The following is a 72,089-nucleotide window of genomic DNA, read 5'->3' as shown; positions in this document are numbered from 1 at the left end:
CGGAGAAGAAAGAGCATTATCCAAAGTTGTTTACTTCGGCGGACTTTGAGGACGAAGTCTGATCCAAGTGGGGGAGAATTGTTACACTTGAGTCCTGGTAAATTTCTCTTCTAGTCCTTCTATTTGTGATTTTGGCAGTTTTAGCCCTTACACGGGGAGTACATGGATGATACGTTGGGCGTAAGGGGGTTAAATGGAAACAACACAGTTTTGAGGAGTATGTTGGGTGTACTATGAGTACACCGGGCGTACTCCGTCTGGGCTCAAACCCTAATTTTTAGGGTTTGGACCCTATGTATTGCACCTTAAGTCATATACCCTCATTTCATTTCAAGTCCCCATCACTTGAAACATGGTCCCTCGTAGACGCTACCCCCATTTTTGCATTTTGAATCTTGAGAGTGTGTTTTGGTGTGTTTCCAAGACAGAAGAAGGTGGTGGTGAAGCTTGGAAGCTAGAAGCAAGCTTGGATATGAAAGTTTTGCATCATCCTTAACCTCCAGAAGGTATAAAGTTCATACCTTGGTGATTAAGTTGATAGATCTTGTTGTATGTTGATATTAGGAACTTTTGTCCCCAAATATGGCCTTCTTGTGAATGACATTCTATACAAAAATGGGTTGTCCTTTTCGGATGTTTTTTTAGGCTTAGAATGATAAAAATGTGTTATTGACCCATAGTTCTTTCCCATGAATGAGTATGATGGTCTTAATGGCTTAAGATGTTAGGGTTTTAGTGATTAGTCTCATTAAGGCAATGCTAGACCATAAAGTTTGAAACTTTATGGTCAAGGACATCATTTGGGACTTGGATCTATAGTTTGGTCTAAAAAGGCTTATGCATTAAGTCCTTAATGAGTTAATAACATCCAGCAGTGTACGTTGGGCGTACCAGGCGGTACGTTGCGTGTACGCGGTGTGACATCCCCAAAATCACGGCCAGAAAAGACCAATTTCATTTATGCTTTTTAAAATAATTTCAGAGTAAAACATTTTGATTTAAAAGAGTTGCGGAATTTTTTCCCAAAACAAAATATGATAAAATAATATTTATCAAAGCATTTCATCAAGAGATGCATTTTCATTATATAATCAAAACTCGGGATGCCATGTTCCGATACAGACCATAAATCATAAACGATAACATTACAAGTCATTCAACAAATATATACATATACACACTTGTAAACAAAACAACTCGATGATTCATCCATCTTATGCCCTTGCGCCACTTCCTGTAATACAAATAAAACTGATTAGGTCAGGCTTAGGATCCTGGTGAGCATATAGGGTTTTCAACCCACAATAAATAAATTATATTTAGTTTCACCAACCAAAAATAACCCGATTACCCATTCCCGTTATCCTCACTTTACGTCCCTAAAGCAACATTTATCTCAAGGGACCTAATCTAGGATTTTCATCGGGACGGACATTACTGCTAAGGGGTTTCCTCAACAATAGATATCCTAAAGGCAACCATGAGGGGGATAGAGTACACAGGTGAACACATCGTTCACAACACCTACAGGTTATGAACCTGCTAGCGTTCCACAGGACTGTCTAGAAAGAGTCTGTGGTCGTTATCAATACTCCGCTGAATAACTAGATCAACAACAACAACATCGAGGCCTCTAATCTATTTATCACACATCAACTATCTACCCATGTTCTACCCAACATATTAGTAGATAAAAATATATATTTTTATACATAGTTTAAAACCCGTATAGCATTCTCATTCAATACACATTCTACATAACAGATGAGGCACACCCACATAACACGTATTTCATAGAGAATAAATCAGATCTATGAGACAGAAGAAAGTGAATATACATTCACACACATAACAACAAAATTATACACATAACACGTATTTCGTATAAAATACTTCATAATTATGCCTTAGAAGAAAGTAACTACACACTCATTTGATCAGAAGATGATCGGACAGCACTACGACTTGAAGAAGTAGTATTCTTCAGTAGACCTGGAAGATCTTCACAAAAACCGGGCTTCTCGTGAGTAGAGCTTCGGCTCAGTAAATGCACTTCTCGGGATCTTCGGGGATTCGAAACTTGCTTCGGGGATCAGGATTGATACCGGGGCTTCGGGATACTTCTGGCGCGCAAAACGGGAGAAAAAGAAGAGAATATACTTTGCAACATCAAGCTTCATCGTCGGCCACCAGTAGTAGGGTTTCAGGTCCCTATACATTTTAGTGCTACCAGGATGAATCGAGTACATGGTCTTGTGAGCTTCTTCCATCAGAAGATCTCTGACTCCTCCTGTCTTAGGTATCCAAATCCGATCTTGGAATACCTTCAGTCCATGACTGTTTATACCGAACACCAACGTTTTGCCCAAACGTTCCTCCTTTCGGTCATTTTTCTCAGAAGCTTCCTCTTGAGCTTTCTTTATACTTTCCACAATGGTCGAGACAACTTCAATTATCAATGCTCTTGGCCTTTTCCTTTCAAGATTGACTTTCCGACTGAGAGCATCAGCAACAACATTAGCTTTACCAGGGTGGTAAAGTATCTCACAGTCGTAGTCCTTAAGTAACTCTAGCCAGCGTTGTTGCCTCATATTCAATTCCTTCTGATTAAAGAGATATTGGAGACTCTTATGATCAGTGAAAAGTTTGCACTTCGTGCCATAGAGGTAATGCCTCCATATCTTCAGAGCGAAAACTACCGCTGCCAACTCCAAATCATGAGTCGGGTAGTTCTTTTCATGCTCTTTCAATTGTCGAGACGCATATGCGATCACCTTATCTCTTTGGGTCAAAACACAATCCAGTCCAACCCCAGACACATCGCTATAAACAACGAAGTCTTCAACTCCATCGGGTAGAGAAATTATCGGTGCCTCACATAGTTTCTTCTTTAGCTTCTCGAATGCTTCTTTATGCTTATCATTCCAAGCGTAGGTAGCTCCTTTGTGGGTCAAAGCTGTCAATGGACTAGCGATCGAAGAAAAACCTTGGATAAACCTTCGGTAATATCCGGCTAATCCTAAAAAGCTTCGGATCTCCGTGGGACTTTTCGGTTATTCCCACTTCATCACAACTTCGATCTTCGCTGGATCAACCATTATCCCTTCTTGGTTGACCACGTGACCCAAGAATTGGACTTCTCGAATCCAAAAATCACACTTGGAGAACTTTGCATACAGCTTCTCCTTCTTCAAAACTTCTAACACTTCTCGCAAGTGTCTGCCATGCTTCTCTTGGCTTTTCGAGTAAATCAGAATGTCATCTATGAACATTATCACAAATTTATCAAGGAATGGATTACAAACCCGATTCATTAAATCCATGAATGCTGCTGGAGCATTGGTTAGTCCAAACAACATAACCAAGAACTCGTAGTGTCCATATGTAGTTCTGAATGCAGTCTTCTCGATATCTTGCTCTCTTACTTTTAGTTGATGATATCCTGACCTTAGATCGATCTTCGAGAAATAGCTCGAACCTTACAATTGATCAAACAGGTCATCAATCCTTGGCAATGGGTATCTATTCTTTATCGTTGCTTTATTCAGCTCTCTATAATCAATGCACATCCTCATGCTCCCGTCTTTCTTCTTTACGAATAACACCGGAGCTCCCCAGGGCGATGAACTAGGTCTAATGAAACCTTTGTCCAATAACTCCTGAAGTTGCATCATCAGCTCCTTCATCTTCGTCGGTGCTAATCGGTAAGGTGCTTTTGCTATTGGCGTCGTCCCTGGTAACAAGTCTATTCTAAACTTCACTTGTCTATCATGCGGTAATCCGGGAAGATCTTCGGGAAATACTTCCGGATAATCACATACGACAGGATTGCTCTGCATCGCCTTTTTCTCCTTTTTAGCATCAATCACGAATGCTAGATACGATGTACATCTTTTGGCCAAACACTTTCTGGCTTTCATCAATGAAATGATTCCAGAATTTACTCTGCGTTTATCTCCATACACCATAAACGACTCTTTCCCTGGCAGGTTTACTTTGACTATCTTTTTCTTGCACAATATCTCGCCGTCATTGGCGCTAAGCCAATCCATTCCAAGCACGATGTCGAAACCGTTTAGTTTAATAGGCAATAATTCCTCGTGGAACTTATTCCCATTCAAGTCAATTAAGATGTTTTTCATACGATGACTAACAGGTACAAACTTGCCACTAGGAACTTCGACTAATAAGGCATTATCTAGTCTATCAACAGGAAAAGCTAGTTTCCTACCAAATTAATGCGAAATAAAGGAGTAGTTGGCTCCAGAATCAAATAAAATTTGGATAGGCAATGTGTTTACGAGAAAGGTACCTGAAGCGACATCAGCTTCATCTTTAGCAGCTTCCAGTGTCATTTGGAATGCTCTCGCCTTCGGCTTTGGCGGAATGTTGGGTCTAGCTGCCTCCTTCTTCTTCAGGCAGTCCCTCGACATGTGTCCCTCCTCACCACAACCATAGCAAACTTTCTTAGAGAGGGTGCATTCATTGGCATAGTGCCCTAGCTTTCCACATTTGTAGCATGTGGCCACTACCTCACATTTTCCATGATGCTTCTTTTTACATTTGTCACACCACTTGGCTTCGCCTCCACTCCCCTCGAACCAGACTTCGAGAACTTGTTTTTCTTGTTGGACCCTGAAGTTCCATCGAACTTCCTCTTTTCACCAACCTTTATCCTCTCCAGACCCTTTTCCTTCTGCTGGGCCTCCACATTCTTAGCTGCTCGAACAGCTATTTTCAGAGTAGTTGTCATCTTGACTGTCGGGCCAAAGTTGGCAGGCATTCCATTAGCGAACCTCTCAATCTTGGAGAGTTCCGTTGGCACTAGGTACGGAAATAACTTCATTTTCTCAGTGAATGCAGTAGCATAGTCATCTATGCTCATCCTCCCCTTCTTCAAGTTTTGGAACTCATTGTTCAGATCAATCAGATCTATCTCTGAACAATATTGCACCCTTAGTTGTTCCAAGAACTCCTCCCATGACATTTTTAGGTCTTCTCCTCGTGGCATAGTATCTGCCAACAACTTCCACCAACTCAAGACTCCAGTCTTCAATTGTCTAACTGCGAAAACAGTCTTCTGTTTGTTGCTACAGTCGCAACTTTCAAATATCATTTCCATTTCGGAGATCCAATCCATAATCTCAATAGGCTTTGGGCTTCTAGAAAGACTTGGCGGCTTGGCACCCAAGAAATTTTTGTACATTCGCACATCCTTGTTGTTTCTCCTTTCCGGGTTGTTCCTTCGTTCTCCTTGATTCCCAACTTGACTCATAATGCGACTATTATTCCCTTCCTCCGATTGCTCGGGAATCAATTCAGGTTCCTCGATGGGCATGATAGGTTCGTCCCTATTATCATGCAACATCTATCGCATTTCATTCCTTTGTTCGGCTAACATAGCCCGAATCATGGCTTGCACCCTAGCCTTTGTTATTGGTTCTGGTGCTGCTGCTACAACAGGTATTTGCTCAATCACTAGCGGTTGATTCCTGTTTTCATCCGCGTTTCCAACGCCACTCCTTGTTCTCACCATTTTTGATCTATACACCGAATAAGGTGAAATTAGATCCTCAATCACGATAGACATTCAAATCATCCTTATTACTCCGAAACGTTTACTTGTTAGCTCTAATACCGTAGACATATGCTGAGAATCCTAAACACATAAGGTTTCCAGATTCGGTCGGCAACAGACCATAGATCCGAACAAATAATATCATATATGGCAACATATAACATTTAGCACATAAAAGCATTTTAGGCAACTTCCTAAAATATACTAGTGCTCGTGTCTATAATATATCAGACACACATCTCACAATCTCCACTTAGCATTCTAAGTTTAAGTCTAGAAATCCTACAAATTCCTAGTTCGCTTAAACTAATGCTCTGATACCAACTGTGACATACCCAAAATCACGGCCAGAAAAGACCGATTTCATTTATGCTTCTTAAAATAATTTCAGAGTAAATCCTTTTGATTTAAAAGAGTTGCGGAATTTGTTCCTAAAACAAAATATGATAAAATAATATTTATCAAAGCATTTCATCAAGAGATGCATTTTCATTATATAATCAAAACTCGGGATGTCATGTTCCGATACAGACCATAAAGCATAAACGATAACATTACAAGTCAATCAACAAATATATACATATACAGACTTGTAAACAAAACAACTCGATGATTCATCCATCTTATGGCCTTGCGCCACTTCCTGTAATACAAATAAAACTGAGTGGGTCAGACTTGGGAGCCTTGTGAGCATATAGGGTTTTCAACCCACAATAAATAAATTATATTTAGTTTCACCAACCAACAATAACCCGATTACCCATTCTCGTTATCCTCACTTTATGTCCCTAAAACAACATCTATCTCAAGGGACCTAATCTAGGATTTTCATCGGGACGGACATTACTGCTAAGGGGTTTCCTCAACAATAGATATCCTAAAGGCAACCATGAGGGGGATAGAGTACACCGGTGAACACATCGTTCACAACACCTACAGGTTATGAACCTGCTAGCGTTCCACAGGACTGTCTAGAAAGAGTCTGTGGTCGTTATCCATACTCCGCTGAGTAACTAGATCAACAACAACAACATCGAGGCCTCTCATCTGTTTATCACACATCAACTATCTACCCATGTTCTACCCAACATATTAGTAGATAAAAATATATATTTTTATACATAGTTTAAAACCCGTATAGCATTCTCATTCGATACATATTCTACATAACAGATGAGACACACCCACATAACACATATTTCATAGAGAATAAATTAGATCTATGAGACAGAAGAAAGTGAATATACATTCACACACATAACAAACAAAATTATACACATAACACGTATTTCGTATAAAATACTTCATAATTATGCGCTAGAAGAAAGTAACTACACACTCACTTGATCAGAAGATGATCGGACAACACTACAACTTGCAGAAGTAGTATTCTTCAGTAGATCTGGAAGATCTTCACAAAACCGGGCTTCTCGCGAGTGAGCTTCGGCTCGGGAAATGCACTTCTCGAGATCTTCGGGGCTTCGCAACTTGCTTCGGGGATCGGGATTGAAACCGGGGCTTCGGGATACTTCTGGCACGCAAAACGATGCAAAATGGGAGGAAAAAGAAGAGAATTTGGCAAATGGAGTTGGCTGCCCTCGCAACCCTTTTATAGGAGGCTGAGGCCTTGCAGTACGCTGGGCGTACGCCTCGATTCGTCATTGCATGCGTCATCGGAGCACTCGAGTCCGAGGCGGTGCATGCATCGGGGTACGCTGGGCGTAGTTCGGATCGAATCGATGACTCCCCCCTTCCTTTGGATAATATCGAAATTTAATAATTAATTTTTAATTTTAATTATTTAATAAACTTCGAAAATTCATATCTTCTTCATACGAACTCCATTTTCGACATTCTTTATATCCACGCGTAGATGAGACTACGCTCTACAACTTTTGTTTAGACTCTGTCGGCTAATTTTGATTTATTTTTATTATTTATTTTTAGTAGGTCGGGACAAGAAAACTCTGTTGTAAATTCATAACTTCTTCATCCGACGTCCGTTTACGTCTGTCTTTTTACCAATGCGCTACTATCAACGAGATCTTCTATTCTTGTTTAGATTGTGTCAACCAACAATCACTCGATCTCGAATCGAGTATTAGGGCTGCATACTGCTAAGTCGAAACTTCAGAAAATCATAACTTCCTCATACGAAGTCAGATTTGGGCGTTCTTTTTATGCACGCTCTCGGTTTAACGAACTCTACGACATTCATTTAGATCACTAAGGCTAAATATCGCTCTAACATAAATTTCACTTTTTACGTCATTCAGCGTTGCCGGTTCTGTCGCAAAACTTCAACAGGTCATAACTTCTTCGTTATAACTCGGACTTCGGCATTCTTTATATATTCGGAAACCTCATTTCAACTACTACAACATTATACATAGATATCAGCTTTATCTAACATTTTATTTTTATGTTTATTTTTATTCTCAATTACATTAAGACACACAGTTAAGCACAAAACACATAATAGTCAAATAATACACTTCTATTATTTCCAAAACGGGTTACAAAGGTTAACCTAGAATATTATATCAACATTAATGACAAGCCCAGAAACACAGGCGTTACACGCGGTTAGGCCCCCGACTGTTTTGGTCGTTACCGAGAACGCCTCGCATAAGATCAAAGTATGCTTCGCGTATTGGAGTGAGTCGACTCGGATGATTTATTGAATTTGACCAATGTTAACCAAAGGATATTTTGGATAATTTAGTGCTAATTAAGGTTGTGTTATGAATTGCATAATAGGTGACGGGTAGAGCCGGTATTCGGGGTCGAGACTTATTTCAGCTTGTGTTTGGTTTGTAATGTGAGTTCTCTCACTATGCCAATGGGTCTAAGGCACCAATGCCGACCCATTTATTTAGTTTATGTATCCTAAGGGGTAGTATTGCTATGATAATTCTATGTGTTATTTGTTTGTGTATATGTCGACATATGGATGGTTAGGTTGAAGCCGCGTGCCAACAAACCCGGTGTGGTTGGGTTGAGATTGGAATTCGACATACCCGATATGGTAAGGTTGAGGCCAAGTGCCAACAAACCTGGATGGATGGGTTGAGGCCACGTGCCAACAAGCTCTAGATGGTTGGGTTGAGGTATTACTGCTTTGTGCTATAAACAAACAAACTCGGTATGGTTGGGTTGAGTTCAAGGGCCATCGAACCTTGTATGCATGATTGTAGTATATCTGTCCTTGCATGTATTATGAGGTATTTTGGGAAGCTCACTACGCTTTGGCTTACAGTTTGGATTTCAATGTTTCAGGTACTTCTGATGAGCGAGGAAAGGCAAAAGTGTAATTATACACATCACCCCACAATTTATGTTGATTGATATTGTGATTGGATATTTTGACTTATTATGATTTGTAAAACAATGTTTTGGAAACTTTTGGGTGTATGGATTTGTGTTTTAAAAATTGAAAATTTTACTCTGATTTTTGGGACGTAACAAGCACAAGCCCTCTAAAGGTCATATCAAACATATTAGGCTGCCCATTTTTTCTTGACCTTGTTACAGTGTGGAGAAATATTCTGCAAGTTCATATCACCTCCCATATGCGTTGATCAAAGCTCTTGATATTAGATTTCCCAACTTGCAAGGCACCCTGTATAGCCTATGAAGGTTCCTATACAAGGCGTGCCACATGTGCAGAAGCCAAAGTCGCATCAACATAAGGTTTAACCCCCTTTTTGCCAATCCAACTCTTATAATCGCACTCAAAACCTCAATGGATTATTCTATTGATTTATGATCAATACAAGGAACTTAAACATTGTTCTAACATACCTTAACTCGTTAAATATCATCATTTATATTTGAAATCAAATACTTCATCCATTTATCTCAAAAACTCGAAAAATATATCATTAAGGGCTATAACACATACATTTGTGCAATTATTAATGGATTTAGCAACCCATAGTGTCTCCATATACAAAAAATCTATATCTCATTATTATTTTTCACTCAAATCTCATTAAGAGCAAATTCTCACTTCTCTTTCTTTCCCAAGTCTCAAAAACCTCTAAAACCCCTTATTGGCAAGCAAGACTTATACATTCATTCAATTATCATCATTATATAAAATAATATATCAATATTCTTCTTAACTGCCACTTAACTCCTTCAAGATATGATAATTATCATAGTTATGGAAAAATATTTTTTTTCATAAATACAATCAAAGTACTAAAATAACAATGTACTCTGAAAGTTCAACATACCTTAATGTTTCTCTTGTAAATTTCTATCACTCTCAATGTTCTTCAGTTATTGAATGTACACTCGAACTCTCAAGTAATACTAATGCTAAAATATAATAAATGACATTCTTTTGGCATAATGCTAAAACATGCCATCTTTCATTTGTAGGTATTACACATTCCAAACATGCCCTGCTACAACCATGGTACAAACCACAAAGGCCGCACACACACCATTAGGTGGTAAAGAGTAACTCGTTGACACATACAAATGAAAGGTTTGACATAAGCCAATGTGAGACTAACCCACTTGGTAGATGTTTTGCCTCTTAGATTTGAGGTCTCAGGTTCTAATATGGGCATTGGTGAGTTCTAGTAACTTGGTGATACTAATTTCTAACTACTAAACAACATTTAAAAAAAAGTTTGGTGCGTGAGTGGCTAAGATGTGATTTGGGACTTGAAATTGAACTTAAAAGAAAGCTTGAGGACTAGTTATGCAATAGTCTCATAGATGATGGGATGAAACTTGCTACAAAATAAGAACCGAAAGCTAGCTATGCTGATCTAGGGTTTTATCCATTATATCTATCCATCCATCCATCTCCCGCTTTCTCTCTCGCTTTCCGTCCACCCTTCGTTCCTTCCATTGACGCCAAGGTAATTCGATTTCATCCTCAACTCATGATTTCCCTTGTTATTTTACTCATGGATAGCAATTTCAGCATAATATAAGGACACACTTTATAGTTTGATCTGCTGATAGAGACGTAATAGCAGTCATTAATTTCATCTTCCTCTGTCTACGACATCTGCAATCAACTTGCTGTTAGATTCATATGTAGAATATTATTTGTACACAGGTCACAAATTCGCAAGGACCAAGATTTGTTGTTTGCTAAAACTTTCCCTGTTCATTAATTGGTTCCGGTTCCAATCAATACATTACATTGTTGCCCTAATTTCAAAATGCATACATGATTCAATAAAACTATTATTTCCTTTATCTGTGCAAAATCCCCAAAACCTCCAAATTAGATTAGTCCAATGGTTTTAGCTTGTTGATTATTCAGTATCATATATAAACCCTAGGAATTGCTGATTCGAAACATTGATGAACTTATTAGTTGTCTTTAAGTTTATCTCATTAGATGTTTCTTGACAAAATATCAGCATCTGTTAGGTGAAAACCAACAGATTGATACTCATTTTTTTCTCACATAGATACAGAATTTATCAAAATCTTCTTTTTTGTACTTGTGGCAGATGAATGTTGAAAAGCTACAGAAGATGGCTGGTGCAGTTCGCACTGGTGGGAAGGGTAGTGTTAGAAGGTGTGCTTTTGATATGTTTGTATATTGTTATTATTATTATGTTGTACAGAATGAGGGCAATTTTGTAAAAGTTAGGACTTAATGGGGAAAGCCTACTTTCTCTTTGCATCAAAACAAAGCATCACTTAAGTTATTGATTTGATTTGAAATGCAGAAAGAAGAAGGCTGTGCATAAAACGACTACAACAGATGACAAAAGGCTACAAAGCACTTTGAAAAGAATAGGAGTAAATGCAATACCAGCAATTGAGGAAGTTAACATTTTTAAGGATGAGACAGTTATTCAGTTCTTGAACCCTAAAGGTACTCATTTTGAAAGATAATCAGTTCTATCAGCTTTTTATTTTGAATTATTTTGACATGAAAACAATTTTATTTTGTTTTTGCTTCAGTTCAAGCCTCAATTGCTGCCAACACTTGGGTTGTTAGTGGTTCTCCACAAACAAAGAGTATGTTTACAGTTTACTTTTGATTTACGATGTTCTTATTCTTCATGTACATTTATATTTATGATCTTATGTTTTACTTTTTTTTTTTTTTTTTTGGGTTTCAGAATTGCAAGATATTCTACCTGGCATTCTCAACCAATTAGGTATGTGTTAAACTTTTACATCTTTTATCATGCTTAATTTTTGAGTGAGAAATCTTACTTTAAAAACAATCGTGATTTCTAATAAATTAAAATTTTGTGGTTTTTACAGGACCTGATAATTTGGATAATTTGAGAAAATTAGCAGAGCAGTTTCAGAAGCAGACACCAGGGGGTGGAGAAGGCACTGCTGCTGCAACAACACAAGATGATGATGATGAAGTTCCAGAGCTTGTTGCAGGAGAGACTTTTGAAGCTGCAGCTGAGGAAGAACAAAAATCATAGGACTTTTCAAGTGGACCAGATTACCCTTTACATTTCCAGTCTTTTGTGTTCCCCTTTTTTATTTATAAAGAAAAGAATAGGAACATGAAAGATGATTTGTCCTTTGTTTGCTTTTAGACTTGTCATGCAACCAACGGTTTGCTGTTGAAATTCTCTATATATTTGCAGTTTGTATTATCAAGTTATCTAGTTCTACATTTCAGAAATGATATTTTAAAATAGAAATTGGATAATTAGGAAATGGAACTGAAAAAATAATACTGTAGTAATAGGGTAAATTTGTAAGAGCTTGGGACTTCATGGGGAAACTCTCCTTTCCTTGACTTAATGGCGTTCCCTTAATCAAAAAAGAAACATTAATATATAGCTTAACAGGTTAAGTAATTAGCTGTTAATCTTCCAATCATGTTTTCTCTCAAGGGTGGGAATCATATCGAGACTTGGTTATGTTGAAGGATGTTTTTGTGCTTTCACGTGGAAGAATCACAACTAGCTAAATTAGGGTTTAATCTTGAGGTGATATGGGTTTTGGATTTCATTTTGATAGATGACAATGTTTGGTTTCAATTAGTGAAGTTTTTGATATGTTAATCTATCAAGATTTGTTTGTTTTGAGTTTTATGAATTTGGTTTATAAATAAAAATAAAAGTTCATGAAGAAAACCAAAAGTAAGAGGATCATTGATCAAAATGACCTTCATGTGATTGAAAAAGGGTTTAGGGCTTGAATTTAGGGCATCATTTATAATTAGACCAGACGGTGTAGGTGAACGGTGAAGGGGCGTTTTCAGAATTGCACTAAGGAACATCACATCCTGGGTGCGGGGTAAGGTGAAAGATAGGAGCGTGTGGAGGGATTCTAAATACACCCGATTTAAAAGTCAAAAACCATTTTAAGGGTCAAAAACCACTTTGATATTAAGTAAACCCAATTTGATGGAATTTTTAGATGATGATTACTTATTAAATTGACGGACATATTCAATTTACCTATTATATTTGATACAGGAAAGTAATGTGTAACTATAACTAAATTATTGGTGTTACACGAATTTATTAAAACTTTCATTTATAACCCTCTAACATATACTAAATTTATAATTTATACTTTCGACTATTAAATATTTGATTGTAGGAATTAACATATAATATCTTAATTTAATTTTGTATACCTATAGAATCTATTTTGTATAATTATATAATCAATTTTATTCTGTATAATATCTCAATTTTATTATAGAGATTTTCATATAATATTTCAATTTTAAGTTTTTCTTTAAGTTTTAATATCAACAATATCAATCGAGCTGCAATACGAACCTAACGAACATGAATAGAGATTTTGTTCATTTAACCTTAAACGACAGATAACGATCACGAACAATAAAAAAGATAATATGATATTTTTTCACAACTATAATAAATAAAATTATAATTTTCATTTATCATCGTCTTGTCAAATACTGTCATATTTTAATTTTATTAATTATCAGGGACATCAACTACATGAATATTACAATTATTATGTGGTACATTCGACAGAATATTTGCATTAAGTCGAGCATTATACAATATTTTCTATCCAGCGGAACATTTTGATCTGTTGTGACATCAAAGTGACAAAACTGTAGGTATTGAATGTGATTCTAGTAAATCAACTTTTACGTAATGACTATTATGAACGAAGACGGTAACAATAGATCTATGATGTGAGATGTCTTGATGTGACACTAATGAAGTAAGTATTTTCATTATCGTCATCTTGAGTTGCATTGTTTGTGTAAATATCATTAGTCTAACCAATACATACAAATATAAATATTTGATATATAAAAACATAAATATCTGAATAATAATAAACGAACATACCTCGTAATTTACTCATCAAACGATGGAAAATTGTAACATTCAGTTTAGGTGAGGGATTGCTAAAGTTTAAAATTCAAGATTTAACCCTACTCACGACGTGAGCCCTTTGGGTGTCACGCTGTGAGGAGGTTGGTGCAGTCGCGCATATTTTTAGGCCTCACGACGTGAGAGTATTTTGGCTCATAATGTGAGGTTAGTCCGAGATGAAACCCTAATCTTGGGGTTTTGTCTCGTAGTTAAAGGAAGTAAGGGCTAGGGTTAGCCCACCCTCAGTCCCCATCACCTCCTTGCACCTCCTTTCTGGAACCCTAACGCTCATATTTGATCTTGAGCTCATTTTGGGTGATTTTAGCTAAGGAGAAGAAGAGGAAGAGCATCTAGCCATCATTTCTGCATTCAAGTCTTTCCATCAAGCATCCTCACACCTTTTGGAGCCTTTGTGAGTTTCAAGTTCATTTCTTTATGAATCTATAAGCTTAGATCTAGGTTTTTATGCTTAAATCCTTCTTTCCCTTGATGAAGTAGTGGTTAGAATCCATAAAGTTAACAAATTTATAGATCTCCAGTGCCTCTTGAATATTATAACTTCTAGATCTGGATTTTGGTGGAGTTTTTTTGACTCTTGCATGAAGATTTAGTATTATTTTCTTACTTTTTTACTTTAGTGGTGTTTGGGACATGCATTAGGCATGCAAGTCTAAAAAGCCACGATTTTTATGATGCTCTACAGTGGTTAAGACCCTAGGAAAGATTTGGTTGTTTGGTAATCCCTGTCTATTTTGGACTTATTTGGTCACGATGTTACCATTAAAGGACACGACGTGACCAATGAATCATGGACTTGACCAAGTTTGACTCAAGGGTATTTTGGGGAATTTCCATTAATTTAGAATGGGAAATGTTTTGATCACTAGGAGTCGAGTAGCACGCAGAGATTCAATCAGACTGTATCTGGATTGAGAGGTGAGTTTTCCTCATTGTACTTACTGGTCGAAGGCACAAAAGTCGGTTCATTGATTCATATCCTGATTTACCGTATGTTGCTATGCTATGGTGATCTGTTAGATCTGTATCTTGGTATATAAGATGTTGTTATGCTGTAGTGATTTGTTAGATCTGTATCCTGGTATATAGGATGTTGCTATGTTGTAGTGATCTGTTAGATTGGTATCCCAGTTTATAGGATGTTGTTATGCTATAGTGATCTGTTAAACATGTATGGCCACCTGTATATGCTAGCTATTGATTGTTATGGTATATGTTGATATGTGATGGTGTACCAGGTTGAGGTGACCCTACTTTGTGCTGAAGGCCAAGATACCCAAGGCGGTCCGGATAGACTGAAGGCTTTTTATGGGTTGTTTTTGAAAGTTTTGGGATACTCAATTATTCGATAAACATTTTGGAAACATTGGTTTTGTAAACATTTTTATAACTATTTGTTGTTTTTTAAAGTTTTAAATTGTTGTGATTTTTAGGATGTTACACAAATATTCTAGCCAACTCATTTTTTAACTTAGCTTATTGTTTTTCAAAATATCGTACAATTAAAATGAAGTTTGGGACACATTCATTTATAGTAAAACTTTTGGCATGAAAATGAGTACTATATAAATTATAGGGTAAGTTAAAGGACCATATATGTAAATATACTAATATTATTTTGATTTGATCATAGTGGTATTCATTTACATCACACTAAAATAAAGATAATATATTTATTGTAAATGTAGGTTAAATTAAAGGACCATAAATATAAATATAGTTATATTATTTTGATTTGATCGTAGTAATATTTATTTACACTACACTGAAATAAAGATATGATATTTATTGTAAATGCAATGTAACTTAAAGGACCATAAATATAATTATATTATTTTGATTTGATAGGACATATGATTATATTTTAATTTTATTATAAAGACGCTTATATATAATATTAGGACATATTCGTATGTTTGCCGTGCTAAAAAAACTTAAAATCTTTTTAATAAATTATCTCTAGTATATTTATTCAAAACCCATCGGTCTTATCTAGTTATGTAATTAGGAAGAATATCATATTACGTTTGGTTATATTATTTTGATTTGATCGCATTGGTATTCATTTACACCGCACTTAAATAAAGATATGATATTTATTGTAAATGTATGGTAACTTAAATGATCATAAATGTAAATATATTTATATTATTTTGATTTCATGGTAGTAGTATTCATTTACAGTGCACTGAAATAAATATAATGTATTTATTGTAAATGTATGATAACTTAAAAGACCATAAATATAAATATACTTATATTATTTTGATTTTTGAAATAAAGATAGAATATTTATTGTAAACATAGGATGATTTAAAGTACCATAAATATAAATATAATTATATTATTTTGATTTATAGTAAATATGATTATATTATAATTTTATTATAAAGATGCTTATATATAAGCTTAGGACATATGTGTATGTTTGTCGTGCTAAACAAACTTAAAATCTTTTTAATAAATTATATTTTGTGTATTTATTAAAAACCCAGGGGTCTTATTTGTTGGAATAGTGTCTAAGGCTGCAACTATATTAGGCAAGTATTTGATCCGGTTGTGCATGGTCCTTTTGGGTTGCCTTCACCATAGCAACTTGATAGGATGATTTATTAAGAGAGAGTAAATATTATATATTATGGGAATAATATAATGAATAATATATTTGTTATTTGATTAATATAAGTCATAGAATTAATTAGAATTAATTTGGTGACTTAAAGAGATTAATTAAATAAAGGGGTATAAACTGTCAATTGTTTGATAGTTAAACTTTGGACTGTAAATCCATTTGGATATGGTATGGACGAATTCTAAGAGATTTAGGATAGCTAAAATCGTCCATATCTTAGGAATGGATTTGGATAGCCTTAAGAGAAGATTATCTGATAGGGACTTATCTGTAATCCTTAAGGAGTCTACAAGTATAAATAGACCCTATGGATGATGGAATTCGACACACTTAACCTAAAGTAAGGAACCTCTGGCCGAATTCCTTCCCTCTCCTCTCTCCTAAATCATTCTTCTTGCTATTGGTGTTTGTAAGCCATTAGAGGAGTGACATTTGTGACTCTAGAAGCTCCAAGACCTCAAGATCAACAAGGAATTCAAAGGTATGATTCTAGATCTGTTTCAATGTTGTTATTTAACCTAATTAGTCATTAGAAGACTTGGATTCAAAGCATGTTTATTAGAAAGCCTAGATCCAAGCATTAGGGTTTTGCATGCGCACATAGGAAAGTTCTTATGGCTAAAACCCATCAGTGGTATCAGAGCCTAGCTTGGTTTTCTTTAAATTGTTGCTTGATTAACTAAAACAAACCTGCAAAATTCGATTTTAGGTTTCTGAGTCATGGACTCGGCGAGTTCCAAGGTGGACTCGGCGAGTAAGCCTGACTCGGCGAGTCCCCTTTTGCACTCGGCGAGTCCAGGCGTCAGGAATGGCCAGATTCGGGATTTCTTTGTAATTATCTTATCTAAACTTTCCATAAACTAATTAGATCAATGTTAATTCATTTTTCTGATAAATATAATTGCAATCTTGATCTAATTAAAGATATTTATCATATAATAAAATATTTGATTTCCTTATATGATAATTAATTAATTATTTTGATTATTTTGATAATTATCTTAAAAGAAATCTTGAATAAATCAAATACAGATAATTAGGATATTAATTGTTAATTGGAATTATTTGATCCTCCATGTTTTAAATGTTTAAAACTTGCCCTCAAGTTTTGAAATTTATATTTATGATTAAAAGTTTTAATTTAGACAACTTAAATTTCAAAACCCTAGATTTTAAAAGGTTTAAAATACAACCCTATACTAATATGATATTACTAGTATAATATATATATGTATAGCTAAATGCTAGTCTTACCGTTAGTAGGCCTCATTCACGAAGCCGATCTATAAGGTGGGTATAAGGTTGCGGCCTATAAAATGGCGCTTAATGGGTGTACACTCACACCCACCGCTTGCTTGATTGGTGGAGGGTCGTTAGCCGAACGGGTAGGATAGGGCAACCTCATCCTCTCATTAAAAGTATAATAAGAAATATAAAGTAACTACACATATTTTAAAATTTCCCAATCTTAGTTACTTTAGGAAAAGTGAATTGATGCAATCCCATGAAATTACACTTTGCACCTTGCTAAGAAGTTAGTGGAGCGTGTGTGGTTTACCGGCACACTAATTGGTTCTAAGCGAAGGTGGCAAAGGGTGATTCATTGTATATCATAGTTCGATGGAGCATGTGTGGTTTACCGGCACATCGAATAGGTGATCGTTACAATGAAGGCACCATGTGAATTTGCATGGTTATTCACACCCGCTTTATGATCCTCGGTATCCCAGTCACAAACAAGAGGGGCATATCGAGATTTAAACATGCCATTGAATAGTTTCAATGAATCTCATCCGAACCTAGGAATTCTCAAAAAACACTTAGGGCTAATAGTTTAGGTTTTTATGATGGAGAATTAGTGAATCGTCATTCACTTACCTTCAATTTATTTGCATGTTAGATTACGACATCCCTTTTCTAATATGTAAATGTCATTGTTGGATCCTAGCCCTAATTTTTCTTATTGGGTGATAATTAGGGATTCATATTCTAATCTATCTTTGTCCTTTTCTAATTATAGATGTCGAATGCAAACAACGCTGCTGCTAGTTCTTTCACGTTGATGAGCCTTTGCCAAAAGGTCACTTTCGATGGAACGAACTTTAGCGAATGGATAAGATACATTCGCACCATTGCTCGCTATGAGGACAAGGAGTATGTCCTTGATGAGAAGCTCGAGAAAATCAACACCGAAATCGCTACTCCAGCCGAAATCACCGCCTTTGAAACTCATGAGCGAGATGCAACGAAGGTACATTGCATCATGATTGCTACCATGAACTCCGAATTCCAAAAGTCCTACGAGGACATGTACCCGTACGAGATGCACCAAGACTTATTGGAGAGGTACCACCAAAACGCGAGACAAGAGCGGTATGAGATTTTCACTAACATGATTTCCGCGAAGATGGGTCATGGAGAATCTCTTACCGTGCATTTGCAAAAGATGCAAAGGTATGTCGACCGCCTTCGCAAGTTAAATGTTGACTTCGGGGAAGACTTGGCGATCGACATGGTGCTTCACTCTTTGCCTCCGATGTACAACCAATTTAGGATGACCTACCATATGAACAAAGAAGAGGTCACCCTAAGCAAGCTCCAAGGTCTCTTGAGGGTTGCTGAGAGCAACTTCAAGGATAAGTCTGTTGCACCTACTCCCAATCCGTCCGCTGCTCCTGTCTTGGCTATTGGTCAAGGAAAGGGAAAGAAGAGGAAAGCTTCATCGAAGAACTATCGCAAGGTGAAAGCCCGAGATGGTGCCTTTTCTAGTGGGACCAAAGTTGATCCCGCTAAGCCCTGCTCTAACCCGAAGGAGGCAGAGTGCCACCACTTCCACAAGATAGGACATTGGAAGAGAAGCTGCCCAGAGTACCTGCAAGCAATCAAAGAAGGAAAGATCAAGCCATCTTTCGCAGGTATATACACAATCAAATCTAACGATTCTAATCATGCTATTTCTTGGGTTCTTGATACCGGTTGTGGTTATCACATTTGTTCTAATGTGCAGGGACTAAGAAGAAGTAGAGATGTGGAGCAAGGAAGGATCAATCTAATCATGGGGAACAGAAGATCGTCGCCTGTGACCAAGATTGGAGTGTATTCTTTAGTGCTTAGGAATAGTTTGGTTTTGGATTTGAACAATTGTTGCTATTCGCCAGAAATGGCTAGAAACATCATTTCATTTCATGGTTTATATAGACAAGGATTTAGATTTTCTTTTAATAATGAGAATGGTTCTATTTTGGCTTATCTAAATGGTGTCTTTTACTTTGAAGCTATACCATGTAATGGAATATATGAAACCGTTATGATTGTTGATAACTTAGGAAATGATGTTTTGAATATTGATTCTTCCACTAGTATGGATAAAGCATCCTTGTGGCATTGTCGTCTTGGACATGTCAACAAGAAACGCATAGCCCAACTCCAAAAGGATGGAGTGTTGGAGTCATTCGACCTTAGGGAAGATGACACATGCGAGTCTTGTTTGCTTGGAAAGATGACTAAGTCACCCTTCACGAGTACATGTGAAAGGGGCGAGGGTCTATTGGACCTAATACATACCGATGTATGTGGACCGTTTAGATCAACCAAGAAGGATGGGAACCGCTTCTATGTGACTTTTACCGATAACTATAGTAGATATGGGTATATCTACTTAATCAAGCAAAAGTCAGACACCTTTGAAAAGTTCAAAGAGTTCAAGAATGGAGTGGAGAATCAATTGGGCAGGAAAATCAAGATGCTTCGATCCGATCGAGGAGGAGAGTACCTAAGTCTTGAATTCCACAATTATCTCAAGGAGTGTGGAATAGTTTCGCAATTAACGCCTCCTAGGACACCGCAGTTGAATGGTGTGGCAGAAAGGCGTAATCGAACCTTATTGGATATGGTTCGCTCTATGATGAGTCGTGCTTCACTACCTATCTCCTTTTGGGGGTATGCCTTAGAGACTGCCGCCCATATCCTTAACCGAGTCCCTACCAAGAAGGTTGCCAAAACACCTCACGAGATGTGGACAGGGAAAGCTCCCTCGTTGGCACATATCAAGGTTTGGGGTTGCGAGCTTTCGTAAGACGAGATACTCACAACAAGCTTGAACCTCGAAGTGAGCGATGTATTTTCATCGGCTACCCGCAGACATCCTTTGGATATCTCTTCTATAGACCGAAGGACAATGTGGTCTTCGTCGCGAGGAGAGGAGTTTTCCGAGAGCGAGAACTCATAAGCCAAGGAGACAGTGGGAGGCAAATCGAGCTTGAAGAGATTCAAGAGTCGATAGATGAAGGAACCTCTACCGCTGGCACTCAACCCGAGAAGGAAACTCCGGTTGAACCGATTGACGAATCCTTACCTCTTAGACGTTCCGATAGAGTTAGAGTTCTACCCCAGTTTTATGGTTTTCATATTACTACCGAAGGGGACACGTATATTAGTGATGGTACACTAATAAATCTTGATGAACCTAATAGCTATAAGGAAGCCATGGCAGGCCCGGAGTCTGCGAAATGGAAAGAGGCAATGGATAGCGAGATCCAATCCATGTATGATAACCAAGTTTGGAATTTGGTTGATTATGTGCCCGGACGTAAGACCGTTGGGTGCAAATGGATCTTCAAGAAGAAGACCGACGTGGATGGAAACGTGCACACATATAAAGCGCGATTGGTTGCGAAGGGCTTTACTCAAACTCCTGGAGTTGACTATGATGAGACCTTCTCACCAGTTGCGAAGATTAAATCTATTAGAGTGATGCTAGCTATTGCCGCATTTCATGATTATGAGATTTGGCAAATGGATGTCAAGACCGCTTTCCTTAACGGGAAGTTGGCTGAGGATGTTTACATGGCTCAGCCCGAGGGGTTTGTGGATCCGAAGCATCCGAATAGAGTGTGTAAGCTTGAGAAGTCCATTTATGGACTTAAGTAAGCATCTCGCAGATGGAATCTTTGCTTCGATGAGAAAGTCAAAGAGTTTGGATTTGTACGAAGCGAAGACGAGTCTTGTGTATATGTCAAAGCCAGTGGGAGTATAGTAAGCTTCCTCATTCTATATGTCGATGACATATTACTCATAGGAAACGACATCCCGATTCTGCAGGAAGTTAAGTCCTGGCTCGGGAAGTGCTTCGCTATGAAGGACCTCGAAGAAGCTTCTTACATTTTGGGAATAAGGATAGTGAGAGAAAGAAGTAAGAGACTAATTGGACTTAGTCAGAACACTTACTTAGAGAAGGCACTAAAACGTTTTAGTATGGAAAACTCAAAGAAGGGATAATTACCGATAGAAAGCAATGCCAAGTTGAGTAAGACTCAAAGTCCGAGTACCGAAGCTGAGATAGCAGAAATGAGCCGAGTACCATACGCTTCCGCAGTTGGCTCAATCATGTACGCTATGACTTGTACTCGTCCTGATGTAGCCTTCGCTTTGAGCATGGTTAGCAGATATCAAGGGAATCCTGGCAAAGCACATTGGATTGCGGTGAAAAACATCCTTAAGTACCTTCGGAGGACGAAGGAATGGTTCTTAGTCCTCGGAGGGAGTGATGACTTGAAGGTGCGAGGGTATAGTGACGCCAGCTTTCAGACCGACAGGGACAACTATCGTTCGCAGTCGGGCTAGGTCTTTACCCTAAATGGAGGAGCAGTGACATGGAAGAGTTCCAAGCAGGAAACCGTAGCTGATTCAACGTGCGAATCAGAGTACATTGCAGCGAGCAAAGCGTCGAAGGAGGCAATATGGCTAAAGAACTTCATCGGTGATCTTGGAGTTGTACCTGCCATAAAGGAGCCAATGGAGATTTTCTGTGATAACGAAGGCGCGGTTTCCTTGACCAAGGAACCGAGGGATCATGGTAGATCAAGACATATCGACAGAAAGTATCACTTCATTAGACATCATGTAGAAGAAGGACAACTCGTAGTGAAGAGGATATCATCAGAAGATAACCCAGCAGATCCGCTTACGAAGGGACTAAGTAGGGTTAAGCACTTGCAGCATGCTAGGAGTATTGGGCTAAAGGATGATATTAGCATATATTAGATAGTATTAGAAACGTGTAATAGATAAATGTAATTGACATTTGATGATTAAATAAAGGAGTTTTATTTATGAGTAATGTTACTATCTTATGTTAATTGTTTAGCTATTGTTTCACTTTGCATGTTTTGACTTCCAGAATAATTGAGTTTATTAGGAATAATCGAATTGTTCAAATAGTCCACAATCGTTCATATGTTGGGAGTAGATGATGTGCACAAAAGTACCCACTAATTTTAATATTTATAACCTAACAAACTTAGACTATCTATGCACTTATAGGCAGTGTACCTAGTCAGATTACAGTATAGCTTAGGTAAGTCGGGTGTCGATCACAGGGAACAGTGGATTAATTTAATATATTTGATTATAGGTTACAGGTCACATGAAAATAATAAAGAAAATGGTTTAATAAATCTCAAACTAACAATTAACAACTCTCGATAAACTAACAGGAAAACACATCTCTTCAGGTACTTTGGTTTAGATAAATTACACCTTAAAACATAGACAATTGCATACACAAATTCATTTATTCAATGTTCACCGATTCCTAAAATGATTAGATTCGCGTTCACTATAACTAATCCTTTAGCAAACAAGTCAATTCAAACAGTGATCAGTTGATTAAACTAACATGCTTCCTAGTGTTCAGTTCGTATCAAGCAAGACTTGTAAATATAGTTAATCAATTATTTAACCTCTTGTTGATGGTCATCAAACAAGGCTCACACATTAACTTACTTATTCTCAAATTAATCCTAGTTTCACATTCGTTATTTCTAGTCTTATAATCTCGATGGTCATCAAAAATCATAAGAGATAAGCAAATCAAGCAGATGTTCAAGCAACTCAATTCACTTAACAATTAACAGAAAATAATCATCATTAACACATAAGGATCTTTGAACAAGCTTGACAAGATAAATTAAACACAAATAAACTATTTAATATAGCAACTAGTCTAATAATCAAAGCTTCATTTAATCATAAACACAAAGTAAAAGGTTTTTACACCTAAATCAGAAACTAAATACAGAAAAGTACCATAATGGAATGCTAAACATGGTCACGTTAGCAATCCATATGATAACCGACATGTATCCGCTCTCCAATCCTTCCGATCTCCGCTCCCGTTAGCTTAACGGCCTTCCGGCCGCCTTCTAGACTCTCAAAACGGCTTAACAGAAGTTATTTGTCGACTAAATTAGGTTAGAAGTCGAATCCTCCTCTCTGGTTAGCTGAAAATCGACATTTATAATCTTTGTGGCCGACCTAAGTACGCTGGGTGTACTTAGGATTACGCAGCGCGTACTCAAGATAATCACGCGATCAAGTCTATCCGGTGCAAAGGTGTACGCGGCGCGTACCATTACCTTACGCGGGGCGTAATCGCTACCTTAACATTCTTTTCTTTCTTTTAGCTTCTAAGCCCGGTTTCCGCTTCAGTCTTTTCTTTTGTGCTTTATTGACAACAAATAGCTGCAAAACATAATTCAAAGTATTATGAGTACTTTTAGTTCTAAAATAGAATAAATAAGGCCAAAATATTAAGATAAAGTGCATAAAAATATATATAAAAATACACATATCAAAATACCCCACACTTAGCCTTTGCTTGCCCCCAAGCAAATTTGCTTTTATTTTACCAATATCGCACTAAACAATCCATTTAAAACTCAGCCATTATGCCAAGACCTCAACGCGTACATTTGTGTCTAATATTTTCCTAAAGTACCCCCCCATATTTTAAATACTCACAATCTTCATAAACAATCACCCACTTTTTCCGAACAATGCTCATTTTATGCAACCCTCCGAATCCATCCGCAGAAAACCTCCTAACCTCAAGATATTTTTAGTTGAGCAACCTAAGCATACATAATCTAGAATTACAATTTTCCGATACCAATATGGAGCTTTATTTGAATTCTTCATTTCTTTGACATTTTGATCTTTGATTTCTTTGAATTCAACACCTTATTTGATTTGATTTCTGGTATCTTCAACTTTTTGGATTTCTTCAGAATTTTGATCTTTTGATCTCACTTTATTTGCTCCAAAATTCTTCAAACTTTCTTCGTAATTCTCTCTCTCTTTTTTTTATATATATATATTAAATGTACCTCACTTTTTTTTCACTCAAAACCTACATGCTTAAGCGGAGGCGCTCAACCTCAACCTTTATTGGTTAATGATAATAATTTTCCTGGATACATTTCAGGTTTAGGCTGCTAAACATATTGCATCCCTCAAACTAAGCGAGGTTGTGTTTTTGTTCCATGATTTCACTAAAATAAGGGAGGCCACAAATGCACTATAACGTATATTGGCTCAACTAAACATTTGAGTTCTCATCGGATTATCTCATACAATATTAGCAAAAATTTAAATTATCACTAGATTTTCTAAATTAAACTATTATTTCAAGTTTTTTTAAAAATTTTAAATTTTCCAAATTCTAGCAATTTCATTTTTTTTTTAATTTTAATTTACTTTTACCGACCCCCTACCCCACACTTATTTCATACAATGCCCTCATTGTATGCTAAAACAAATTAAGAACATAAAAAGGGAGAAAAATGAACAGACTCCCCTGGGTAGTTGTGGCGAGATCGAATGGGGCTGCTACAAGTTGCTCTGAATATCGCCGAAAGACTGAAAACTGGAACTGCTGCTTCTGAATTTGCCGAAAATAAAATCAAGACCGCCATCTTCGAAAATGTGGTGCAAAATATTGCAAATAAATGCAATGTATAATAACCATGACGTGGGAAAGTGTCGACCACGTCGTCTCGTCAAGAATGACATCCTCTACTCGCGATGAAAAATCCCCCATAACATAGGAAAGTGTCAACCATGTCGTGGCAACCGGGACGATACTTCTTCCTCGCATCGAAATAAAACTCTATGGTATGGGAACTGCTCATCCATATCATAAGAGTCAAAACATCGTAACAATGCCAATTCTTGAAAACGATCGCTCACGAAATAAATATGCACCCCACACTTATGACAAATCGTGGGTCTCGACTATGATCTTCAACTCTCATACCGCTCTCTCTAGCAACAGTCGGACCTAGCTGCTGAACTTACTGCCAGCTTCCTAAGGGCGAAAAATCTGCAGAAATCTAAACAACCAAAGAGCATCAACATGGAAAACAAAAGTAAACCAAACTAAATCAAAGTTTAATTACATACCAAATACTAAAAACTAAACTAAACTAAAAATAACACAAAACAAAAATAAACAAAATAAAAAGGATCACTCGTCATCTCCATCATCATGTGGCTGTGTCCCAGAAGTACCGGCCCCATCAAATCGTGACTGGAATGGTGGTGGAAAGGGAACCGAATACTGAAATCCCTGGTGGGCAAAGAATGCATTCAATGCATCCCCATACCACCGCTGTTGAATGTCCACATATGCAACATACTCACTAAGACGGTCAATGCCCTGAGCCAGGTAGCGCATATCGATCTCCCGCTCAGGTCCCTGCTGTGCTCCCCGAGGAGCAGGTCGACGCCGTTGGACCCGTCTCGGTTGTGGCTCGGCAGCACCCTCCTCATCTGCTACATCATCTGCTCGAACCCTCAAAACACCATCTCCACCCCGCTCTAATACACGCATCGACTCCAATAGCTGAAGACTCATCGGCCTCATGTCGTGAAACACCATCGATCTCGTGATCTCACGTGTCATCAACTGGTATGATCGAGCTAACCGTGTGATAAAATTCCCTCCGCATATCGGGCTATCTCCCCTAAGTCCCCTGGCCCTCCGTCCCAAGTATGCAGCTAACGCGACGGGAAGGTTCAGGTGCCTCCCTGGAGTAACTAGTGCCCATAGGAAATACAGGTCCGTCGAAGGCACTCTCTCACTATTCTTGTGATGCGTGAGAGACATAGAAATCAACCGGTGCAACATTCGGTATGTAGTGGACCGAATCATCCCCCCTCGAGCGGTAGATGGTGTATAAACTCCTCCCGTAATCTCGGCCTAAAAGGTGTTCTCATTATAGTCCGCCGGCCGGTCCGTGAGACAGTCAGCAAGGAATGTCAAGAAGTGGACACTCCTCATCTCGTCGGCTGTGTAAATACCCACCCGAGTCGCAAGCTCTATCACGCTGCATTCCCTGCTCACTCCTCCCAGTCTGAAAGCAAAGGTCGTCCTGTCATCGAGTGCCTTCCTAGGATCATAGGAAACTGTAGCGTAGAACTCCAGCAAAAACTCCCGATACACAGGCTCCTGGATCCTGAACAAACGCGCCCATCCCTGACACACAAACAATTCCACACCACTCGCGTCCGAGTGTGTGTATTGCAAAAATTCCTGGATCAATGCAGCAAGTCCAGTCCTGGTAGCCAATTCCCAATCGAATAAGGGTGCAATATCAATCTCCTTTGTAAGAAGCAAGCTCAAGTTGGTGACATAACGCGCCCGGGTAGCATCGTTCAGCGTTTGCAGAAATTGTAAAAAACGATGGTCGGTCACATCCTCGGGAGGGTTGGTTCTTTGTGTCCTTCGAGCCATAATCTGCACATATTAACACAAAAACACAAAACCAACAAAATATGGCAGCATTAATAGATTTTTAAACAAAAAAAAAAAAAGCTGGATAGGGGCAGTACGCTGGGCGTACGTCCAGATTCCACAGGTCTGTGTCGGTTCCTTTACTTGTGCAAAAATCATAACCCACATCAAAATAAACACAGCAGGGGCAACACACAAGTTCAAATTGACGGTCATGGGACGGAATTAATACCAAATAAGGTCCTAGGGTTTAGCCTATGGATCGAAATCGGTCCATTTAAGCCATAATCAAACACGAATGTGTGAAATCGAACCCTAATTTGAAAAATACACGAACCCTAGATTTCGAACAAAGGCTAAATGCAGCTTATTTTATCGATTTAAACACAAATCAAAGCCATTGAGTAACCGAAAAACTTACCCGTGTGTCGAATTTTACAAGAAAGGAAGCACAATCGAAAATGTTTAGGAGCTCTTAGCCGTCACAGTGCGAGTTTGAGAGAAAATTGGGAAAAGAATAAAGAAGAAGTCAAAGGGTCAAAAGATATACCTGGTCGCCGTGTTACGCGGGGCGTAACCCCATCCCCCTGAAATGTTCATCCGCGATCAGTTGTTGAATTACACTGGGCGTAATATAACTTACGCGGGGCGTAAGTTTAATTGAAATTTTTCTTCCTTCCTTTCTTTAATTTAACTTCCTTTTCTTTTTATTATTTAATTAAGGGACTTAAAACTTATTTATTTTTTCTTTCTTTTTAATTTCTTAAGCTAATGATGACTTCACGATGAGTGATAAAAAAAAAACCGGAGATGTCCTAATCACTTATCTTTGTCAAGATCAAACAACAATGGTTGATCAAAAACCTTTGCATGCAAGAATTGGTTTGCGAAAACACCCACTTTCGGGACCCGTTAGAATATTTCCTTTGTTTTCCTTGCACCTTTAACTAAAAGCGGAACAAGAAGTGACCTAACTAGTCAAGAACAGCAAGAGCTCGGTCTTCCACTTAACCACCACAATACGCCTTGCTATACTACGCCTCATGGATTGAGTTGGACAAATCAACAAAGTAGTAGGCTAAGCAGGTCAAGAATTCCCTAATCGCTTTCATTCCCGAAACCCATGCAAAAAGTAACGTCAAGCAATGTGTACAATCCCAAATTCCTGCAAAATAAAAACAAGAACCTTCCCGACAAGTGAAATGATATCATCGAAAATCAAATAAAAACTAAAAACTAACTAAAAACACATAACGAATAATCAAATAAAATAAATTAATGACAAACCGTTCCCCGGCAACGGCGCCAAAAACTTGATGTGCACAAAAGTACCCACTAATTTTAATATTTATAACCTAACAAACTTAGACTATCTATGCACTTATAGGCAGTGTACCTAGTCAGATTACAGTATAGCTTAGGTAAGTCGGGTGTCGATCACAGGGAACAGTGGATTAATTTAATATATTTGATTATAGGTTACAGGTCACATGAAAATAATAAAGAAAATGGTTTAATAAATCTCAAACTAACAATTAACAACTCTCGATAAACTAACAGGAAAACACATCTCTTCAGGTACTTTGGTTTAGATAAATTACACCTTAAAACATAGACAATTGCATACACAAATTCATTTATTCAATGTTCACCGATTCCTAAAATGATTAGATTCGTGTTCACTATAACTAATCCTTTAGCAAACAAGTCAATTCAAACAGTGATCAGTTGATTAAACTAACATGCTTCCTAGTGTTCAGTTCGTATCAAGCAAGACTTGTAAATATAGTTAATCAATTATTTAACCTCTTGTTGATGGTCATCAAACAAGGCTCACACATTAACTTACTTATTCTCAAATTAATCCTAGTTTCACATTCGTTATTTCTAGTCTTATAATCTCGATGGTCATCAAAAATCATAAGAGATAAGCAAATCAAGCAGATGTTCAAGCAACTCAATTCACTTAACAATTAACAGAAAATAATCATCATTAACACATAAGGATCTTTGAACAAGCTTGACAAGATAAATTAAACACAAATAAACTATTTAATATAGCAACTAGTCTAATAATCAAAGCTTCATTTAATCATAAACACAAAGTAAAAGGTTTTTACACCTAAATCAGAAACTAAATACAGAAAAGTACCATAATGGAATGCTAAACATGGTCACGTTAGCAATCCATATGATAACCGACATGTATCCGCTCTCCAATCCTTCCGATCTCCGCTCCCGTTAGCTTAACGGCCTTCCGGCCGCCTTCTAGACTCTCAAAACGGCTTAACAGAAGTTATTTGTCGACTAAATTAGGTTAGAAGTCGAATCCTCCTCTCTGGTTAGCTGAAAATCGACATTTATAATCTTTGTGGCCGACCTAAGTACGCTGGGTGTACTTAGGATTACGCAGCGCGTACTCAAGATAATCACGCGATCAAGTCTATCCGGTGCAAAGGTGTACGCGGCGCGTACCATTACCTTACGCGGGGCGTAATCGCTACCTTAACATTCTTTTCTTTCTTTTAGCTTCTAAGCCCGGTTTCCGCTTCAGTCTTTTCTTTTATGCTTTATTGACAACAAATAGCTGCAAAACATAATTCAAAGTATTATGAGTACTTTTAGTTCTAAAATAGAATAAATAAGGCCAAAATATTAAGATAAAGTGCATAAAAATATATATAAAAATACACATATCAGTAGATATGAATGAAGATTGTCATGAATTGGTGTGTAGAATGTCTAAATGGTGTTAGACATAGCAAAGGATTGCTGCAACGTTCATGAGTGCTTATGAACTAGTTTTGAGCATTGGAATAAACTCGCGCTTGCTGGAATGACCTTATGGAATACGATATAAAAGGTGATCGCAAGACGATAATATCATATGGTCTTAAAACCTAGATATATGGTTTATTATTTGTTAATTGATTGTACATTGATAATACAAAAACGCATCAGTAACTTGGTGTTATAAAACGTATTGTTGTGTATAGTTGGTTAATGAGTAAGTAAATGCATATAAGTCGAAGTTTATCTGTAAACTTTTATCTAAGAAGGTAAAAGCGATATCTCGGCCGCTCGATGATTTGATTTGACTTATGTGTCGGGCCCGGTCAGAACTGAATTGATGTGTTCGATTAAGTTCTATGTCAAATAAATCAGAGATCGAGAAACCTAAATGCTTGACTAACCATTCCATAGGATTGTCAGCATGATATCTAACAGAGGACTGTACGTTCCCTTATCTAAAGGACAAGATTGATTAGATCAGAGTTGACAGCGTCTTTGAGAGCTATGATTGCAAACCGAATTATACTTGTAAATATAGTTACTAGACTTATCCAAGTGGGAGACTGTTGGAATAGTGTCTAAGGCTGCAACTATATTAGGCAAGTATTTGATCCGGTTGTGCATGGTCCTTTTGGGTTGCCTTCACCATAGCAACTTGATAGGATGATTTATTAAGAGAGAGTAAATATTATATATTATGGGAATAATATAATGAATAATATATTTGTTATTTGATTAATATAAGTCATAGAATTAATTAGAATTAATTTGGTGACTTAAAGAGATTAATTAAATAAAGGGGTATAAACTGTCAATTGTTTGATAGTTAAACTTTGGACTGTAAATCCATTTGGATATGGTATGGACGAATTCTAAGAGATTTAGGATAGCTAAAATCGTCCATATCTTAGGAATGGATTTGGATAGCCTTAAGAGAAGATTATCTGATAGGGACTTATCTGTAATCCTTAAGGAGTCTACAAGTATAAATAGACCCTATGGCTGATGGAATTCGACACACTTAACCTAAAGTAAGGAACCTCTGGCCGAATTCCTTCCCTCTCCTCTCTCCTAAATCATTCTTCTTGCTATTGGTGTTTGTAAGCCATTAGAGGAGTGACATTTGTGACTCTAGAAGCTCCAAGACCTCAAGATCAACAAGGAATTCAAAGGTATGATTCTAGATCTGTTTCAATGTTGTTATTTAACCTAATTAGTCATTAGAAGACTTGGATTCAAAGCATGTTTATTAGAAAGCCTAGATCCAAGCATTAGGGTTTTGCATGCGCACATAGGAAAGTTCTTATGGCTAAAACCCATCATTATTTAGTTATGTAATTAGTAAAAATATCATAGGGTAAATTTTACGGATGATCCCTATGGTTTAGGGTAATCTATGTCTTTGGTCGCTAACAACTCTTTTTAACTCGGACCGTCTCTATTTTATATTTTGTTGCATGCTTGGTCCATATTCGTTCTAAAAAGACTAATTTGCCCTCATCCATTTCTTTTTTTAATTAAATTTCTATTTATTTATTAATGAATTATTTTATTATTAGCTAAAAGAATTTAAACAAATAATACATGTGGGTCCCTCCCTCATTGCCTCCTTCAGCTTTGTTCTTCCCTTGACCTTTCTCCCATCTCCATTCCTTTCATCCCAACTCCAGCAACTTCATTAGATCTTCGGAAAACACCAACCAATCAAACCCCCTCTTTCCCGGAGAAACAATTTTCCCTGAAAAAACAAATGGCAAAGAAAATCAACAAGATTTTGGTCATCAGAGGAATGTGCAATGTGTGATATCTACATCTCGTCGCTACCACTGTTCTGGTGAACAAACCCTAACACCTGAAGTCGGAACACCGTCGATGCTACTAACATCTCCGCCATCTTCGTCAGCATCTTCACCAGAAAAAAAACCCACGCTATCTCCAACATCTTATATGTACTCTATCACGTTTTCTTTTGTTTAATCCAATTTGATTTTATTTCTAGATTATTTTTTGATTTTTTTTTCTCAAGTTCGATTTTGCTTTCATTTGATGTTTGTCTGATTCTGCATAAGTTCGATTTTCCATCCATCAATGGATTCCTCTGATTTCAGGTTTTCAGGATCGATTGTTTCAAGAAATTTCATAGCAAAAAAACACAGATCGGTCGTGGTTGTTTTAGGGACGACGATGATGGTTGTTTTACAGGCGATGGTGGGGATGGCTCTAGAGTGGGTCGTTAAAGTTCATTCCAAAAAATTTGTGGGAATGGGTACGCTGGAAGTTGCTCTCTTTCTGGGGACAAGAGAATTCGTCGGAGATTTAGGAGGGTATAGGTGTGTAGATGATATGAAAGAGACGACCTCCCATTTTCAAACAGATGAGGGTGGAGGTGGGAGCATGGGATTGCAGTGGATGGTTGGACCCAATGGTTTTATTTATGTTTTAAATATTTATTTAAGGGATTAAAAATATAAAAAAAAAATTGGTGAGGCCAATATAGTCAATTTAGGTATGACAGAGACCAACCGTGCAACAAAAATATAAAATAGGGATGGTCCGAGTTAAAAAAAAAGTTGTTAGGGACCAAACACGCAGATTAGCCTAAACCACAGGGACCATCCGTATAACATTTTCATTATAATAATTAATAATTTGTCTTATTTTCTTATAAATTCAAAGTTTTCAAATATTTTTGACTTTTATGTTTAATTTTTCTTTTAAATTAACCCATGTAATACATGAGTTTCACAACTAGTATATATATATATATATATATATATATATATATATATATATATATATATATATATATATATATAGATAGATAGATAGATAGATAGAGAGAGAGAGAGATAGGTTCAAATGTTTCTAGCAATTATTGTGTGCATGTTTGCACCAATCAGAATTGAGGAAATAATAAATCTTTAAATAAATCATGTAAGGGTATTATAGTAATCTTTGCATGTTTAATTATGGTAATTCATTAACTTCCTAAAACCTAGTTTTCTCCCTTCTTTATCTTCAAACGATCGGCCTAAAAAACCTGTAGCCTCACCTCAATCGGCAACTTCAATGTTGTTTCTCTACCAGCCGACCATCACCGATTTCCTCTCCTCCCATCCCTAATTTCAATTTAATCCCTCTGTTGGCAAATTAGGTCATCCCTGAGATTAGCCTACTTAAATCGGGTGCACACTTAAACCAACTTGAATCCTCCAACTTCAAGGGGTAACGACATCGTACGCCTTGAGTCTCTCTCACCAAGCGAAGAATCTCCGGCGTCTCATTCCAGCCACCGTTTCCTTGTTTCTCCGTTTATCAGCTCCTGCGATTGGCTCTCTTGTATAACAACAGAATACAGGTATATGATTTGATTATTACCATTTTCAAGGGGTAACGACTAATCTGTTTGTTTCAAATTTACATTTTCTCGCAAGTTGCTTAGATGGATCTATCAAAAGTATGTTGTTGAATAAAGATCTGTACAGTTGTAATTAGTCTTTTTAATTGCGTGAATTTGAGATGTTTCAATTCTTTGCTTCCTAATAATCGATGTTGCATACATATCATGCATTCCAACTGTTCGACGAAATGCCAGTAAAAAAAAATATTTATTTTCTCAAAAAAAAAAAGATTTATTTAAAGAAAATGATAAATGAAAGGCTTTTCTTGTTTGCAGATATAATTGAAGTCTTTAGCAGAAGAAATGCAGGCCATTATTAAGGGTCTTGAAAAGGTCAGACAAGAACTAGATGCTTCAGCAAACAATGGCAGTGTCTATGAAGTTTTTCCTAAAGTAAATACACAAATATTTTACTCAATTTCTTCTAATTCGATATCATTTTTATATAAAACTACAATCTGATGCGAATATTTCTTTTTGTTGCATTGTTAGACACCGAATCAGTTTATCAGCATTGCTGAGTTGGAAGTGGGGTCCGTAACAAATTTGTATTCTGTGGTGGTAAGAATCAAGAACAACCCTTTGAATTAAGCTTTACATATATTTTTTTATTATTTTATAATGTTTGTGTTGCAGGGTAGAAATGTTGATGCATTGACATCATATTTTGGTGAAGATCCTGCTCGTTGCCCTTTTCAACAAGGTAACATATATTAATTGGCATGTTCTTTTTATAAGGATCAATAATAATAATAATAACAACAACAACAACAACAACAACAACAACAACAACAACAATAATAATAATAATAATAATAATAATAATAATAATAATAATAATAATAATAATAATAATAATTGTTGAATTGAATATGTTTGAAAGTATAAGAGAAGAATGATGGTTTATGGCTATGGTTGTAGTTAATTCTTTAAGAATATTCAAAACCATTCTTCAAGAATAGTTTATTCTGTAAGAATATTATTGTTGTATTCTGATACAATTATAGTTAATTATTTGTATGTTTAATGTGCAGTTGTTACAAGTGTATCACTACGAATTACTCGACGATGAATTTCTGATAGAAATGGCTTGAAGAATGGCTTGAAGACCAGCTGATGGGAAAGGCTTGAAGAATGAATTAAAGAATGATCACACTCATTGTTTAAGAATGTTATTATTTTTTAAGAATTATAGTTGTTATTTTTTCAGAATGTTTTTTTATTATTCAATGAATCACAATCATACAACGTGATTATTTGGTATATTATTAGTTTAAAAATCGATTTTGTGTATTCTTTCAGAATGTATTTACTAGTTTATGGTTGACATTCTGTCATTCTAACAGAATAAAATCGAAAAATATATTTACTAGTTTATTGCTAACATTCTATCATTCTAACAAAAAAAAATCAGATTTTTAAGTTTGAGTTAATTTAAAATATTCAGATTTTAAAAATAAAGGAATTAATTATTCCTAAAAATATGAAAATTTCTTTTTTTAATATAGCTTAATTGACTAAAATGCCCTTATGCTGAAATTTGTGTGATTATATGGTACATGCTATCCTATTCTGCTATCATAGACCCTTAGATCATGACCTTTGATTATATTCTATCCAATGGTCCAGATCTGTGCATTCTAGCACACAATAGTTATTAGAACAAAATAAACTAAGCCTATATATATATATATATATATATATATATATATATATATATATATATATATATATATATATATATATTCCATCCAATGGTCCAGATTTGTGCATTCTGGCACACAATAGTTATTAGAAACAAAATAACCTAAGCCTATATATATATATATATATATATATATATATATATATATATATATATATATATATATATATATATATATATATCTTTACTATCTTATAAAAGAAATCTCACTATTTCTATAAATAGATTGAATATAATAATATTATTTTTTAAGACGTCCAACCCATTAAGCTAATAATACAAGTAACTACTAATAAAATAATATTAAATTTAAAATGTTCAAATAACTAAGCAGAAAAACTATTAATTGATGCATATGAAATGTTATCTTCCTATTCTCTCGAACTGTTCCTACCATTTGACCCAGCCCTTTTTGAATCCTGAAAATTTTGCAGATTTGTCAAACATTTAATTTTGAATTCCAGTTTCTCGGCATCTATCTCTCGAATTTGAGCTCATCATGTCGCGGCTCACCACTTGGAGAAAGCCAAAAAAGATCGTCGGTTCTTCTTCCTCAACCCTACTCTCAATTCCGCAACACGAACTTGTTCTTCCCTTCTCATCCTCTCTCCTTTGAGCGCACCAGAATCGTTGCTATCACCTAACCTTCTATTAAAAAACCCGCTGGGTCACCACCCTTATCTGTAGTCTAGGGCTCAATTTGTCTCTGACAACGATTCAAGCCAAAAACGTCTTCAATGATTTTGGATTTCGGGTATGATATATCTTTTTCACAATGAATCAGGGCTAAATGTAACAAAAAAATATATTCCTTGCAGCTTTGTTATGTGGGGCTTGGAAGCAGTATAGTTGGGATTTGGGTTTTGATCTATAAACCGTCTACAGTAATCTCTTCCATTTTTTGGTGTTTAATAGACTATGAAACTAATTTTTATTACCACTCCTCTGTATCTCTCTAAAAACAAATTAGGATTTTTTAAATTTGAATTTTAGAAATTGAAATCTGCAAAGCATATGGTCACAAATTTGACTTTGTAGCTTGGGATGTTAATGTAATTCTCTTTTGGTCTCATGAACCTGCTGATTCTCCTTAAAAATCCAACATACATCTACATGGTATTGTTGATCTTACTCACACTCTCACACCATTGGCCCTTCAACAACCATATGTCTCAGGTTCTGACGAATTCCCATATTAGGGATGTTTTGGATCTGATGAAGATTCTCTTGGAAAGTAAGTTGCATTTTCTTTACATCTACTCTTTAAGCATGATTTATTATAATTTTTTTTATATTTTTTTCTTATGTTTTGATCAGTTTTTTTAGTTATTTATTAAAACAAAGTAAAGAACTTGATGACTTCAAATTAAGGAGTAAAGGGTCAAGAGGTCGTTGGAGCCTTTGATTGTGCAATTAATTTTTATTTTTTTTACTTTGCTTGGAACTTGTATGAGTCATAGAGTTTGCTTATTAAGGTGGCAGAGATTAACTGATAGATTGTTTATAATTAACTGTTATTTGCAGGTATTGTTACTTTTCCATACTTTTTCAGGAACTAAAATCTTTAGAAAGGAGTTATGAACTGTCTTGTAAGAGCTTCAGGTATATCATGTTATAAATTTTTATTTATTTTAATTTGTTATTACCATTTTTCCTCTTGGTTTTGCTTTGGTTTCTTGCTGATGTATTTACGAAGTACCATGCCTCTATTGTCTGCTGCTTGATAGTATACTAATTTTGATGTGCGTTTTTTTCTAATTTTGACCATTTTACCCCTTGGTTTTGCTTTGGGAATTTTCTGATGGTTCACCGAGAATGGATTTCATGCCATATATTCTTTATGTTGAAGTTGGAGAGGTGGATTCATGATTTTTTTTCTTTTTCTTCAGTTTGGTTTGTTTATTTTTACCTTTCTTAATATTGCATACAATTAGTTTCCTCTTTCTAATATATTGGTGCCTAACACCTCCAAAATTCATTCCATTAGCTATGTGTAGTGACTCTAAGACATTCAAATGAAAGTTATTCCAAGTGTGGCTTCTAATTTTAAGATATATATTTGAAATATTCTTAGATTTTGATGAAGATTATTGATTGTGGAAACTGTTTTGTAGATCTTGGAATTTTAAATCTGCACTAAAAATGCATCAATTGCAACACCCATTATTAACAAACGAAGGTACCTATTTTTTTCCATTTTCATTTTATTTTTCTTATGCCTGTGTATGTGATATGGTCGACTATAGTAATGGACGAAAATATTGCTACATTTTTATGCTAGATGCAACATATTTCTACCACTTGTAAAGAAATGTAACTATGATACTATTTTGGATAATAAAATCATAGTACATTGCTTTTATGAGAAACATAATTAAGTGCATTACCTATATTAGTAAAAAAGAGAAGTGTAATGTTATTTTCTATATTTTTGCCTAAAAATATTTGACCAACTTACTTTTCTTTTTTGTGTAGATCAGATGCTAATTTATTAATCCAATGAAATTATTAGTATTTTGAAGTCCTACAAGTCTCTGATGTTCTAAGTTAGTTATGGAGTCATCAAAAATTCATTAATACTAAATAGTTTTGGGGTGCATTATTTTGTCCAGTTGGTGCAGGTCTTACTAGATCTATGTACATTTGACTGCTTGCTTTACTAAGCATCTTTGCCCATCTAGATTTCCACAATTCAAGTTGGGGTGGTTGCACTACTCAATTCCTATTTATTTGTGATCAATCACATTTACCCTTTTATTATATTTTGTTTTTTTTTTTTTTATTCTTTTTGTTGACTTTTGAACTTTGTATCTTGCCCGGCTTTTCGCTAACTTTTCTTTAATTTTAATAAAAATAGACACTCTTCTAAAATAAGTATCCGTAAGGTTTCTTAGAAGATTAGATGTTGTTTTGTTCTTAATAGAATTATGTACCTGGTGGTCCAATCGTCGACTAGATGTTGTTTTGTTCTTAATAGAATTTGTTATTAACTTTTTTTTCTCATTGTTTTCTTTGTTGATCGGTTAGTTGTTGAAGCTAAATATAGAATGCCCGTAACAGGTAAATCATTAATGGTCACTATATTTGAATATTTTTTTATTTATATCAATTTTATGGATTCTAATTATAAAGATACTAATCGTATTTGATAGAAGGAGAATGTTAAACATGCCACATAAATGAAAATTTAGATAAAACGAAGAATTAGGCACATCATACACGTCTTGAGATCCATAACTATTTCATTTTTCACAAGTTTTTTTTTTTATTTTTTTATATTACAACGTTTTGAAATCATGGCTTTTTCTTCCTACCATTTTCTTTGACAATAATCGGGCAATTACAATTTTGATTGTATCACATAGTGTGCCATATTATCTATTTCCTTTTGATTGTATCACTTAAAAGAAGTTAGAAAATTGACTATTTTACATTTGTTTTGTATACCTCTGTCATTTGTCAGACTTCGTGATCAACAAAGTTGAGATTATGTCATATATTTCATCTTAAGTTCTTTAAGTTTTATCTTAATAAGCATTAACATTCAACTCCCATCAAATATAGTACTTTGTTTCTCATTTTGTTGGAATTTTCAATGCTCCTCGAATTTAAAGCATATAAAAGGCAAAGTTCAAACATTTATTGTTAAAAATATAGAATGTGTTGTGTTTATAGGTTTTTTTTAAAGACATTTGATAAATATTTTTATAAAAAATAATGTTTTAAACTACTTTTAGAGAAGGTTTATGAAACTAACCATGTATACCAAAAATATATTAATTACCAAAATAAACTATTCGTATTGTCCAAGTATTGTTTATATAATTTATCCAAAGTAGACTTACAAAAGTATTGTTCATATAATTTATCCAAACTAGACTTACAAAGTAAGGATAGTACTTTTACATTAATTCATCCAAATGGTTTAAATAGCAAAATTAAATTTAAAAATTAAACAAACTTCATTGAATTTTAACTCATTACAAATTAACTGAAAATGACAATTGTTAATCGGATTGACATTTTCTATTAAAAATTAAATGACAACGGAAGTTTTCAACCTAAAACAACAATTTACTTTTATTTTTAACTGAAAAAACAACACACTTGTATTATAAACATTAAAAATAAACGTATTTTTGTTAATGACCTAATTAAGACATGAATATATTTATATTTTTAACCTAACATATTAATCAATGTCAGTCACAACATCTCTCTCTCTCTCTCTCTCTCTCATAATATGACATGTCTCTTTAAAAAATTAATCATTGAACTGAAAACACACTTGTATTATAAACATTAAAAATAAACATATTTTTGTTAATGACCTAATTTAGACATGAATATATTTATATTTTTAACCTAACATACTAATGTATGTTGTTGAACACCCAACATCAGTCACAAGATCTCTCTCTCTCTCTCTCTTATAATATAACATGTCTCTTAAAACAAATTAATCATTGAACTGAAACTAATCATTGTTTGTAAAAATAAAACCTAATTGTCGAAACACGCAGATTAGCCTAAACCACAGGGACCATCCGTATAACATTTTCATTATAATAATTAATAATTTGTCTTATTTTCTTATAAATTCAAAGTTTTCAAATATTTTTGACTTTTATGTTTAATTTTTCTTTTAAATTAACCCATGTAATACATGAGTTTCACAACTAGTATATATATATATATATATATATATATATATATATATATATATATATATATATATATATATATATATATATATATATATATATATATATAGAGAGAGAGAGAGAGAGAGAGAGAGAGATAGGTTCAAATGTTTCTAGCAATTATTGTGTGCATGTTTGCACCAATCAGAATTGAGGAAATAATAAATCTTTAAATAAATCATGTAAGGGTATTATAGTAATCTTTGCATGTTTAATTATGGTAATTCATTAACTTCCTAAAACCTAGTTTTCTCCCTTCTTTATCTTCAAACGATCGGCCTAAAAAACCTGTAGCCTCACCTCAATCGGCAACTTCAATGTTGTTTCTCTACCAGCCGACCATCACCGATTTCCTCTCCTCCCATCCCTAATTTCAATTTAATCCCTCTGTTGGCAAATTAGGTCATCCCTGAGATTAGCCTACTTAAATCGGGTGCTCACTTAAACCAACTTGAATCCTCCAACTTCAAGGGGTAACGACATCGTACGCCTTGAGTCTCTCTCACCAAGCGAAGAATCTTCGGCGTCTCATTCCAGCCACTGTTTCCTTGTTTCTCCGTTTATCAGCTCCTGCGATTGGCTCTCTTGTATAACAACAGAATACAGGTATATGATTTGATTATTACCATTTTCAAGGGGTAACGACTAATCTGTTTGTTTCAAATTTACATTTTCTCGCAAGTTGCTTAGATGGATCTATCAAAAGTATGTTGTTGAATAAAGATTTGTACAGTTGTAATTAGTCTTTTTAATTGGGTGAATTTGAGATGCTTCAATTCTTTGCTTCCTAATAACCGATGTTGCATACATATCATGCATTCCAACTGTTCGACGAAATGCTAGTAAAAAAAATATTTATTTTCTCAAAAAAAAAAGATTTATTTAAAGAAAATGATAAATGAAAGGCTTTTCTTGTTTGCAGATATAATTGAAGTCTTTAGCAGAAGAAATGCAGGCCATTATTAAGGGTCTTGAAAAGGTCAGACAAGAACTAGATGCTTCAGCAAACAATGGCAGTGTCTATGAAGTTTTTCCTAAAGTAAATACACACATATTTTACTCAGTTTCTTCTAATTCGATATCATTTTTATATAAAACTACAATCTGATGCGAATATTTCTTTTTGTTGCATTGTTAGACACCGAATCAGTTTATCAGCATTGCTGAGTTGGAAGTGGGGTCCGTAACAAATTTGTATTCTATGGTGGTAAGAATCAAGAACAACCCTTTGAATTAAGCTTTACATATATTTTTTTATTATTTTATAATGTTTGTGTTGCAGGGTAGAAATGTTGATGCATTGACATTATATTTTGGTGAAGATCCTGCTCGTTGCCCTTTTCAACAAGGTAACATATATTAATTGGCATGTTCTTTTTATAAGGATCAATAATAATAATAATAATAATAATAATAATAACAACAACAACAACAACAACAACAACAACAACAACAACAACAACAACAACAACAACAACAACAACAACAATAATAATAATAATAATAATAATAATAATAATAATAATAATAATTGTTGAATTGAATATGTTTGAAAGTATAAGAGAAGAATGATGGTTTATGGCTATGGTTGTAGTTAATTCTTTAAAAATATTCAAAACCATTCTTCAAGAATAGTTTATTCTGTAAGAATATTATTGTTGTATTCTGATACAATTATAGTTAATTATTTGTATGTTTAATGTGCAGTTGTTATAAGTGTATCACTACGAATTACTCGATGATGAATTTCTGATAGAAATGGCTTGAAGAATGGCTTGAAGACCAGCTGATGGGAAAGGCTTGAAGAATGAATTAAAGAATGATCACACTCATTGTTTAAGAAGGTTATTATTTTTTAAGAATTATACTTGTTATTTTTTCAGAATGTTTTTTTATTATTCAATGAATCACAATCATACAACATAATTATTTGGTATATTATTAGTTCAAAAATCGATTTTGTGTATTCTTTCAGAATGTATTTACTAGTTTATGGTTGACATTCTGTCATTCTAACAGAATAAAATCGAAAAATGTATTTACTAGTTTATTGCTAACATTCTATCATTCTAACAAAATAAAATCAGATTTTTAAGTTTGAGCTAATTTAAAATATTCAGATTTTAAAAATAAAGGAATTAATTATTCCTAAAAATATGAAATTTTTTTTTTAATATAGCTTAATTGACTAAAATGCCCTTATGCTGAAATTTGTGTGATTATATGGTACATGCTATCATATTCTGCTATCATAGACCCTTAGATCATGACCTTTGATTATATTCTATCCAATGGTCCAGATCTGTGCATTCTAGCACACAATAGTTATTAGAAACAAAATAAACTAAGCCTATATATATATATATATATATATATATATATATATATATATATATATATATATATATATTCCATCCAATGGTCCAGATTTGTGCATTCTGGCACACAATAGTTATTAGAAACAAAATAACCTAAGCCTATATATATATATATATATATATATATATATATATATATATATATATATATAAATGTTTTTTTGCCACTTGTCACACTCTCATTTAATTTGTCAAATGTTATTTTGTGGTTATTTTGAATTAATTTTTTTTCCATATATCATTTTATAAGATTTTCTATTTTTTTTTTTTAATTTCAAATAATATTTTAATGTAATAATTACAATAAATGTTATTAATGAACTTGCTTTTTAATTTAAAATTTTCTCAAAATTAAAGGTCATTACTTTTTTTTTTGTTTATTTATTTAAATTATTTGTTTAAATTTAAAAAATAAAAAATATTTTCATTATAATAATTTATTATTTTTCTTATTTTCTTATAAAGTCAAAGTTTTCAAATAAAAAAGATAATGCTAATTATGGAAAGTGGAAACATCATTTGAATTTGGGTTGATACATCATATCAATTTGGGTTTTAAGTTTAGATGGTTTTGACTTTAATTAGTGGATGTGGTTTTGACTTAATTTTCGGGTGTATTTAACAACACTCTTGTTGAAAAAAAATATATACTTTTTTTTATAAAATTCTATCGATCAAAATGTTAAATTTATTTATTTATATTTATTATTTTACAACCTTATAAATACCTCATTTTTTCATCTTCAAAATCAAACATTCTTTTATCATTTACATTCTATTTTTTAACAAAAATGAATCTCAACAATCAAACTTTAGAATCCGATAGAAGAAAAACTCATGTTTCGAGTTTAATTACCCCAACTAAAAAAATTTTTGTTTTCAATCCTTCGTCTCTAACTTGATACTTCATTCAATCTCGTTCACAATTTCAAGATCAAAATGTTAGACAATACTACCCCACACACATACCAAATAGTCAAAACATGTTCAACAATCTTTTTAGTTTTTTCCGATTAACTTTGAACAAATCAACCCTAAACAAATCAACCCTAAAGCTAATCCCCACAGTATCACTCTTAATCACAAAACCAAAGCCTGGATGAGTCACACGACGAAATTGTACAGAAAATCGACCAGTTCCTTAGAAAAAGAAAATTATAACATAGAAAAAGGGGGAAAAAACTATTATAATATTACTTTTTCTCATGTTGGTCCTTCTTGGCTTCCTCTTTTTCCGGCTTTGCTGTTTCTTCTGGTGGTGGTGGGGGTGGTGCAGATGAAACGCCGCCATCAATGCAGCTCTTGCATCTTCTTTCAATCCACCCTTCCATTTCATGATCTCCATTGCCACCGTAATGTCTTCCACCACACAGCCGAGCTATCATCCCTGCGATTACGCCGACGATGGTTATCACCGCCAACACCACCACCAGCTTTTCCAGGGAGCCATGAGTTGAGTGGCTCTCCCCCACTGTCACAGGTGGTGGTGGTAGCGGCTGCAAATCATCATAGTCTCTTTCCAACCTCATCATTCTGAATGCAACCATATTTAACATCTGTGTGTGTGTGTTTGAGTGTGTTTGAGAGAGAGAGAGAGAGAGAGAGAGAGAGAGAGAGAGAGAGAGAGAGAGAGAGTAGCAATTCTTGAGAGGCGAGCGGCGATAAAAGACCTCTCCTTGGGACTACAATTTGTCTGTATTCGTAAAAATTGTTTTTTAAGGAATATAAAACAATGAAAAACAGGAGTGATTTTAGCTTGACGAGTGTTTATATAGTGGTTGAAAGTTGAAACATGATACACGGAAGACTTAAACAATATTGTATATCTTGAAAATTATTTGTATGTTTAATGAAACAAGTTTAATGTTAGTTCGTCTCAAGATTATTATCATATACATAGGCTCCAAAAACTCAATAAAATTCAAGCCTAGTCTTTTATAATCTTGAATTCGACTTGTTATATATTTAGACTTTGTCATTTCAAAAGACTCTTTTGTATTTGAATTTGTTATTTGATAGCTCAACTAGTGTTTGATCTTATATGGCTCTGAAAGTTTGACTCATTTGTTACTGATTTCGAACCATTTACTAAAAATTACATTGATTTGAATTTTATATTGCAGATAGCTTCTTCTCCAAGATCAACATGTACACAATACAAGTGAAGTTTGAGGGGGGAACAGAGCGTATCTTTTTGTTTACTTGTAAAGTTGAAATTTGTGTCCTTTGAGGGAAGGAGGAGTTACATTGAGGAATTTTGTCAATTTGTGATAAAAACATTTGAAATTGAGATTCTCTGTTAAGAGTGAAACTCTCAAGAAACTAACTTTTACGTCCCATAATTTAATACTCCATGTGTTTATAAAGTAATAGAAAGAATATAAAATTTGCTCTTTAAAAAAAAAAAAAAAGAATATAAAATTAAATTACCACTAAACCTTCACCTGAATGGCTTAAGGCTAGGTTATGTTTCCTTTACTAGTTGCCAAATTAATTGATGGTTAGAAAAATGAAAAATAATGTTTGGTTAAACTAGTGAATAAATATGTAAGTAAAGATATAGAATATTGAGTTTTTTTTATATAATTAATAAAGAATATTTTTAGAAGAATTTTAAAAACAAAATCTCAATAAGTTCGTTGAAACGCTATTAATGCTATTTTTGATAGCTATCTGAAAAGTTAGTTGGTATCTGAAAAACTAACTGATAGCTGAAAAGTTAGCTGGTAGCTAAAAAGTTGGTTGATAAAAATGATATTTGATAAAAATTAGTTGATAAGTTAGCTGCAAAATGTAAAATGACATATAAGGGTATGTAGAAAAATATGTTTATTATAATTAATAAAAGGTATATATGGAAGAATTTTTTAAAAATCTCTATAAACTAGTTAAAAAGTTAATCTTAGTATCTTTCGTTTTTTAAATGACTAATAAGTTAACTTGTCAGCTACGTTTTGGTTTGCCAAAAATAACAATCTAAAACAACTTAAAAAAGAAGTTAACTTATAAGTGCATGCCAAAAATAAACCAAAAAGTAACTTACAAAAATCTAATTTATAAATTATTTTTTAGTTTGTCAAACATGACAATATCAAACATTCAAAAATAAAAGTAAAAAATAAATTAATTTAGAAATTAGTTGTGACATGCAAAAGATACCTATCAAAAATTATAAACATTAAAAAAAAGTTGTTTTGGATTTATCCCACATGTTTCAATTTTATGATCACATGTTATTCTTAAACTTATTTTATTTTTGGTAATTCCATACATTCAAAAGTATGAATTCGTAAGGTTAAAAAATCATATAGCAAACTGTTTACAGATTTTCACATGTAAACACGAAAAAAGAAAAAAGAAACAAAACACTCATAAAATTTCTAAATTCAAACACTTGGATGAATTATAAGTGTCTTTACATCATAAAGATTTTAATTTACAAGCATTTATGTTTTCGACTTATGTCCGGTTTCATTAGTTATTTAGGCTAGAGGGAGCTGTTCAGTGTCACTTAGACCATCTCCAATGCATTGAACTCATATGAGTTCAATGGATTGACACATATACATTCCACTCACCATACAACTTTACTCATTAAACTCTACACAATTTAATGGATTGTCAAATCATTTATCATTTTCTTTTTATTTATTATTATTTTTAAAAAATTAATTAGCATGAAATTAAAAATTAAAAACTACAATTAAAATTAAAATTAATTAAAAAATTAAAATAAAAAATAATATATATATATATATATATGTGTGTGTGTGTGTGTGAGAGAGAGAGAGAGAGAGGAGAGAGAATATAAAGTTCAATGAGGATTGAACTCCCCATTCCATTGAATCCTAGTCACTTTCCCACAATGGGGATTTTGAGTTTAATGATATTAAACTCCCCATTAAACCCTCCATTGAACTCCCATTGGAGATGGCCTTATTGGCAAACTAATAGGAACATGGAACATTATCTTTTGACCGTGACTTAGTGAGACACTCGGTAAGTTTTTGTAAATGAAAGAGAAAGTCATAAATTAATAATTGTTTCTATTTTTACTAATAACTAGATTATGACCCCGCGTATAACGCGGGGAACATATAAAAATGTAAATGTAAATGTATAAAAAAGTTGACACTATAAAAAAATAAAGTAACATAAACAGACTTAGCATTACTGCTAACATTTAAATGTTTGAAAAAAAACAAAGAAACACTTGAATATCTATAATAATTGAAGGACCTCTTTGTAAGCATAACTTTTTGTTTTATTAGTTGGATAACCTTCCTCGTAATATATGAGTACCTTCAATCCCTTTTCACTTGTGACGCGAGAAGCAAAAAATATATAACTGAAAATGAGTGAAGACAAGCTTATGCACGTATAATCCAACATTTGATAATTATTGTCATTGATTTTTATTAGTGGCGATAACAAAATAAACTACTATAGGGAATTGCCTCCGCTGAAAACAGAATAAGATTCTTTCATTGGACGGAGTTAAATTCATGCAAGGTATATAAATAGTCTCCATAAAGAATCTATCATATATGATTCAGGCTTCAATGACGTTTCTTCCAAGCCTAACAATCTATAATCTAGTACAATTGCATAGTCCTTTGGTTTGGTCGATATTACAAAGTAATATGACAGGAACACCTACTTTTAGTCTAAGTTTATGGTTGAAAATTCTAGATGTCCAACACAACCGAAGAGTAAATTGATTCCTAAAAAAAACCTGGTAACTCTGTATCACATAAAGAATTTGAACTCATATGTTTTCCCTTCATCTTTCATCAATCCTAGAATGTAGTCATTGGTAACATCAAATTCTTCATTTGTAGGGACCAAAATAGCTTTATCTTGAAAATATGATTGATCATCAAGATGATTTTCAAAGGATAGATAAATGATGGATACAATTTGAACTCATAAGTTATATATATATATATATATATATATATATATATATATATATATATATATATATATATATATACACACACACACACACACACACACACAAAATAAATTAATATATTGTTATCATTCTCCTTTTTTTTTTTTTTTTTTTTTTTTTTTTTTTTGCAAATTTCAATACTAAAAACAAATTTTCCCTAGAAAATTGTCATATTAATGACCTACTAATTAACAATTAAATTTATATATTACATAAATGGTTCACATGTGAACAAAAGTACACAAATGGTCCATATTTGAAATGTTTTTTTTACATAAATGGTTTATTACGTAAAAGAAAATGAAAATGTACTTTCCATTAATAAAATGTTTTCAAAAAAATCCTATTAATTAGCTCTAATGTAGAAAAAAAAATTGTTCTAGATATGGAAAAGTCATTTTTTGAAACTACGATGCTATTAATGAACTTTTTTGCAAAGTTTAATGCTATTAATGATTTTTATTCCAGAAAACAATCGTTTAAATGAGCTTCAATATACAAAAAATATAACTTTTCATATCAACCAAAAATAATCAAAAAAAAATCATTTTTAAGAGTATGATGCTATGTATGAACCTTTTTTTCAAAGGTTAATATTAAAAGCAATTTTTTTTCCAAAAAAGATCCTAATATAAGGTTAAAAGAACATATTGTAAAATATTTATCGATTTACATGAGCAAGAATTAAACGTTTCCATCAATACCCAATAAAGTATATAAATCATGCCTCCTTCTGTAATGAATTCCAACGCCCCACAATGTGGAATCCCCTCAGTCGCAACATTCCATAACTCAAACCACATCCGATAATCAATATGAAGAGAAGCTGCAATAAAAAATAATAATTGTCATCATCTTATACAAATGTTAGAGATTATTAGGGTATTAGATAGTGTAATAACTTGCAATTAAATATAATTTTCAAATAAAACTTAGTATGAGAAACTAACCAATGTGATCAAGGGTCAAAGAAGACATTATAACTAAAACATAAACAAAAAACTATTATGGATGAAACATGAAACTTTAAGAAGAAACATACAAATTTAAACCGTGAAGGACAACAAAAATCGACAAGTATATTTTTTAAGTAATTTAAACCAATATATTTTTAAAGTAATTTAAACCGGGCCACAAGTTTATCCCAATATTGTTCCCTTAATCATTTCATCAAACAGGTAGTAGACAGGTAGACCAAACAAAATTTCCAAGTATCCAAATCAATGTCTTAAATCCTAACACATCAAAAAAAAAAAAAAAAAAACAAACAAACAAACAAACAAACAAATTTGTGATTTTAACAACCAAAAGCAAAGGATATGACGTACATTGTGTATGAGTCTATCATTTATAATTTGATTGCTTAACTTATTGAACAATTCGTCAAAAGTATGAAAAAAATGGGGAATCTCATAGAAAGATCCGATTCAAATTTCTAAATAACACAACTGTGACAATTAATTTTCTACCACAAAATTTGACACCCTCATAACATAAAAATCAAAATATATTTTACTTACGTTCACAAGAACCCAGATGAATTCGACCATTCTTGTTGTTTGTCAACTCCAATTTCGACCTACAAGAAATCTAAAAAAAAATAAAGCAACTTGAGTAACAATCATTTTAATGTTGTCACAACTTTAGCATAAATATCGATAAATAGTACAAATATTAGTTATCAAGAAATAAGCATATATGAGATGACTAAAAAGTTGTCAAGTGGAATTTGAGTTACTTGTTTTCTTACATTTATCTGATGTATTTATAATTTCAGTCGTTCAACTACAAATCTAAATCGTTAAGTAAAAATCAAAACAATCTGTTTTCCTCAATTTTCTTCTCCACTACAAAACTTAAGTTAGATATATTATGTAAAGAATTGAGGGAGGCGGGGTATTTTTGTAATTTATTTTTTGTGAGATTTAATTGTCATTAATAGAATTCCTAATTTAATTCATTTTATTTTTGGTGATATTTAATTATCATTAATAGAATTCCTAATTTAATTCATTTTATTTTTGGTGAGATTTAAGTGTCATTAATGGAATTCTAATTTAAAACGTAATATACGTTTTATAAAATCTATTGACAAAAATAAATTGGTTGACAAAGATGATGTCATCAAATAATCCAAAGGTGGAAAAAATATGATTGAAATGCAATCAATGGTCCTGATTTCTTCAGTTTAGAATTAAAGGTTCTCTTTTAATAATATTTAGAGATTTATAAAAGATTATGACAACCTATCCTTTCTAAATGACAAATTGAATATGTAATGTGACAAAGCTAAGATGGCATGTGAAATAACGATATGACACTGCAATATGCATCGTGAAATCACTCCTTGTAACCTTATAAATATTAACCATTTATTATTTTATATAATTGATAATTATCCGATATAATTATCCAATAATCAGTGTCGGTGTTTAACCACAAACAACATAATCATACGAATTCACCATTAAAATTAGTAATAGTAATAATATTTTATTGTATATTATGATTAAATGTTTATTTATATACATGAATAAAAAGTTGTGATCATTCAACCCTTAATGTTATGAATAAAAAGTTGTGATCATTCAACCCTTAATGTTATAATACAATTTTCTTTGTTTAAAAATATATTGATATGGATCTTTAATTCTAAGAAAAAAATATTAGTTCCCGTCTCCCATGAACTACTCTTGTTTTTGTGTTGTCACATTTTCTTAGGTTAATTTTATAAGTGAACACTATGTCCACCTTTACCGATGATCATTCATATATCATAATTAGTTAATCATAGTTCACAGCTCGGTTACCAATGTCACAATTAATTATACTTTAACACAATCAACAAAAAAACATAAATAATACTTAGTATTTTTATCATATTTCAACACAGTTTCAGTTAGCAAATAAAATGATTAAGCAATTTGATAGTAAATCATACTGTACTACTTTAAGTCTTAAACATACTTAGCAAGACAACACATATAGTTTCAATGAAAGTCATCACAGTCAAAATTTTATTCAATAGAATGGAATAAAAGTTTTGGTTTTGGATAAGGAAAAACAATTTTATTCAATGGAATGACACAAAAAAATGTTTTTTATGTGAAATAGCCCAAAAATGGAATTTATTTAAATAATGGTTATAGTACGGCTATAACGGTGACCATAATCGTGGTAAACAACTGTAAATTTTGGCGCTAATAGCGCCACTACTATTCCAAACCGCTATTTTGAAATAGCGTTTCTTACTTCCGCTAACCGCTATAGCACCGTTATAGCTCTACTATTGACTACATAGCCTAAGAGAAATTATCGGTTATGAGAATTTAGTTCCTTATTTTTATCATCATTTCTAGTGGTTGTAAGACTATTAATAGTAAAAGTGTTCACAGTGAGGTGTGGTGCAGTTTAGAATTAAAACCGCAAACTACAACACAAAATGTGATTTTTGAATGTTGAAAACAAAAAATTGCATTATGCAGTTTGATGCGGTGTGAACAGTTTAGGAAACATGGAACCTTGCGAAACTTTTGAACCCTAACTTATTTAGATAGATAGTTTAATATAGTAATATGGAACGATAAAAAATCATCCCCGGTAAGATCGAATTTTCGGTCATCAACACACTTCTTCCAACTTCCATGCTTATTATGAAATTGATAATCATAGAATTTTCAAAAACGCAAAACATATAAGTTGTTGATAATTTTGTGTTCTTCCTATATCATTCTTAATCACCTTAATCGGTGTTGTGACAAGCCAAATATAATAAATACTTAGGCTTGGTCTATATATCTAGCAATACCCATTTGCATTTAATTGTATGTTTTGTCATGGAATTTCAAGATTGTCCATCCAATGTGTAATGGCCAATGAATGATCAATGTATATTGCTTTTTATTATGTGCTGCAATGCAGTTTGAACAATGGTTTTTGTAGTTAAACACTTCAAATAGCACCATGGTTTGTATTTATTGATGATCATCATAGCTCTGGCATCCCTACATCAACAACATCAAGTAAGTTTTCATATCTAGTCATCTATCTATCTCATCCATACTCCCTTACCCTAAAGCCATCCCACCATATTTTTGCCCCCACCCAAAGCATTCCCACTGTATTTTCGCCCCACTACCACTCCATCGATGGTTCTTTGCAAGCCACCATTGGTGGTGGTGCATCTTTTAATCTTACCAGCTTAGCATCGTCGTTAGTGGTATTTTCTATGTCTAACTACCACCAGATTTGTACTCTTACCTCCATGATTCTTTCTTCCCTTCAATGCCAGTATTATCTATCAAGGGTAACCACTTGGTCTACGTCCCTACCCATGCTTCGTCAGTGACACCTCCTTACTTTCAGTGCACCTACAAATATTATTCATTCATCGCTAATCCTTCTCAACTTATGTGTTTTTTCTTTTGTATAGAATGTTTACTAGCATATGTGATATTAAATGAGGTTTATGAAAAATAAAATGTTTAGATAAACTTATGTTGTATCAAAGCGCAATAAATTGATATGTAGATCATACAAAATGACAATTGTAAAAGAGTAAATTGGTATATGCGTGATTGGTGATACAAATACATATGAATAAGCTTTTCAAATGGTTTAGCAAAAATGTGTGTTTGTATACAAAATATAACACACACACACACACACACACACATATATATATATATATATATATATATATATATATATATATATATATATATATATATATATATAAACAAGATAGCATATAAATTCATATTAACTTTTCGCTTAAAATGCACATTGATCTTTATCAAAACTCACCACACCCATAATGTGTGTGTGCATATATATATATATATATATATATATATATATATATATATATATATATATATATATATATATATATATATATATATATATATATATATGAATGAGAGAGTTGAATGAGGTGATATGTATAAGTGATATCCAATGGATTAAAATCTACTATTAGGAGATATCATGTTGACGTACAATAGATATGAAGTTTAATGGTTAAACTCTTCAATAAAAATAATAAAATCTTTTAATAAATATGTCATAAATTATATTTTATAAATACATTTCATTAAATTTTTTAGAATTCACTGCCTTAAAATTTGATAGAATTGTATGCAAAGTAAAATGATAGTGCGACAACTGTTTACACTCTAATAAATTCAATGAAATTAAAAAAGATGGACAACATAGAAGTAGGAATGTATTTTGTATATTCTTTTTATTGGGATTTTTTTTTCATTTGATTTAGTCATTTTTATTTAGATGCCTTTATATAAAAATATATATGTTAGTGTATCCCACATAGGTTCGACACGGTAATATAAATGGTTATATATGTTGAAGTCTCATTTTTCTCTACAATAATTTTTTTGGAAAGATAATCCTGGGCTCCATATATATTTACAATCTAAAATAATTTAAACCAATGTGATATAGTTTTATGTGATTACTAGGTGTGAGACCCATGTATTACATGAGTTTATTTAAAAAAAAATTTAAATATAAAATTTAAAATATTTGAGAAGTTTGAATTTATAAGAAAAACGAGAAAAATATTGAATTATATTTCTCTTTAAAATTTAAGCATATAATTTAGATAAATAAATAAAAAAAATTAATGAAATTTTAAATTAGTAATTTTGAAATTAGAAGGAAAGTCTATTAATGAAATTGATATGTATTTATTATTAGATTTAAATAATATGTAAAATTTAATAAAATAAAAAAAACCATAAAATGAATATTGAATAAAAATTAATTTAAAATAACCATAAAATTATATATTACAAAATGAATAAGAATATAACGACAAAAAGATACTAAATAATTACTTTTTTTTTTATTTGAAAAATGCGACTTATTAGTTTAAGTAAAAATGATAAAAGAGTCATCCATGATGTGTTTAGAACGTAAGAGTTTGAAAGCTACAGGGACCGATACGTGATATGTAACATAGTAAAGGGAGGTTTAATGAAAAATGCTGCGATAACAATATTACGATTATACCCTTCAATTGAATAGCTTAACATATTCCCATTCATCAGGGGCAGCTCTTCTTCCCTGTCGTTCTGCAATCTGGACTTTCGATTCCGCGTGAAGAAGACGAATTTCAACGCGGAATTCGAAAGACACATCCAAATTACCAGTTTCACATTTATCGGCATCAAAAAACTGGAAAAAAAGTCGGTTATAGGAAGTAATGGGCACACCGGCGTTCCCAAATCTAGGTAAACATTGCTCCGTTGATGATTGTAAGCTCATCGATTTCCTTCCCTTCACCTGCGATTGTTGCAACAAGGTTCTAATTTAACTCCTACTTTTATCAGTGTTTCTTGTCTTTTTGTTTTGTGATCCTGATATTGCAAAATCCGTCGAGAACCATTGTGTTTTGTGAATTCCGGTAGCACTCTGGTTATTGGATGTTATGCTCTACTTTTGTAATATATGATTCATGATATGCATTTTTGATTGTTAGAGTTGGTAATTGCGCGCTTAATCTACAATTAGATCTGCCTTTGTTTGTAGATCACAGGGTTTCAAAATGTGCAGTTGAGATTTAAGAATGAGATTCCTTCTGATATTTGATTATAATTCGAATCAACATGATGAGCTTTTAGACGGTTTAAACAGTTGCAAAGTAAATCAGTAAGGATATAAAATAAAACCCCCCATTTCTTCTCAAGAATCAAAGATAAGACGAATCATTCTGCTAAAACTAATCAGCCAAAATCGCCATTAGAGCGCCCCATATAACTATCTTTTTGCTTCCTTACCTCCAAAGAAGTTTGAATTTTCATGGCTAAAGGGATTACTTTTCAACTTGATAAAATTCTTGCAGGTTTTTTGCTTAGAACACCGGAGTTACACCACACATCAATGCCCAAAAGCCAACAAGAACAATCGAACAGTAGTCATCTGCCCACTTTGTGCAAAAGGGGTTCACTTAATCCATGATCAAGACCCAAACATAACATGGGAATCTCATGTCAATACAGATTGTGACCCATCAAATTACGAAAAAGTCACCAAGAAAAAGAAATGTCCAGTCCGTGGCTGCAGAACCACCCTAACCTTCTCCACCACCATCAAGTGTCGCGACTGCACCATCGAACACTGCTTAAAACACCGGTTAGGACCCGACCATGGCTGCCCGGGCCCCAAAAAACCAGACCCATCATTCTCATTTTGGGGGTCATCATCATCATCATCATCATCAAGATGGAGTGAAAGTTTGCTAGCGGCAGTTTCGTCCCTTAAAATGGCAGTGCTTGGCGAGGATAGTTATAGTAATGGTGGTGGTGGTGGTGGTACTGGCGGCAATGGAGGCGGGAAAGTGGAGGAGTGCCCGATATGTAATATGAAGTTTTCGAAGGGTGCAGCGTTGATAGATCATGTGCAGGGTGTTCATGGAAAAAAGGGGGTGATGAAAGTGACGATTGATGTGTGTCCAAAGTGTAGCAAAGGGTTTAAGGATGCTGTGGCGTTGGTGGAGCATGTTGAAAAAGAACATAGAGGTGTGTCGAAAGCCTAAAAAGAGAGTATATAAAGTGGTGTAAATGTAAAATGTAAATTACAATACCCCTTCTTTATATTCCATTCATTTTCCAATTTTTTGCCATGGAATTAAATTGTAAATTGATATCAGATTTATAAATTCAAATTCAACACATTTTTTACTTGTCATTTGTAGCAAAGATTATATAACATTTTAATGAGTCCACTATATCTTGTGTACATATATTTGAGTTGGTCATTAACAAAAGGAACATCAAGACACAATGTAACGATATTCTATAAATATATATTGGAAACTATCTCTTGTTACATGCTCTGGTATGCCACGATAAAAAAAAACATCCCCATTAAGGTCGGATTTTCTGCCACCAACACACTATTTGAACCATGATTTTGAAGTTAAAAACAACAAACCATACCACATATTCATAATATGGTCTGACAAAATAAGAAACTAGACTATCACAAAATTTGTAAACCATATTATGCAGTGGGGTTTGATATAGTGTAAGGTTGTGAGTGGATTATAAGGTTTGATGAATAATAATAAAAAATCAGGGAAAAAAAAAATTCAACGCCATACTCCATGTTTATCTTATTTTATCTTTAAACATAGATCTATCAACTATCCACTAACCTATTTAATGGATGATCGAATGGTATTTGATTTGTTCTAATGTGGTTTAAATTTTAGATTTGGTCAATGCATACGGGCTTTATGTTTTCCACGTTCTAAGTCGATAAACAATCATACAAGTGGATTTTTTTCAATATAATTTCGCATAAAATAATCAAATAAGAAACTTTAGTATTTGTCCTGAAGTATAATTAATAAGAAATGCTATAAAGAATCACATACTTAGAATATCATATAATAAAATAGAAAATAAAAAGTATACTACACAATATCACAAACCGGTTTATTGTCATCAGTAACTGCATTAAACTAAAGTTTGTAGATAATGAATAAAAATATTTTATTATTAATTAATTACATAATTATTTCACTCCTTCCAAAAATGGCATTTTGATTGGATACATTGTCTAGTTTGTTAAATTACATTATTTCAAACAAATTGATCATTGTAGATTGGAATTATTTGGCAAGAATGAAGTTGAATAGATGACAAAATATGATTCATATTTCTTTTAAAAAAACAATCAAGTGTATTAGATTGATTAGAATAAATACTAAATAGAAATAAGTAACATTAATGATTTCTAACCGAAAAAATCATACATTATTTTTGACTAATTATTCTTTCAATGCACAAATTTCATAAGCACGGCTATTCCTATTATATTACAAAAGATCCGGTCTAAAAAAAAAGGAAATGAAATAAAAATAATATTTTATACAGTTAAATTTAAATTTCAAAATGGAAGAGAGTTATTCTTAATTAAAAAAAAAATTAAATCGATTAAAGTCGACACACATTATTTTCTTGAAAATACGCAATCATTGAGGAAGAAATCTTGAAAGTGAAAAAATAGCCGGCCGGTGGGGACACCATAAATAACGGTCAAAAGTATTTCAAAATACAGAATGTAAACAGCTAACAATAACGTGCTCTTCCGATCTGGGTCCCGCCAAATCACATTCAAGAGCCAAATCCAGACTCCATTAACGGGTTCTAGACTATAATTTAATGAAACTCAAACCCATTTCGTCACATTCCGTTATTTTATAAAATTAAATTTAAAATCTTTCAATTAATTACTTTAGAATTTAATGAATTTTAAACCTGGTCGGGCGACCGGCGGATATGTAATAAATCATATATACAGAGAGGAAGAGAAAGGGGATTGATTTTGGAGAGAGAGACGAACAAGGAGCAAAACCTGGAGATTCGATACGTTATTGAAGAATTTTAACGTGGTTTCAAAACCTCCCAGCCTTCCAGCCTTATGCTCTTACAGGCATCGACTTGAAGGTAAAATCCAACCGATCATATACTAGTTTTAATCGTTTGTTCGTAAATTCTGTCACCCCGTTCGTTTGAATTCGATTTTTATTGGGAGTTTTGATTGAAACCAAACCAATCTATGATGGATATCTATGCACAATTGCACACCACCTGTTTGATGAAAAAAAAATGATTGCAATTGAGCAATGTAAATTGCTTGTTCTTGGTTGTGATAGGGTTTCTGGTGGTGGAATTGACCTGAATTCGTTGTTTTATATGTTGTAGGCTGGTCGGATATTTGTTGAAGTACCCAATTTTTTGTGATTTGGTAGCTTTTCCTTCCCTTCTCCTTTCTCAAGAAGCTGGCATATAAGAAGGGAAGAAAGCTCAAAAAACATTGTTGAAGAAAGTGAGAGATATTTGTATACTGATTGCTATAAGCTAGTGTGTCATTGTATATAACATTCTGGTATACAAAATGAGTGGTGTTTCTGGATTAGTATCAAGGCAAGTTTTGCCAGCATGTGGAAGCCTTTGTTTCTTCTGTCCAGCACTCACAACAAGGTCTAGGCAGCCTGTGAAGAGGTACAAGAAGCTGATCTCAGATATTTTCCCTAGATCTCCGGTTAGTTTCCTTAATAGTTTTAAATAAAAGTTAACATAAGAGTAATTAGTCAACTAATCATAGCAATGTGACTTGTTTCTGATCTGAAAAAGGGTGAAGAACCAAATGATAGAAAGATTGGAAAGCTCTGTGAATATGCTGGGAAGAATCCTTTACGTGTTCCAAAGGTATCTTTAATGTTTTCTGATGTTATTTTTGATTAAGATTAACAAAGGTATCTAATGTTGAATTAACTAATTTCTCAATCCTACCCCTCCAGATAACAAGTTCTCTTGAGCATCGTTACTACAAGGAATTAAGAAACGAGAATTTTCAGGGTGCAAAAATTGTTATGCTGATTTACAGAAAACTATTGATTTCATGCAAGGAGCAAATGTGAGTTCATTCATATTTCATTCTTCATTAATCTCTGTATTTTCTCCATATCATGAATTTATGAAGATACACTTCTGAGTTCTGAATCTGTTTTGTCTTTTTGCAGGCCCCTTTTTGCAAATAGTTTGCTGAGTATCATGCAAACTCTACTGGTTGAGACAAGACATGATGAAATGCTAATTATTGGATGCCAAACACTCTTTGATTTTGTAAATTGTCAGGTCAGTGTTCTTGATGCTTCTCAGATGATTGTTCTACAAGTTTCAGCAACTTTTTATATATATATATATATATATATATATATATATATATATATATATATATATATATATATATATATATATATATATATATATATATATATATATATTAAAGTTTTTGTGTTTTGCAGAAAGATGGAACTTACATGTTTAATTTGGAAGGTTTCATCCAAAATCTTTGTCAGTTAGCTCAAGAAGTTGGTGACGATGACAGAGTGGAGGCACTCCGTTCAGCTGGATTACAAGCTCTTTCTTCAATGGTATTTTCAATAAATCTTTACAATCAAATACCTTTTTTTTTTTCACACAATAAACAAATTTAAAATAGTGCAAAACTAATTTAATATCACTATGTTTTCTTTCCTGTATTGTAGGTTTGGTTCATGGGTAGATATTCACATATATCAGGAGAGTTTGACAATGTAAGCATAAACATAAAACATCTCCTGCTTTCCTTCTCTTCCACTTGATATATATTAGATTTGTTTTTATAAAAATGTTGGAATTGATTATTATTTTGAATAGATTGTTTCTGTAGTTTTGGAAAATTATGGATCTTCGAACAAAGAGTCTGATGACCCAAATCAAAATCGATGGGTACAAGAAGTGTTGAAAAGTGATCATCATGTCTCCCCATCTGAAGCTTTGATAAAAGTTCCATCGTGGAGAACAATTGTCAATGAAAAAGGAGAACTAAACGTGGCTGTGTAAGTTACATCTTAATCCTTACATGACAATCCAAAAAGACCAAATTGCCCTTAGGGCATAGCACAGTTGTTCCAATCTGGGAGTTTTAGTTCCAAGATTGATTGGGCTCTTATATATCTTGATTGTTTTTTTTTCTCTTTATGTAGAATTGATGCCAAAAGCCCTTCTTTTTGGTCACGTGTGTGTCTTCATAACATGGCTAAACTTGGGAAAGAAGGCACAACAATGCGGCGTGTTTTGGAATCTTTATTCCGTTTTTTTGATACAGAGAATCTATGGCCTGCTTCAAAAGGGGTTGCCTACCCTGTTCTCAAGGACATGCAAATTATAATGGATGAATCCGGTATTAATAATAATAATACTACATAGTTTTATTTCAGTATGAAAGTTAGGTCTAGATATTCATTCATTCATATGTTGTTTTTTTTCCAGGACAAAACACACATTTTCTGCTTTCTATATTAATCAAGCATCTTGATCACAAAAACGTACTTAAAAAACCTGATATGCAGCTAGACATCTTAGAGGTTACCACATCACTTGCACAAGAAACAAAGAAAGAAGCTTCGGTTGCGATAGTTGGAGCGATTGCTGATGTCATCAGGCATCTTAGAAAAAGCGTACATTTGGCGCTTGATGATGCGGATTTGGGAGAAGACACGATCAAATGGAACAAAAAGTTTCATGATTTGGTGGATAAATGCCTTGTGGAGTTAACATCGAAGGTACAAGTTTTTATAAAAAGACTAAAATGCCCCTGGGGGCATAGCAAGTTTGTTTTTCCTTTTACAATGTTTATTTTAATCAAACAGGTTGGTGATTCGAGCCCAATTTTTGACATTATGGCTGGAATGATGGAGAACATTTCGAGCATTACAGTTATCGGAAGAACTACAGTTGCTGCTGTTTATCGCACTGCTCAAATTGTAGCTTCATTGCCTAATTTGGCATACAACAATAAGGCAAGGACACATATACATCCATCTAGGGTTAAATGCGAGAAACAACAACCTAATTTCGTTTATTTTTAATCCATTTTTAGGCATTTCCAGAAGCTCTATTCCATCAATTACTTCCTGCAATGGTTCATCAAGATCATGAAACCAGAGTGGGAGCTCATCGGATCTTTTCAGTTGTTCTTGTGCCTTCTTCTGTTTGCCCTCGGTCAACTCCAAACATCCAGTCAACAGTCAACGATCCAAAGGCTGCAGTTCCACGATCACTATCAAGGACTGTTTCTGTCTTTTCTTCTTCAGCTGCCCTTTTTGAAAAATTGAAAAAAGATGGGCCTTTAGTGTCCAAAAATGTTAGTCAACGAAACCAAAACCAAAACCAAGTTAAGTTTTCAGAACAAAGATCAAATAATGCTGCAGCATTGAATGGAATCAAGCAGAGTTACAGCCGAGTTTATTCAATGAAACTTGATGTCAATGCTGCAATGAATTTAAACAAAGATGGAGTACGTGACAATCTTTCTTTCATTATACTTTTCTTTTATAATATCATCTTTCTCTTATTCTTTTTTTTTTTTTTTTAATATAAATCTCAGGAGGCAGTTACACTAAGGCTGAGTTCTCACCAAATATCACTCCTACTTTCTTCAATTTGGGCACAATCAATCTCACCGGAAAACACACCGGAAAACTATGAAGCAATTGCTCACACCTACAGTCTGGTTTTGTTATTCTCTCGAGGAAAGGTAATAGCTGATTCCATTCCGTTTATGTTCTGTGATTATTGTAATGGAATGACTCATTCTGGAGTTTGTGCAGAATTCCGGACGTGAGGCTCTGGTTAGAAGTTTCCAGCTGGCATTTTCTTTGCTTGGTATTTCTATTGCTGAAGGAGGTAAGCCTGAAACTTATTTCCTTAATATAATTCAATAAAAGTGCAACATTTAATTGTGAAAAAAAATAAAAGAAAAGAATCTTAATGTTATTCCAGGACACCTACCACCATCACGTAGGAGATCTCTTTACACATTAGCAACTGCTATGATAGTTATTTCTGGGAAAGCATTCAGTATTGTTCCTCTTGTTCCACTTGCAAAATCTCATCTTGCTAACAAAATGGTAAATTTCTTATTATGTCTACAAGTTTAATGTATTTTGAGAACTTTCTCAACACTATTTTTTTTTTTTTTTGTATCAATGGTATCAGGCGGATCCGTATTTGTTCTTGATTGAAGATTGCAAGTTGACTGTTGGACCTGCATCAAGCAGTATTAGTTTTGGATCCAAGGAAGATGATCGATCTGCTCTAAAATCACTTTCAGAAGTAAAACTCAAAGAAGATCATTCCATAGAATCATTGGCAGCTATAATTGTGAAGCACTTGGAAACTGTCTCTGAGGTAAATCTTTTACTGTTACTATTACTACTGTCATTTTCGTTATTCTTGTTGTTAGTAACTTATCTGCTGTCTGTTGTCTGTTGTCTGTGTAGTCTGAAATTTTGAGCATTAAGGAGCAGTTGCTACACGGATTTGTGCCAGACGATGATGTTGGTTCAGCAAATACACTACTACAGATGAATTCAGAAGATGATAGATCTATGGACGAGGTAATTATTATTAAATCTTATAAGTTTATTTGTTATGATATATATATATATATATATATATATATATATATATATATATATATATATATATATTAAATATGGTGTTGATTATGTTCAGGATACTCCACTTCTATTTATGGATGATGATGACGATGAGTCGCATGGAGATTTTGCTGAAAATGACAACCTGCTTTCGTTATCAACAGCCGATACTTCAGATCTATTGAGTATCAATCAGTTGTTAGATTCAGTACGTTTTATTTATTTATTTATTAGTAATATCAGACACTTTGTTTTTAAAGTCTGATTACCTTGATGTGTGAAAGGTGTTGGAGTCTGCACAACAAGTTGGGAGAATGTCAATAAGTGTTACACCCGAGGTTTCGTATAAAGAAATGACAAATCAATGTGAGGCTCTAGTAAATGGAAAACGGATGAGAATGTCTAATTTGATGAGTATTCAACAGAGACCTGGTAACCAAAGTGATGCTGAAATCAACAAGCAATCGGTTAGTTATTTGAAATTCCATGATTAGTCTGTTATTTTCTAAAGAAGTGGGTAAGAAAAAAAATGAAGTTATATCTTATGGAAATTTGATATTTATGTTTGTATTATTTACAGCGTGCAAGCCATCCATTCCTGGAACAAAATGCACCTCCTTCTGTGAACCGAACATCATGCGCTAAAGAATACCAGAATATACCCCAGTCATTTAGACTACCCGCATCAAGTCCATATGATAACTTCTTAAAAGCTGCAAGACATTAAAATCTTTATCTTTTGGAACACCATGATGTATGCCAATCACACGCCCTTTATAGCAACCTACTTTGTGCCAAAATGGTGATAATTTTGATATGGTTTTGAAGGTGGGCCCCGAAACCTCGTGCTTGTTATTCCTCTAATGAATTGGAGGTGATAAATTGGTATTTTGTGATCAAATCAGGATTGGTTACTCCAAAATAATTCATCCATTTTTTCCCCCTTTTAATATTCTTTTTTGGAGATGTAATTATGTATAGATGTGTAGTATGCTGTCAGGTTGATAGTGGTATGATGATTCTGTGAGCATTTTGAGAATTAGAAAGGTGAATTGTGATTTGTTCTTTGTCACCCTTGAAGGTGAATGTAAAGATGGTATTTTTGTGGATTAATGATCCACCATTCAGTAAATAGTTAGCATGCAAAGTTGATTTTTTTAGCATTTGGTTCTCGAGTTTTAATTGTATTTTCTAGTTATGTATAGAATGTTGTTTATGGTTGCCATACTATCGTCAAAATAATCGTCTATTTGCAATAAAATTTAAATATAACAATCTAATACAGTTGAGCATTCCATGAAATGAGAACATGCTATTTTTGAAAAGTTGTATGTTAAACTATTGGTTTAAATATTATCATGCTTATAAATATGATTAGATCGGGCCCTCTAAGGGAGGTCGGCTTGGACAACCACGCTCAGATCCCCTGATAAGCCAAATACTTTTTAGTTTTTAACAAACTAGGTGTGAGATCCATGTATTACACGGATTGATTTAAAAAAAGATTAAACATTAAATTAAAATGTAAAAAAAATATATTTTTTAATGTACAATTTTAAAATAAGAAATAAAGAAATGTATTTATTGCAATTTATTTAATACTTTACATATATAAGTATGGCTTTAATTTTAAAAATTGAAACAAATCAAAAATTGACAAGTGGATAATATTTATTTAAAAAATATTACAAAATGACAAGTGTCAAAACTCATGAGAGATTGACATGTGGCAAAAAAATCTTCATTTATTAAAGAGGATATTTTCATGAAGAGGGTAAAATATAACCGAAAGGGTGCATCTCAAACTCTGATCAACGTTTCATTCCCAATCTTAGCCACCAAAATTGATTTCACATTTACCCAAAATTGATGAACACAATCGCTATCTACATTCCAATGAAATCGATCAAAGACGAAAACATGAATTTTTTTTGAACCGGCAAACTAACCTACTCCTAAAACCATTTATGTCTCCTAAAGAGATTTGAACCCATGACCTCCTATTTGAGAAACACCGAACATAAAAAAAAAAAAAATTGGAGTCGAGAAATACTGAACACAAACAATTGGATGCCATTGAATCGATTACCGTGGGCCGTCTCCATTCCCATCCATTTGCTTCTGCTTTCTTATGATTTCTTAGTCAATCTTCAGCAACAACTTTTGATTAGTTGATGAAAATCGGGATTCGTTTCGCCGCTTTAGATACATAATTGATACGAAGATGGTGAAGGAATCGATGGAGCATTGGCCTACAAAGAAGCGGACTTAGGTGGTGTTTGTTTTTTGTAAAAAAACCTTTCAAACCACTTTGTGCTGCGTGACGCAGCACACGCGCAACACTTTTCGAATTTTGTTGTTGAATCATTGTTGATATCTTTGTTCTAGCTCAATCTTGATGTTAATGTTATCAAATCTTTGATGATGTTGTTTTTATCTAAATTAATGATAAGTTCTTGCTGCAAAGTCTTAAATTTATGCTTAAATGTCACATATTCTGCTGAAATGTCATAAAATGTTGCTGAATTATTGAAATGTCATAAAATGTAGCTGAATTGTCATGAATTGATGCTGAAATGTCATGAAATGTTGCTTAAATGTCATAAAATGTTGCTGAAGTGTCATAATTGTTGCTGAAATATGAACAATCTTTGCTGAAATTCGTTAGTTTAATCAATACAAGTTGTTATGTTGAAAGTTGTTATAAGGTTTTGTTTACTAAAGTATGAATTCCATATGTTTTTTTATTTGCAATGAGAGATAAACATACATGGACCAATGAACAAATAACATTCTTATTGCACACTTGTATTGAAGAAGTACAAACTGTGGGTAGAAAAGGGAGATAAACATACATGAACAAACACGCTTCTTATTACAGTCTGCAGCCGTTTAGTCCACCTCTTCTGATGTAGGGGTTGCAGAGGCGATCTGTAGACTTTTTGAATTTTTGCTTCAAAAAACAAACAACACCTTACACAGACCTCCAGAATTTCTCACAACGAACAAATCATCTCTCAATATGCGCTGTCTCACAACATCCCTGCATCCTTTCCCAAAATCAACACTCAATTCCACCACTCCCTTCGCTAACTTTGTCGCATGAAACCTCCAATCCTCCACCCGCAATACTTATCGAAGATTGCCTCTGAGTCCGACATTGACACTGGTGGAGTATGGAGGCGCTACGCCGTTGACTTCATCCATGGATCAATCGTGGTCCACAAACACTTTAATCCCATAAGGTTTTGCTCATAATACATAATTCTTTTTCTGATATGAACTTGTTATTATGGATTTAATTGTCGATTTGTTGATTGTTTGAATGATTGAAATTTCAAATCGGTCATCTTCTTCATCAAAAGATCAGTCCTATCTTGTATTTGTGCATAAATTTTTTGAAAGTCATATTTTCAAAAAATATCTAGCAATTTTGTAGCTTCTTCGCTCATTAAAAGATATCAGAGAGTCGAAGTTGAAGTGTAACACCCGTTTTTCCAGGTATTTTCATTTTCAGCTCAAGGTATAAAAATCTTTCAAACTGGTCCTTACGCGAGACGTACACTATATGTACATTGTGCGTAACTCATTAAAGACGGTGGGGACTTCATTGAGTACGTTAGGTGTACATAAGGAGTACGCTGGACATACTCATGCTGATTACAAAACCCTAAATTTTAGGGTTCAGACCCTATTTAAACACCTTAAGCCTTTGAGGCCTCTTCATGTTCAGCCTCCACTTACCCCAAAGCAGTCATTTCGAGCCCTAACTACTTTGTGAAAATCTTGAGCATTTTAAGTGAGTTTTTGTGGGTTTTGTGAAGAAGGGATCCACTATAGGAGCCTTGGTGAGCTTGGAGCTTGAAGATCCATAACTATCATCCCATTTTCAAGCCTCAGAAAGTGTAAAGCTTGAGCCTTTATGATTCCTTGGTTTAGATCTAGGTTAGCTTAGAGTTTTGCATGCTTTTGGTCCCATGGTTTTGGTTCTTGTGAGTGAAAACTACTCCAAAGCTTATGATTGTTATATTTTGTCATTCCTAAGGGTTTTAAGTCATAAAAATGGGAACTTGGACACTCCCATTCTTCCATCCATGAGATATTAGACCTTGGAGTGTATTTTGGATCTAGGGCTTGATTTTATGCTCTTTTAAGCCATGAAAAAGCTTAAAGTCGACGACTTTATCAATTAGGAATTCCCTTAGATTAAGATATATGAGTTGTAAGTTTAGTCTTTAAGAATTAAGGACTTAATGAGGAAGTTTATGAAGTAGAGGATTATGTAGGCCGTAACCCTTGAGTACGCAACGCGTAACGGGGCTTTACCTCGTTTTCTGTGAAAACTTGGTACGCACAACATATGGAAGGAGTACGCATTGCGTACTCCCAAAAGTGGAATTGGGTCATTTTTAGGCCTTGGTCCATGTTCGGTTGGGATTTTCTTTGAAAGGGTAAATTGGTCTTTTACCTTAGAGAGAGAAAGTTATGGACCTTTTATTATTATTATTACCTTAATTCTTAATTAGGGTTGGTTTTAATATATATTGTGTGAGGAGATTCTTGGACCAGCAACTCGGGTGTGAGAGGTTTTTGTTATCGATTGAGGTGAGTCTTCTCATTATACTATAGGACACTAGGTATCGTATGTGCTTGCTGTCTTTATGACTCTTGTTGTATGCCTGTATGCCTGAATGTTATATGTATGTGGGGTGAAATAAACCCGTTCGGTTGAAAAACACCGATTGAGTCGGAAGGGATTCTAGGGTGAAATAGGACTGGGGTTGAAATAGACCCGTTCCGTTGAAAAATACCGATTGAGTCGGAAGGGACTTAGGGGTGAAATAGACCCGGGGGAAAAATTGACCCGTGATAGCCTTGTGTTGATCTGTATGTATGGTATGCATATTTTGGGGAACTCACTAAGCTTTGTGCTTACGATTTAAGTTTAAAATGTTTTTTAGGTACTTGTGGTTCGAAAGGAAAGGGTCTGACATGATCGCCCAACATCCACCAATGTTCTGCATTCTATGATTTTGATTGTACTCTGATAACTATTTTCTACATTGTCACACTTGAATGGTTTTGAAATGTATGATTGATGGTTTTGGTTGACTTAAAAATAGAATTTTTTACTTAGTACTTTTGGGACGTTACATGAAGAGATGACGGAGTCTCATATACCCATTAATGAAAAAAAGCATACATCGGTGGTGGAGGGTTTAATTTTGTCACTTCCTCCCCTGATTTTTGTTAAAACTGAGAGAAATACTCCATTCATTAATGAAAAATGAGCACAAATCGATGATAGGGAGTTTACTTTGCTGATCACTTTGTTCCATGATTCATGGTAAAATTATTTTGATCCTTTTTTTTTGTTATTTATTCCATTTTGTTTTATGTTCGAAATCTGATTTGACTGAAAGAAATTATGAGAGTGTGTATTCTCCTTTTAAGGTGGAGAATTCAAACGAGAAATGTAATCCATCTCTTATTTGTAATCTTGGTATTTTTCCATGAAATCCCCATTCATTGATAGAATAGATATATACACGTATACATCAAAAAGGGGCCAAATACAAAGAGGCCATAAATAAAATGGGCCTAACTATAATACAAAACAATACTAATATTTATACACTAATAGCCCCTGCAGTAAGAACGGTCGGAGAAGACCGAACGTTTAAGCTGGACCGTAAATCAAGAAACAATGGTGAAGGGAGACTTTTGGGAAAAATATCGGCATATTGAGATGAGGACGGAACATGAAAGACGTGAACATGACCCGTGGCAACTTTGTCGCGAACAAAATGAAGATCAATCTCAATATGTTTAGTTAGTTGATGTTGAATGGGATTGGAAGACATGTAAACGGCACTAACATTATCACAGTAAACAATAGTAGCCCGGTGAGGCGAATAATGAAGCTCAAGCAGTAAATAATGAATCCAACATGTCTCAGCAACTGTATTAGCAACGCCCCGGTACTCGGCTTCAGCACTTGAGCGAGAGATAGTGTTTTGACGTTTTGAAGACCAAGACAATAGATTGTGTCCTAGCAAAACACAATAACCGAAGGTAGATCTTCTAGTTACCGGGCACCCTGCCCAGTCGGCATCCGACTATGCTACAAGATCGTGATTAGGAGATGTAAACAGCTGAAGGCCATGATCTGTGGTACCTTGAAGGTAGCGCAAAGTGCGTTTAAGAGTTGTGAAATGCGGTTCCCTGGGATCATGCATGTACAAACATATTTGTTGAACAACATATGTGATGTCAAGTCTCGTAAATGTAAGATACTTTAAAGCTCCTGCAAGACTACACTATAAACTAGGGTCATCAACAGGTGGCCCAGACCCATCAAATTTAGCAGACAAGTCAGCCGGAGTTCTGGCTGGCTTACAGTTGAGCATACCCGCACGTTCAAGGATGTCATTGACATATTTGTGTTGAGACAAAAACAGGCCATCAGATGATCTAACAACAGAGATACCAAGAAAATAATGAAGATCACCAAGATCGGTCATAGAGAACTCCGTACTCAAAAGGGAGATAATGTGAGTCAGCAATTGTGAAGAGGAACCGGTAAGAACAATATCATCAACATATAGAAGTAAATATTGCCATATGTGATCCCTGCCTGTAGATAAATAAGGATGAGTCACACCTGCTATTAACAAAACCAATGCGTGAAATAAACATTGTAAAGTGTTAAAACCATGCTCGTGGAGCTTGCTTGAGACCATAAAGAGACTTCTGAAGAAGACAAACATGATTAGGTTTGGAAGGATCCCGAAAACCAGGAGGTTGTTGAAGATACACTGTTTCCTGTAAATGAGCATGAAGAAATTTATTCTTCACATCCAACTGTCTAATGGGCCACTTGTGGGTTTAACCACATGACTAAATGTCTCATCATAGTCAATACCAGGTCGCTAACTTCTACCATTAGCAACCAATCGTGCTTTATATCACGACAAGGACCCATCTGCATTAAGCTTCTTTTTGAACAACCAAATACAATTTATAATATTGGCAGCAGGTGGTCGTGGCACAAGAACCCAAGTATTGTTAGAGATAAGTGCATTATATTCTTCAGTCATCGCATTTAGCCAGTTAGGATCTTTAAATGCCTGAGAATAAGTCTTAGGGACAAGAGATTCGGAGTCCACATGAAGATTAAGTTTTTGAATAGGTTTAAAGATACCTTGTTTGGAATATTGGTGATGAAAGCGGGGGAGAGATTGGAGAATTTGGAGAAGTTGGGCTACCAGGAGAGGAGTTATCCTCAGATGAGGGTTTGGCGGAAGAGGAAGTTTCGAGAGGAGGTCCACTCTCAGAATTAATAGAAGTATTTTGTGAGCTAGAAATAAAAGGAATAGGTGAAGGCACATGATCGAGAAAAGAATAAGAAGGAGAGGTGTTAGGAGTCATGGACCCGAAAGGGAAAACATATTCATCAAAAACAACATGACATGATAGAATGATTCGATTTGTATCAAGATTGAGACAACGATATCCTTTGTGATTAGTAGGATATCTTAGAAAATTGTAGGGTATAGATCGCGGAGAGAGTTTATTGGGAGGCTCAATATGAGGGAAGCAAAGGCAGCCAAAGACACGAAGGTGCGAGTAGGCGGGTTGTTTTTTAAAGAGTTTGTGAAATGGCGTGTCATTGTCGAGAGTGGTTGTGGGTAGAATGTTAAGCAAGTGAGCAACCATATATAGAGCTTCAACCCAGTAAGTGGGAGGAAGATGGACATTGAAAAGAAGTGTGTGAATGACATTATTAAGGGAACAAAGCATGCGTTCTGATTTACCGTTTTGTTGAGATGTGTAAGGACAAGAGAAATGCATTTGAATGCCATTTTGATCACATATTTGATGAAAATTATGATTGTCATATTCACCCCCATTGTCACATTGAATAGATTTGATTTCGGTTTTAAATTGATTATTGACAAAGGAACGAAAATGAACAAATTTATCAAAGACATCAGACTTGGCACGTAAAGGATATACCCACACATAATGAGAAAAATCATCCAAAAATATGACATAATATTTGATACCACTAGCACTTGCAATAGGAGAGGTCCAAACATCCGAATGCACAAGTTCAAAAGGAGACATAGAAATAGATGAAGATAAGCTAAAAGGTAATTTAACATGTTTTCCTAACTGACATGCATGACATAAACTGGAGTTATTAGAAGAGCATATAATATACTTATTATGAACTAAGTGCTTGAAGACATGGTGACCAGGATGACCAAGACGCTGATGCCATAGAGACGATGAAATGGAAAGCAATGCTTGAGGAGTTGGAGTGGTTACTGGATAAAGATCACCAGTGCTTTCACATCGCATGAGAATTTGTTTGGTTTGAAGATCCTTCACAGAAAAACCAAAAGGGTCAAATGATGGGTTTTAGGCATAAGAACAATCCTATTGCTCATACAAACCCTAATGCTTGGATCTAGGTTTCTCTATTGTACATGCTTTAAATCCAAGACTAACAAAATTAGATCTAACATATTATAAACTGAATTAGGGTTTAGAGAATTACCTTTGATTGTTATATAGCAATAACAATCAATTCCTTGCTTGGATTGGCCTTAGAAAGCTTAGTGCCTCAAGTTCTGCACCTCTAATGGAGTCACAAACACCTTATGCAACTTGGATGAAGAGGAGAAGAGAGGGGAGGCACCAAAAATGGCTGGAAACCCTAGAGAATCAGTTGTCCACGTTTTTGGAGCCTAAGGGGTCCTTTATATACTGGTGTGGGCTGCTAGGGTTTCAGTCAAAACCCTAATGGACAGCTTAAACTCTAAGCAGCCCATGGAACCTTCTGGATAAGGCCATGGACGAAAATATGATGGGCTTCCATCATAATTTCGTTCACCCCTTGATCCTTTAGCATTCCTTAGCCCAATAACTCAATTATCCAATAATTGCAGTCCAGTCCCCTAAGTTTAATTAATCTCTTTTAGCCACAAAATTAATTAACAATTAATTCTTGACCAATATTAATTAAACAATATGATTTCTCCTTTAATATATTATTCTCATAATATATTAATAAATCATATTAAACCTTTCTCTCCTTAAATCATCCTACATATTGCTATGGTGAAGGCAACCCAAAAGGACCATGCTCATAATCGGGTCAAGTACATACCAAAATAGTTATGGACTTAGACACTAATCCAACAGTCTCCCACTTGGATAAGTCTAATAACTATTTTCCGTATGACTTCAGAACCTGATCAGCAATCGTAGCTTTCAAAAGCCGCTGTCAACTCTGATCTTATCAAATAGCGTGTCCTTTAGATAAGGGATTATATATTCCTCCATTCTCAAGATATCGTATAAACAAAAGACATGACTTTCAATCATTCTCTCTATATTGTTTCCCGATTTCCGATTTATGATGACTGATAACAGACTACAATTGAACACATCAACTTAGTCCCGGCTTGGCCAAGCGCTTAGTTGTCATCACTAAATCATCGAGAGACCCATAGATATCGCTTTTATCCTACTTTGGGTAAAAGGAATGGATAAACTTCGACTCAAATGCTCGCTTGTATTTATTAATCGAATTACACACAACAATAAGTTTTATAACACCAAGTTACTAGTGCGTTTACTTATTATCAATGTGTAACCGACCAACAAATAACAACTCACACGTCTCGGTTTCAAGAATATACAATATTATCGTCTCACTAATCACTCGTGATAAAACCATGAAGTGATCCAAGTGAGCGTGGGTTTAGTCCAATACTCTAATCTTATCAAAGCACTCATGAACTCTGTAGCAAACTTGTGCTATGCCTAAACCTTTCAGACAATCTACAGACTCTTCATGACAGTCTTCCTTTATACTTACTTCCAACGTATGATCGACTGTGGATGTTTGAATAACCTAGTTATTCTGGAAGTCAAAACATGCAAATTGAAACATAACAATAATACTTAATCCTATATGGCCTCAAACTTGTGAGAGTAAATAGAACACTTCTATTTAACCACCATATTAATTACTCATTATTATCGTTTACTGTTTCAGAAAATCAACTTATTACTTGAATTACAACAACAATTGTCCCATGCTCTAAGCATGCACACTTTGTTTCCTATGGTCCATGCTTTGTGAAATAGATCAATTGAAAAACCTTTTCAATGATGCTCATTTCACAATTTCTTAATCCCCATTGTTAGTGTAAGAACACAAGGTTCTTGCCACTACTAGAATATGCTAGATTCTAACATTTTTCGCAACGATCCTTTCGTAAAGTCATAGCACAAAAGTCACAAAGACTTGGCTAATGAAATTACAAAGTACTTTCTTAGAAATTGTTACAATACAATTCCATAGACGTGAAGTCTCACATTCAAAGTACATTCCTTTGAACATCCTTCTTGCATAAAAGTTTCTAATCTAGACATTGATTCTCAATATCCAACTCCCAATATGGAAACATTTCCACATATGCCATATGACAATTCATTCTTAATAGAATCTTATCTATTCATAATGTCGATATGGTCCATCCAATACCATACTTCCAACTACTCACAAGTGACAAATCCTCAGCGAACTTTGGATCGTCCTTTGATAGTTGTTTAATTATTTTAGTCAAAACCAATTCTAGTCCTTTTTCCCTCTTAATGCGCTAGACATTTGGAAAATTTTAGAATGGTAAATATTATAGCATTTGCAATCGATCCTATACCCGAAGCGTATGGGACACGATGCATAATGTCTTACATAAAGATATGATACTTTACCAATCTTTTGCCATAATATTTTATGTGTCATGTTCTTACAATGCGAATTATAAAGAGGGATGCCGTAATCATAATCGAATTTTAAGAACACACAATGTATCTTTTGACTGAAAATGTTAAAATTTCTCAATCTAAGCTTTAGATTTTGAAATGAAGTATAATATTCTCTCCCTTAATTATAGCAAAACAACTTTGCAACCCATGCAACTTTGCA

At 34.1% G+C, this 72,089-nt stretch overlaps 4 protein-coding genes and 1 long non-coding RNA gene across 5 annotated transcripts; 4 read left to right on the top strand and 1 right to left on the bottom strand.

The window, feature by feature from the left end:
• Positions 1-10,322: 10,322 nt before the first annotated feature.
• Positions 10,323-12,183, top strand: LOC111887578 (nascent polypeptide-associated complex subunit beta). The gene is made up of 6 exons (XM_023883752.2): positions 10,323-10,458; positions 11,065-11,132; positions 11,287-11,435; positions 11,525-11,581; positions 11,686-11,724; positions 11,834-12,183. The coding sequence occupies exons 2-6, from the start codon at positions 11,065-11,067 to the stop codon at positions 12,004-12,006; spliced, it is 486 nt and encodes a 161-aa protein (XP_023739520.1). The 5' UTR covers positions 10,323-10,458; the 3' UTR covers positions 12,007-12,183.
• Positions 12,184-35,384: 23,201 nt separating this feature from the next.
• Positions 35,385-38,026, top strand: LOC111887600 (uncharacterized). Its single transcript, XR_006183514.1, has 5 exons — positions 35,385-35,777; positions 35,842-36,257; positions 36,548-36,625; positions 37,138-37,202; positions 37,636-38,026. It is a non-coding gene; the product is annotated as an uncharacterized LOC111887600 (long non-coding RNA).
• Positions 38,027-43,088: 5,062 nt separating this feature from the next.
• LOC111887594 (uncharacterized) lies at positions 43,089-43,736 on the bottom strand. The gene has a single exon (XM_023883764.2). It carries the CDS (start codon positions 43,658-43,660, stop codon positions 43,298-43,300), a length of 363 nt encoding a protein of 120 aa, XP_023739532.1. The 5' UTR covers positions 43,661-43,736; the 3' UTR covers positions 43,089-43,297.
• Positions 43,737-53,118: 9,382 nt separating this feature from the next.
• LOC111887583 (zinc finger AN1 and C2H2 domain-containing stress-associated protein 13) lies at positions 53,119-54,764 on the top strand. Its single transcript, XM_023883757.3, has 2 exons — positions 53,119-53,386; positions 53,927-54,764. The coding sequence occupies exons 1-2, from the start codon at positions 53,288-53,290 to the stop codon at positions 54,617-54,619; spliced, it is 792 nt and encodes a 263-aa protein (XP_023739525.1). The 5' UTR covers positions 53,119-53,287; the 3' UTR covers positions 54,620-54,764.
• Positions 54,765-56,235: 1,471 nt separating this feature from the next.
• Positions 56,236-62,244, top strand: LOC111887575 (protein SEMI-ROLLED LEAF 2). Its single transcript, XM_023883746.3, has 20 exons — positions 56,236-56,537; positions 56,796-57,135; positions 57,228-57,302; positions 57,395-57,510; positions 57,617-57,731; positions 57,902-58,030; positions 58,145-58,192; positions 58,296-58,477; positions 58,625-58,821; positions 58,911-59,203; positions 59,291-59,440; positions 59,521-59,937; positions 60,028-60,177; positions 60,251-60,326; positions 60,423-60,550; positions 60,639-60,830; positions 60,923-61,039; positions 61,158-61,289; positions 61,366-61,548; positions 61,662-62,244. Exons 2-20 carry the CDS (start codon positions 56,989-56,991, stop codon positions 61,806-61,808), a joined length of 2,994 nt encoding a protein of 997 aa, XP_023739514.2. The 5' UTR covers positions 56,236-56,537; positions 56,796-56,988; the 3' UTR covers positions 61,809-62,244.
• The last annotated feature ends 9,845 nt before the right edge of the window (positions 62,245-72,089 follow it).

Source organism: Lactuca sativa, chromosome 5 (assembly GCF_002870075.4).
Source record: "Lactuca sativa cultivar Salinas chromosome 5, Lsat_Salinas_v11, whole genome shotgun sequence".
Lineage (NCBI taxonomy): Eukaryota > Viridiplantae > Streptophyta > Magnoliopsida > Asterales > Asteraceae > Lactuca > Lactuca sativa.
The sequence above is the reverse complement of the archived record's forward strand: the minus strand, read 5'-3'. Positions and strand labels throughout refer to the sequence as shown.

What these genes read in the sequence shown, in the direction of transcription:
- LOC111887583 (XM_023883757.3), top strand. Translation starts at nt 53,288, where the DNA reads ATGGGCACACCGGCGTTCCCAAATCTAGGTAAACATTGCTCCGTTGAT. An exon ending in CCTGCGATTGTTGCAACAAG is followed by an intron (nt 53,387 to 53,926) that starts GTTCTAATTTAA and finishes AAATTCTTGCAG; the next exon opens with GTTTTTTGCTTAGAACACCG.
- LOC111887575 (XM_023883746.3), top strand. Translation starts at nt 56,989, where the DNA reads ATGAGTGGTGTTTCTGGATTAGTATCAAGGCAAGTTTTGCCAGCATGT. An exon ending in TTGATTTTGTAAATTGTCAG is followed by an intron (nt 57,732 to 57,901) that starts GTCAGTGTTCTT and finishes TGTGTTTTGCAG; the next exon opens with AAAGATGGAACTTACATGTT. An exon ending in TATCAGGAGAGTTTGACAAT is followed by an intron (nt 58,193 to 58,295) that starts GTAAGCATAAAC and finishes TATTTTGAATAG; the next exon opens with ATTGTTTCTGTAGTTTTGGA.
- LOC111887594 (XM_023883764.2), bottom strand. Translation starts at nt 43,660, where the DNA reads ATGTTAAATATGGTTGCATTCAGAATGATGAGGTTGGAAAGAGACTAT.
- LOC111887578 (XM_023883752.2), top strand. Translation starts at nt 11,065, where the DNA reads ATGAATGTTGAAAAGCTACAGAAGATGGCTGGTGCAGTTCGCACTGGT. An exon ending in GGGAAGGGTAGTGTTAGAAG is followed by an intron (nt 11,133 to 11,286) that starts GTGTGCTTTTGA and finishes TTTGAAATGCAG; the next exon opens with AAAGAAGAAGGCTGTGCATA. An exon ending in TCAGTTCTTGAACCCTAAAG is followed by an intron (nt 11,436 to 11,524) that starts GTACTCATTTTG and finishes TTTTTGCTTCAG; the next exon opens with TTCAAGCCTCAATTGCTGCC.